At 42.9% G+C, this 72,089-nt stretch overlaps 2 protein-coding genes across 2 annotated transcripts; one reads left to right on the forward strand and one right to left on the reverse strand.

Annotated features, from left to right (window-relative positions):
* Positions 1 to 12,793: 12,793 nt before the first annotated feature.
* LOC124041508 (RPE-retinal G protein-coupled receptor-like) lies at positions 12,794 to 40,275 on the reverse strand. Its single transcript, XM_046359184.1, has 7 exons — positions 39,944 to 40,275; positions 34,561 to 34,717; positions 32,439 to 32,560; positions 21,178 to 21,331; positions 19,350 to 19,467; positions 14,319 to 14,432; positions 12,794 to 13,795 (listed from the first exon to the last, which is right to left on the reverse strand). Exons 1-7 carry the CDS (start codon positions 40,020 to 40,022, stop codon positions 13,652 to 13,654), a joined length of 888 nt encoding a protein of 295 aa, XP_046215140.1. The 5' UTR covers positions 40,023 to 40,275; the 3' UTR covers positions 12,794 to 13,651.
* Positions 40,276 to 47,078: 6,803 nt separating this feature from the next.
* LOC124041509 (leucine-rich repeat, immunoglobulin-like domain and transmembrane domain-containing protein 1) lies at positions 47,079 to 60,473 on the forward strand. Its single transcript, XM_046359185.1, has 4 exons — positions 47,079 to 47,406; positions 47,914 to 48,374; positions 53,723 to 54,028; positions 57,150 to 60,473. The coding sequence occupies exons 1-4, from the start codon at positions 47,273 to 47,275 to the stop codon at positions 58,205 to 58,207; spliced, it is 1,959 nt and encodes a 652-aa protein (XP_046215141.1). The 5' UTR covers positions 47,079 to 47,272; the 3' UTR covers positions 58,208 to 60,473.
* Positions 60,474 to 72,089: the final 11,616 nt, after the last annotated feature.

Consider the following 72,089-nt stretch of genomic DNA (forward strand, 5'->3'; position numbering starts at 1 on the left):
CCAGATTCAGTTTTAAATTATTATGTTAGCTCTGTAGTTGGCTCGCTCCTCTGAACAGTGTCATGCCGAGTGACCACAGTTGGAAGGGCATGGCGCTTGCAACGCAGTGTTCGGCGGTCAACGTCACCGACCTTCTAGCCATCACTGATCCATTTTTCGTTTTCCATAGGTTTTGTCTTGTCTTCCTTCACACCTGCTCCAATCCCATCAATTATATGTTGTGTATTTAACCCTCTGTTTCCCCGCATGTCCTTGTTGGAGATTGTTTATTGTAAGTGTTTGTGTACGTCTGTACTGGTGTGCGTCGGGTTATGTTAACCCATTGATTTTTATTATTATGTTTTCCGGTGTTTTTGTTTTTATAAACTGCTCCGTTGGAAACCCAGTTATTTCTCTCCTGCATCTTTTCTGCCGCCAGTTGAACACCCCTTTCAGTCAGATTAGGGGTTTGACTCCCACTGGTGACCAGCATGAAAAATGTATGAACTCTGTTGTAAGTTGCTCTGGATAAGAGCTGCTGTTAAATGATGGAAATATCTATGCCAGGCAAAATCACACATCACTAGTTCATTGTTATGGATGTAGGCTTATCAAAATAAATGTCACGTGCAAATGCAGCTACTGCAGTGACTGTGCCGATAGCAAGCAAGGAATAAGAACTATCAGCCGGCATGGTAAAGATACATTTTGAGTGAACGTTTGTAGATATAGAACAAAAACACTTCACGACTGGTTCACCTCTAGCAGCCTAACTGATATAATGAACGACCAGGCAGCTTGGGTAACAACGCTAGACTTGTATCGGGACTATATCTTGTGAAAGGATGAAATATGTTCCAATTTAAAATATGTCAATTATTATTTGAATTTGTTGGAAACCAGTTGTTTAAAAGTGATAATGCCCTCGAGGCCAGTGTTTGGAGGATATATTTGCACAACTTCATCTCAGGCTTAACAACACCAGTGCCAATATATCCTCCAAAAACCAGCTTAGAGGGCATTACCAATTAATTGTAAGACCTGTCATGAACACGTATGATCCCATATAATGTCCTTTCATCAAATAATAATCTTAACTAGAAAACAAACATTTTTTATCAGTTGAAACCCTGATAAAAATATCATATTATAAGAAATTAGAAAGGCTTATACATGCTTATAGTATGTTATAAAGCAGGCTTTAAGAAAAGTGTTACCACTGTATCAATAGAATCAACTTATTCCCTCATCATTGTCATTCTTTATTGTAGCTATCTGATCTCCCATACTATTTTATCTTTCCCATGAAATTATTGTGTGCATTCTTACTTTTCCAAATCAAATCAAATTTTATTTGTCACACACACATGGTTAGCAGATGTTCATGCGAGTGTAGCGAAATGCTTGTGCTTCTAGTTCCGACAATGCAGTGATAACCAACAAGTAATCTAACTAACAATTCCAAAACTACTGTCTTATACACAGTGTAAGGGGATAAGGAATATGTACATAAGGATATATGAATGAGTGATGGTACAGAGCAGCATACAGTAGATGGTATCGAGTACAGTATATACATATGAGATGAGTGTGTAGACAAAGTAAACAGTGGCATAGTTAAAGTGGCTAGTGATACATGTATTACATAACGATGCAGTCGATGATGTAGAGTACAGTATATACATATGCATATGAGATGAATAATGTAGGGTAAGTAACATTATATAAGGTAGCATTGTTTAAAGTGGCTAGTGATATATTTACATAATTTCCCATCTATTCCCATTATTAAAATGGCTGGAGTTGGGTCAGTGTCAATGACTGTGTTTTGGCAGCAGCCACTCAATGTTAGTGGTGGCTGTTTAACAGTCTGATGGCCTTGAGATAGAAGCTGTTTTTCAGTCTCTCGGTCCCAGCTTTGATGCACCTGTACTGACCTCGCCTTCTGGATGATAGCGGGGTGAACAGGCAGTGGTTCGGGTGGTTGATGTCTTTGATGATCTTTATGGCCTTCCTGTAACAATGGGTGGTGTAGGTGTCCTGGGGGGGCAGGTAGTTTGCCCCCGGTGATGCGTTGTGCAGTCCTCACTACCCTCTGGAGAGCCTTACGGTTGAGGGCGGAGCAGTTGCCGTACCAGGCGGTGATACAGCCCGCCAGGATGCTCTCGATTGTGCATCTGTAGAAGTTTGTGAGTGCTTTTGGTGACAAGCCGAATTTCTTCAGCCTCCTGAGGTTGAATAGGCGCTGCTGCGCCTTCTTCACGACGCTGTCAGTGTGAGTGGACCAATTCAGTTTGTCTGTGATGTGTATGCCGAGGAACTTAAAACTAGCTACCCTCTCCACTACTGTTCCATCGATGTGGATAGGGGGGGAGTTCCCTCTGCTGTTTCCTGAAGTCCACAATCATCTCCTTAGTTTTGTTGACGTTGAGTGTGAGGTTATTTTCCTGACACCACACTCTGAGGGCCCTCACCTCCTCCCTGTAGGCCGTCTCGTCGTTGTTGGTAATCAAGCCTACCACTGTTGTGTCGTCCGCAAACTTGATGATTGAGTTGGAGGCGTGCGTGGCCACGCAGTCGTGGGTGAACAGGGAGTACAGGAGGGGGCTCAGAAGGCACCCTTGTGGGGCCCCCGTGTTGAGGATCAGCGGGGAGGAGATGTTGTTGCCTACCCTCACCACCTGGGGGCGGCCCGTCAGGAAGTCCAGTACCCAGTTGCACAGGGCGGGGTCGAGGCCCAGGGTCTCGAGCTTGATGACGAGCTTGGAGGGTACTATGGTGTTGAATGCCGAGCTGTAGTCGATGAACAGCATTCTCACATCCTTTTGTCCAGGTGGGTTAGGGCAGTGTGCAGTGTGGTTGAGATTGCATCGTCTGTGGACCTATTTGGGCGGTAAGCAAATTGGAGTGGGTCTAGGGTGTCAGGTAGGGTGGAGGTGATATGGTCCTTGACTAGTCTCTCAAAGCACTTCATGATGACGGAAGTGAGTGCTACGGGGCGGTTGAATATATGATAATCAGTTTTGTTATACGTTTCTTAGACCTATTGTCCAACATGATCTTACAATGACACCTAAGTAACACTGAAAAATGCTGTGCCATTTTACTACAGTATTGAGGTAATCATGTTGAAGAGGCAACACATATTAACCAAAGCTGGTTGCCATACTGTACTGTACTCTCCACGTAACCTGAATCATACATACAGTACACATCTAAGAGTTAGGTGGAATGAATGGGTCTCAAACACTAACTTTTCATCTTTAATACAAATCAATTAATGTCAAGGAACATCATCTCAGTAACATCACCTTAATCAATGCCATGTGTGATTGTCTAATGCCACATTTGGCACATCCTAATGAAGGTGATTGCTTACATTCACTGACCAGTTATAACCAGTTATAAAATCAAATCAAATCAAATGTATTTATATAGCCCTTCGTACATCAGCTGATATCTCAAAGTGCTGTACAGAAACCCAGCCTAAAACCCCAAACAGCAAACAATGCAGGTGTAAAAGCACGGTGGCTAGGAAAAACTCCCTAGAAAGGCCAAAACCTAGGAAGAAACCTAGAGAGGAACCGGGCTATGTGGGGTGGCCAGTCCTCTTCTGGCTGTGCCGGGTAGAGATTATAACAGAACATGACCAAGATGTTCAAATGTTCATAAATGACCAGCATGGTCAAATAATAATAAGGCAGAACAGTTGAAACTGGAGCAGCAGCACAGTCAGGTGGACTGGGGACAACAAGGAGTCCTCATGTCAGGTAGTCCTGGGACATGGTCCTAGGGCCCAGGCCAGTTGAAACTGGAGCAGCAGCATGGCCAGGTGGACTGGGGACAGCAAGGAGTCATCATGTCAGGTAGTCCTGGGGCATGGTCCTAGGGCTCAGGTCCTCCGAGAGAGAGAAAGAAAGAGAGAAGGAGAGAATTAGAGAACGCACACTTAGATTCACACAGGACACCGAATAGGACAGGAGAAGTACTCCAGATAAACAAACTGACCCTAGCCCCCCGACACAAACTACTGCAGCATAAATACTGGAGGCTGAGACAGGAGGGGTCAGGAGACACTGTGGACACCCCTCCGAGAACACCCCCGGACAGGGCCAAACAGGAAGGATATAACCCCACCCACTTTGCCAAAGCACAGCCCCCACACCACTAGAGGGAAATCTTCAACCACCAATTTACCATCCTGAGACAAGGCCGAGTATAGCCCACAAAGATCTCCGACACGGTACAACCCAAGGGGGGAACCCAGACAGGCCGACCACAACAGTGAATCAACCCACCCAGGTGACGCACCCCCAGGGACGGCACGAGAGAGCCCCAGCAAGCCAGTGACTCAGCCCCCGTAACAGGGTTAGAGGCAGAGAATCCCAGTGGAAAGAGGGGAACCGGCCAGGCAGAGACAGCAAGGGCGGTTCGTTGCTCCAGAGCCTTTCCGTTCACCTTCCCACTCCTGGGCCAGACTACACTTAATCATATGACCCACAGATTAAAATCTGTATTTCTATTTTAGTAGTTTACTTTCTAAAATTAATGATGTGATAACAAAACAAAGACTTCTATTTGAAAAAGGACACATAATTTTTAATTTCTGTCTTTGAAACTAAGCCTGGAGGTGAGAAGTACATTAACGTACATTAAATCTCTTTCTTTCTTATGATATCAAGGTGGCTGGTGGGATTTTTTTCCATGAAAAGCACCATTGTTGGTAGGATTACAGAGTGTTGCTGCTTTACTGCTTGGTAGCTCAACCAGGACCTTTGCCCCTTATAGCCTACAAAGCAATATTTGAATTCCCAATATATGGATGCCCATTATAGAGCTACATTGGGACTAGAGCTAATAAGAGATTTCTGTCTGGCAATTTCTACTCTTTACATTAACTTATCCAGCTTCAAAGGAATGCAAATGAAATGCAATTTGTCATGTTTGACGAATGAAAAATTGGTAACACTATGCTTAAAGCCAGCAACTATGATGCTCTTTGATGTGGTTATAATGTATTGTTGTAGAAAGAGTTGTTATACCCATGTACAGTATGAACCATTATAATCAGTGCTTGGGCAGGAGCTCACTGGTTAAGTACCGGCACCTCAAATGTTTTACTGCTTGAGTTCCTGCAATTCGTATAGAATATTATCGCAAAAGTATTGTGGCATTTCTGCACCAAAATATAAACAGTGCCGGCAAACAAAATGAGTAAATAACAGCGACATAATGTATTATAAGTCGTATAATAAGACATCATAAATGCTTGTACATGCTCATAACAAGTGGTGAAGCATTACAGCAGAAGACTAAAGTAAAGTGTTACAAAATGATCTATTTTATTCCATGAAGAGGAAATATGTTCTAGGCTATTTAAGATGGATGAGAATGAATCATTATACCTTCAGACTTAACCTCCCTGAACCACCCATCCCGGATCCGGTAAAATTGTCATCAGCAACGCTGAATAGCATAGCGCCACAGTCAAATAATATTACTAGAAAATATTAATATTCATGAAATCACAAGTGCAATATTGCAAAACACAGCTTAGCCTTTTGTTAATCCACCTGTCGTCTCAGATTTTGAAATGATGCTTTACAGAGAAAGCAATACAAGCGTTTGTGTATGTTTATTGATCGCTCAACAAAACAATAAGTACACTTAGCATCAGGTAACTTGGTCACGAAAATCAGAAAAGCAATCAAATTAATCGTTTACCTTTGATGATCTTTGGATGTTTTCACTCACGAGACTCCCAGTTAGCCTTTTGTGATTAGGGGGCAGTATTTTCATTTTTGGAAAAATAACGTTCCCGTACTAAACGGGATATTTTGTCAGGACAAGGTGCTAGAATATACATATAATTGACAGCTTAGGATAGAAAACACTCTAAAGTTTCCAAAACTGTAAAAATATTGTCTGTGAGTATAACAGAACTGATGTTGCAGGCGAAGGCCTGAGAAAAATCGAACAGGAAGGGACTCTTATTTAGAAGGCTCTGCGTTCCTATGTGTCCCTATTGAGCAGTGAATGGGCTATGAACCAAATTACTTTTTATATGGCTTCCCTAATGTGTCTAGTGTCACAATACATAGTTTCAGGCTTTTATTTTGAACAATGAGCCTGAACGTCAATCAGCCGGGCTAGACAATCTGGACCCTTTCTTTCTAAAATTATCTGCCGAAATTGTTGCCACCCCTGTTACTAGCCTGTTCAACCTCTCTTTCGTGTCGTCTAAGATTCTGTAACGGCGTTCTTCGTTTGTTGAAAGAAAGTCGGACCGAAATGCAGCGTGGTGGTTACTCATGTTTTTAATGAAGAAAAAACGGAACGATACATGAAATAACTAATAAATACAAAAACAACAAACAGAATGAGAAACCTAATTACAGCCTATCTGGTGAACACTACACAGAGACAGGAACAATCACCCACAAAATACAAAGTGAAACCCAGGCTACCTAAATACGGTTCCCCATCAGAGACAACAAGAATCACCTGACTCTGATTGAGAACCGCCTCAGGCAGCCAAGCATATACTAGACACACCCCTAATCAACCACAATCCCAATGCCTACAAAAACCCCAATACGACAATACAATAACCTATGTCACACCCTGGCCTGAACAAATAATTAAAGAAAACACAAAATACTAAGACCAAGGTGTGACAGACCCCCCCCCCAAGGTGCGGACTCCCGGACGCACCTCAAAATCATAGGGAGGGTCCGGGTGGCCATCTGTCCATGGTGGCGGTTCCGGCTCGGGAAGTGGACCCCACTCCATTAATGTCCTAGTTCCTCCCCTACGCGTCCTGGGATAATCCACCCTCGCCGCCGACCATGGCCTAATAGTCCTCACCCAGAACCCCACTGAACTGAGGAGCAGCTTGTGACTGAGGGGCAGCTCGGGACTGAGGCAGCTCGGGACTGAGGGGCCGCTCAGGACTGAGGGGCAGCTCGGGACTGAGGGGCAGCTCGGGACTGAGGGGCAGCCCGGAACTGAGGGGAAGCCCGGAACTGAGGGGAAGCCCAGTACTGAGAGGAAGCCCAGTACTGAGAGGAAGCCCAGTACTGAGAGGAAACCCAGTACTGAGATGAAGCTCAGGCAGGTAGTAGGCTCCGGTAGATCCTGGCTGGCTGGCGGATCTGGAAGATTCTGGTTGACTAGCAGATCTGGAAGTTTCTGGTTGACTGGCAGATCTAGCTGCTCTATGCAGACTGGCAGCTCATGGCAGACTGGCAGCTCCCTGCAGACTGACAGCGCTGGCTGCTCCATGCAGGCTGACAGCTCCTTGCAGACTGGCAGCTCCTTGCAGACTGACAGCTCTGGCTGCTTCTTGCAGATTGACAGCTCTGGCTGCATTATGCAGACTGACAGCTCTGACTGCACCCTGCAGACTGGCAGCTCCTTGCAGACTGACAGCTCCTTGCAGACTGACAGCTCCTTGCAGACTGGCAGCTCTTTGCAGACTGACAGCTCTGGCTGCTTCATGCAGACTGACAGCTCTGGCTGCTTCATGCAGACTGACAGCTCTGGCTGCTTCATGCAGACTGACAGCTCTGGCTGCTTCATGCAGACTGACAGCTCTGGCTGCTTCATGCAGACTGACAGCTCTGGCTGCTCCGAACAGGCAGGAGGCTCCGGCAGCGCTGTAGAGGAGGAAAGGATCTGATAGCGCTGAACAGACAGGAGACTCCAGCAGCGCTGTAGAGGAGGAAGGCTCTGATAGCGCTGAACAGGCGGGAGACTCAGACAGCACAGGAGAGGCGAGGCGCACTGTAGGCCTGATGCGTGGTGCTGGCACTGGTGATACTGGAGCGTGGACACGCACAGGAAGCCTGGTGCGGGGAGCTGCTACCGGAGGACTGGTGTGTGGAGGGGGCTCTGGATAGACCGGACCGTGCAGGCGTACTGGAGCTCTTGAGCACCGAGCCTGCCCAACCTTACCTGGCTCGATGCCCACTCTCGACCGGCCGATACGAAGGGCTGGTATGAACCGCACCGGGCTATGCACCCGCACTGGAAACACTGTGCGCTCCATAGCATAACACAGTGCCCGGTCTCTCTAGCCCCCCGGTAAGCACAGGGAGTTTGCGCAGGTCTCCTACCTGGTGTAGCCATACTCCCTGTAATCCCCCCACCAATAATATTTTTGGGCTGCTTTTTGGGCTTCCATCCGCGTCGCCGTGCTGCCTCCTCATACCAGCGCCTCTCCGCTTTTTTCCACCTCCAGTTCTTCCCTGGGACGGCGATATTCTCCAGGCGGAGCCCAGGGTCCTTTTCCGTCTAATATCTCCTCCCAAGTCCAGAAGTCCTTTGATCGCTGCTCCTCACGATTAAACAGGGAGAGTTGGCTCAGGTCTGACTCCTGACTCTGCCATTCTCTTCCTGAGCACTCCCCCAATACATTTTTGGGGGTGACTTTCGGGTTTCTTTCTGCGTCGCTGTGTCTTTCTCTTCAACTCCATTCTCCTATAGCCCTCTTCGCACTGCTCCAGCGAATCCCAGGCGTGCTCCGGCACTCTCTCTGGGTCGACCGCCCACCTGTCTATTTCTTCCCACATAGTATACTCCATACCTCTGCTGTCCATAACGTCTTCCCATGTCCATTCTCCGAATAATTCATCCTCCTGTCGCTGCCTGTTACCACGCCACTCGGTCCGTGTGTGGTGGGTGATTCTGTAACGGCGTTCTTCGTTTGTTGAAAGAAAGTCGATCCGAAATGCAGCGTGGTGGTTACTCATGTTTTTAATGAAGAAAAAACGGAACGATACATGAAATAACTAATAAATACAAAAACAACAAACGGAACGAGAAACCTAATTACAGCCTATCTGGTGAACACTACGGTTCCCCATCAGATGTTTGACAGGAACAATCACCCTATCGTTCCGTTCCTGCTCCCAGCTGTTCCTAAATACATTTAAACCTGTTCCCGATCCTTTCCCCTGATTGGAAACCCAGGTCCTGTCGGTTCCTTGTTTAATTCACCGTGCTGTGATTGTGTTTCGCCCTGTTTCGTGTTTTTTGCCCATCAGAGACAACAAGAATCACCTACAGACTGATGTCTGATTGAGAACTGTTAAGTCGCTTTTGGGTCCCTTTCAGCATGCAGCCAAGCCTGATTGAGAATACAAGACACACCCCTAATCAACCACAATCCCAATGCCTACAAAAACCCCAATATGACAATACAATAACCCATGTCACACCCTGGCCTGAACAAATAATTAAAGAAAACACAAAATACTAAGACCAAGGCGTGACAGATTCCCAAAGATTGGAAAGCAGCTGTGGTCATCCCCCTCTTTAAAGGGGGGGGACACTCTTGACCCAAACTGCTACAGACCTATATCTATCCTACCATGCCTTTCTAAGGTCTTCGAAAGCCAAGTCAACAAACAGATTACCGACAATTTCGAATCTCACCATACCTTCTCTGCTATGCAATCTGGTTTCAGAGCTGGTCATGGGTGCACCTCAGCCACGCTCAAGGTCCTAAACGATATCTTAACCGCCATCGATAAGAAACATTACTGTGCAGCCGTATTCATTGATCTGGCCAAGGCTTTCGACTCTGTCAATTACCACACCCTCATCGGCAGACTCGACAGCCTTGGTTTCTCAAATGATTGCCTCGCCTGGTTCACCAACTACTTCTCTGATAGAGTTCAGTGTGTCAAATCGGAGGGTCTGCTGTCCGGACCTCTGGCAGTCTCTATGGGGGTGCCACAGGGTTCAATTCTTGGACCGACTCTCTTCTCTGTATACATCAATGAGGTCACTCTTGCTGCTGGTGAGTCTCTGATCCACCTCTATGCAGACGACACCATTCTGTATACTTCCGGCCCTTCTTTGGACACTGTGTTACAACCCTCCAGGCAAGCTTCAATGCCATTACAACTCTCCTTCCGTGGCCTCCAATTGCTCTTAAATACAAGTAAAACTAAATGCATGCTCTTCAACCGATCGCTACCTGCACCTACCCGCCTGTCCAACATCACTACTCTGGACGGCTCTGACTTAGAATACGTGGACAACTACAAATACGTAGGTGTCTGGTTAGACTGTAAACTCTCCTTCCAGACCCATATCAAACATCTCCAATCCAAAGTTAAATCTAGAATTGGCTTCCTATTTCGCAACAAAGCATCCTTCACTCATGCTGCCAAACATACCCTTGTAAAACTGAACATCCTACCAATCCCCGACTTTGGCGATGTCATTTACAAAATAGCCTCCAATACCCTACTCAACAAACTGGATGCAGTCTATCACAGTGCAATCCGTTTTGTCACCAAAGCCCCATATACTACCCACCATTACGACCTGTACGCTCTCGTTGGCTGGCCCTCGCTTCATACTCGTCGCCAAACCCACTGGCTCCATGTCATCTACAAGACCCTGCTAGGTAAAGTCCCCCCTTATCTCAGCTCGCTGGTCACCATAGCATCTCCCACCTGTAGCACACGCTCCAGCAGGTATATCTCTCTAGTCACCCCCAAAACCAATTCTTTCTTTGGCCGCCTCTCCTTCCAGTTCTCTGCTGCCAATGACTGGAACGAACTACAAAAATCTCTGAAATTGGAAACACTTATCTCCCTCACTAGCTTTAAGCACCAATTGTCAGAGCATCTTACAGATTACTGCACCTGTACATAGCCCACCTATAATTTAGCCCAAACAACTACCTCTTTCCCAACTGAATTTTATTTATTTATTTATTTTGCTCCTTTGCACCCCATTATTTTTATTTCTACTTTGCACATTCTTCCATTGCAAAACTACCATTCCAGTGTTTTACTTGCTATATTGTATTTACTTTGCCACCATGGCCTTTTTTGCCTTTACCTCCCTTCTCACCTCATTTGCTCACATTGTATATAGACTTGTTTATACTGTATTATTGACTGTATGTTTGTTTTACTCCATGTGTAACTCTGTGTCGTTGTATCTGTCAAACTGCTTTGCTTTATCTTGGCCAGGTCGCAATTGTAAATGAGAACTTGTTCTCAACTTGCCTACCTGGTTAAATAAAGGTGATTTTTTTTTTTTTTTTTTAAACTCTGAGTGTTTGGTGCGTAAAGGACAAATGCGGCCATTGTTTCTCTCTATCCTACTAAGAAGCCACCAGTCCCGGTTGATATATTATCGAATAGATATTTGAAAAACACCGTGAGGATTGATTATAAACAACGTTTGCCATGTTTCTGTCGATATTGTGGAGCTAATTTGGAATATATTTTGGCGTTTTCGTGACTGCAATTTCCGGGTGATTTCTCAGCCCAAACATGAAGAACAAACAGAGCTATTTTTGGAAAAAAGGAACATTTGCTTTCTAACTGGGAGTCTTGAGTGAAAACATCCGAAGCTCAAAGGTAAACGATTTAATTTTATTTGCTTTTCTGATTTCCATGACCAAGTTACCTGCTGATAGCTCGACAAAATGCTATGCTAGGCTATCGATAAACTTACACAAATGCTTTTCTAGCGTTGAAAATCATAAAATCTGAGATGACAGGGTGATTAACAAAAGGCTAAGCTGTGTCTCAATATATTTCACTTGAGATTTTCATGAATAGGAATATTTTCTAGGAATATTTATGTCCGTTGCGTTATGCTAATTAGTGTCAGTCGATGATTACGCTCTCTCATGCGGGATGGGGAGTCACTATTAAACAACAAATATTCCTTTTGTACCATAAAGATATTTTTTATATCCAAATACCTCCATTAGTTTGATGCGGTATGCCCAGGAATCCACCGGAAAGAGAGGTCACGACAACACAGACAGAAATTCCAAAATGTATCCATAATGTCCATAGAAAAATATTAAATTTAGTTTCTAATCAATCTTCAGGGTGTTTTTCAAATATCTTTCCGATAATATATGAACCGGGACAGTTGGCTTTTCACTAGGACCGGGAGTAACAATGGCCGCCTTTCTCTTTTGCGCACAACTCACTCTGAGAGCCCCCACCTATCCACTTACGCAATGTGGTCGTTCACGCTCATTCTTCATAATAAAAGCTTGAATCTGGTTGATATCCCTTTAAATGGGCAATAGGGATGCATAACAACAGAGAGGTTTCAAAAACAGGGGCACTTCCTGATTGGATTTTCCTCAGGTTTTAGCCTGCAATATCAGTTCTGTTTAACTCACAGACAAGATTTTGACCGTTTTGGAAACTTTAGAGTGTATTCTGTCCTAATCTGTCAATTATATGCATATTCTAGCATCTGGTCCTGAGAAATAGGCCGTTTAATTTGGGAACGTTATTTTTCCGAATATAAAAATAGTGCCCCCTAGCTTAAAATATATATAAATATATGCCATTTAGCAGACGCTTTTATCCAAAGCGACTTACAGTCATGTGTGCATACATTCTACGTATGGGTGGTCCCAGAGATCGAACCCACTACCCTGGCGTTACAAGCGCCATGTTCTACCAACTGAGCTACAGAAGGACCACAGTAGCTTCAAAAGTGTTACCAAATTATCTATTTTAGTCAATGGAGATTAAATATGTTGTAGGCTATTTTAGCTGGACAGGAAATAATAATTTACATAATATAAAATATTAATATCTCATTTAAAATGATATATTTTTTGCCCAAGTCTGACAACAGGCTTGAAATGTAATAACTGTAACAACTGCTTATCATTTAAAGCTTAACATTTTCACAACATTGAACAATATAGGAGCCGTGGGCATGATGTATCTACTGCAAACAGCCCATCCTAAACTAGAGTGTATATCATGACACAAGGCGAGACCCAGATGCATACACAGGAGGCAGATGGTTGGAGTCCTACAATATTTAATAATCCAATAGGGTAAGGCAAGAGAATGGTCGTGGACAGGCAAAAGGGTCAAAAACATTCAGAAAAAGTACCGAAGGGCTGGCAGAATCAAGGTCAGGACAGGCCGGATGATCAGGCAGGCGGGAAAGTAGTCCAGTCAGTCAGGGGTCAAAACCCAGAAGACTATCAAAAAGAGAATAGCAAAAGGAGAATGGGAAAAATACACTGTTTGACTTGACAAACATACAAGATGAACTGGCACAGAGAAGAGAGACAGGAAAAAAAGGGATAAATACACTGGGGAAAATAAGCGACACCTGGAGGGGGTGGAGACAATCACAAGGACAGGTGAAACAGATCAGGGCATGACAATGTGAACATAAAATACATCCCAATGTCACAACAAACACCACAATATCACTCCACGTTAACCCCTGACTAAAATGTCACTTGCTTCTACACCTGCATTGCTTGCTGTTTGGGGTTTTAGACTGGGTTTCTGTACAGCACTTTGAGATATGAGTTGATGTACGAAGGGCTATAGAAATACATTTGATTTGACTTGCACACAAAACACACAAATGCAATAAGGTGAAGTCCAGGTCCATTGACATGAATGAATCCACGACAACGTTCGTACCTGTTAGAAAACCACAAGGACAGTTTGTTTGGGGCGGTAGGTAACCTAGTGGTTAGAGCGTTGGGCCAGCAACCGAAACGGTGCTAGATCAACTCCTCTGCCTGAACAAGGCAGTTAACCCACTGTTCCTAGGCCATCGTTGTAAATATGAATTTGTTCTTAACTGACTTGCCTAGTTAAATTAAAAAACATGTTTATGTGATTGTCGCATGCTTAGTTTATTTGGTCTTGTTGTCAATTTGAGGCTCTTCAATCTTTTCCCCAGTAAGGAACTGCCAGATGCCTCCTCTGTAGTTCTCATTGCCCAGTGCATATAGGAAAACGTTGAAGGTGGGAGAGGTCTTCGCCAGAATAGGAGCCAGCTACAAACACAAAGCCAAACAGAGCAATGTCAATGTCTCAGTACTAGCAAGTTCAAAAAGGTGGTACACATTTGTGTCAAAGTACTGTACAGCAAGTTTGATAAAATACAGACATATATAGAGGGCTTGATTGACTCAGTTGGTTGGAGTATAATATTTGGCACACCAGAGTTGTGAACTTGATTCCTGCATGGGCCATTGCACTACACAAGTAGTGTAATGGCCCCTTTGGGGACCAACGGACCATTAGTTAGATCATCGAGCAGTGCACTCAATGGCTACTATATTACACAGAAACCAAATGTATTGTATTTGCTTTAGGGTGTTTGTGTATTTGGTAAATGGTGTCAAAGACTTTTGTCATAGACAAAGTAATATGACCTTGAGAAATCTATATGCGGTCTACTGTTAGATTAGATGCATGTTTGTGTGTGTGTGTGTGTGTGTGTGTGTGTGGAGTGTGTGTACGCACACATGTGTGAGTGCACATGTGTGTGTGCACGCACATGTGTATTGTCCTCACCATCCTTATCTTGGGAGAGACCAGGTTGGCATTCTCAACAGCAGCGTAAAAGGCCAGAACTCCATAGGGTCCCCAGCAGAACAAAAATGTCTTCAGGGGAGTGGCAGTGTTGAACTGTAGAGAGAGGGGCAGTGTTATTACTTATTTCCATCACCATTGATGTAATATGTTCCTCTATGTTTGCTTTGGTAATGTATGTGGTTACACTCTCCATTCAAATAATGCCATTTCAATACATTAGAGAGAGAGAGAGGAGAGAGAGAACAGCAAAAGCGGGAGTAGAAGCAGAGGTAAGGGTTGAAAGAAAAGAGGAGAGGGAGGGAGAGAGAGAAAGGATTGTTACTGTTCGACAATAAATATTGGAAGAAAGAGCGAAAAACGTCTCGGGTCATGGGGCTTACATGCATGTGACTGTCTGGTCACAAGCCTTGGATAACGGCTGGGATAAAAACACAATATCTGGCTTACCATCATTTCATAATCAGCTCAACTCAGAGTTTTGCTTGTAAACAAAGACATAATGCACCAAAACAGGTACAGTAAAATGTTGTTCACTGATCATTCAGAGTAATTCCATGTTTCATACTCATACTACACTATACTTAGGGTTAACAGTTTTGTTAGAGTATGTGTTCTTTTTGAGTACCAATGACGCAAAGACTGCAATGCCACTTACCATGTATACAACCTTTGTATCCATACAGGAATGTTAATGACGTGGTTGTTTACAGTGTTGTAGACCTTCCTAGCAGAAACCCAACACTGGGGCATCTGAGAGGAGAGGGGGCTTTGCTTTCTGTGTTGCCAAAGTAATAATGATGGGATTCGTGCATTTGAGTTATTGGACACTCTTTGAAAGTGCGGCCTCGTATGTGTGTGTGTGTATGTATGAGAGAGAGCAAGAGAGCGAGAGACAGAGAGAGACAAAGAGAGAACTCATATGTTTTCCCACTTCTGGAATCAGTATTACTGTTATTTTTTGTTATTGTTGTCATTATCTAACTTTGCTTTAGCAACAGTGGCATTTATCATTCATGCTAATAAAGCTTATCTGAGAGAGCGAGAGCATGTCTGTGTGTGTGATGCTATTTGAAGGTTACATAACAGTAACAGTGCTGCCTTAGTGAGAAGAGCTGATTGTTTCCTGCAGCATAGACGCCTTTGTGCTCCGGCTACCACAGTGTAGGTCCTAGCTACACCACTGTGAGTAATTGGCTTATGCAACATATAAAGGGAGAGGCAACCTGATTCAGTCCCTCCAGTCTCGTGGGACCCAGGGATGTTATGGTCACTGGGCAGTCATGATTCATGACCGCAGTCAAATTCTATGTGACCGTTTAGTCAAGCTCTGATGTCGCTGATGGTCATTAGTAGCCTACCATACTTGATAACTTCCTGGTACTCAGCACTCTATTGTCCCTCTAATCACTCTGACATCAATGCAAATGCATTCAAAAATCAAATGAAACACTCACGAGAGCCCATGAGCTCATGTTGCGCAACATTTCTATAGGCTATGACATTGTGGCCTTTATTAAAAAGGAGGAGGATCCCATCAGGTTTCTAGAATCTAGGCCTACTATGTTTATTCCTCATCTTTTCTAATATTAAGCAAATTGCTTCACTTTACAAACAGGAGTATAGCCTACCTGGCTGGCATGAAAAATGAATCATGGGAAAAGCGTCCTTCATTCGCTATTTAAGTACATAGATGAGATGAATTTTTTCGTCTGACCCTGTTCAGAGACAGGTACATGATTATGGTCCATTCTAAATCAAAACTAATTTCACACATATAGTATTATTTGTATAGGTAAAGACAAACTTGAATTAAGAAAAGTCTGATGGGTGATAACATTAGCCTTTCACTTGTGAATTATGTATTATCACTGAATGATGCCCATCGTGTACACTGTCAAGTGTCTTCACTGACATTTTCCACCTCTCCCTGACCGAGTCTATAATACCTGCATGTTTCAAGCAGACCACCATATCCCTGTGCCCAAGGAAGCGAAGGTAACCTGCCTAAATTATTTCCACCCCATGCCACTCACGTCAGTAGCCATGAAGTGCGTTGAAAGGCTGGTCATGGCTCACATCAACAGCATCCTCCAGGACACCCTAGACCCACTCCAATTCGCATAACACCCCAACAGATCCACAGATGACGCAATCTCAAACACACTCCACACTGCCCTCTCTCACATGGACAAAAGGTGAGAATGTTGTTCATTGACTACAGCTCAGCATTCAACACCATAGTGCCCACGAAGCTCATCACTAAGCTAAGGACTCTGGTACTAAACACCTCCCTCTGCAACTGGATCCTGGACTTCCTGACGGGCCACCCCCAGGTGGTAAGAGTAGGCAGCAACGTCTGCCACGCTGACGCTTAACACTGGGGCCCCTCAGGGGTGTGTAGTTAGGCCCCTCCTGTATTCCCTGTTCACCCACGACTGCGTGGCCAAACATGACTCCAACACCATCATTAGGTTTGGTGACGACACAACAGTGGTCGGCCTGATCACCGACAACGGCCTATAGGGAGGAGGTCAGAGAACTGGTGTGGTGCCAGGACAACAACCTCTTCCTCAATGTGAGCAAGACAAATGAGCTGATGTTGGACTACAGGAAAAGGCGGGCCGCCCCTCCCTTTTGTACACTGCTGCTACTTGCTGTTTATTATCTATGCATAGTCACTTCACACCCACCTACATGTACAAATTACCTCAACTTACCTGTACCACAGCACACTGACTCGGTACCGGTGCCCCCTGTATATAGCCTCGTTATTGTTATTCTTATTGTGTTACTGTTTATTATTGTTTTTTATTTTAGTGTACTTGGTAAATATTTTCTTAACTCTTCTTGAACTGTACTGTTGGGTTAAGGGCTTGTAAGTAAGCATTTCATAGTAAAGTCTACACTTGTTGTATTCGGCGCATGTGACAAATAAAGTTTGATTTGATGGCAAGAAAATGTGCATGCCTTTTTTTCTCTACTTTTTCAAATTGTAGTCACACATTGTAGCCTAGCAGTGTGTGAGTTTCAAGGTTGGGGGAGATCATTTTCACCATAAAATTACCTTTATAATAAAGCATTGCATACCTTAAGGGAACATTTTGACATTCGCCATATGGTTAGTGAGAAAGTCCATATTGCAAATGTACGGTCCCTTACCAGATGTCCGAAAACGTTTGTAAAATTTGTGGACGGCGTCGAGCCGTGTGGCAGGGCCAAATCTACCGGGAAGTCATCAAATGAACTCTCTCGGACATTCGGTTTCCGTTTTATAAAATAATACAATTTTGGTCATTCTTCCGCTGTCCCGATAAATCCCACAAGAGAGCTAATGGAATCATTTTGCAAATGTACAAAACATCACGAATCACAACGTGGCCTTATCTCCAAAACGGAAAAGACGAAACTTGGTGAGCGTAGGTTTGGCATAATGGGCAGTTGGCCCCGAACAAGATGGCGTCGAGGCCTCAACGGTTTTTGAGTTATGGCCATTTTTCTGAGATTAAAAGTCCAAAATGAAAATAGAGCAATAATTAAAAAATAGACATCATATCTGTATTTTTGCAGGGAATAGAGCTGTAAAGGGACATTCACATCCGACCTCCGGCCGAAGCTAAGAGCGAAGGAACACTGTGGAAACAAACAAAAAAGTGTGTATATGGCCTGGCAGATGCATCACTCTACTGGTACAACAAAGTCAAGGCAAAAATGTTGAGTACAGGTGGAAACATGTTAAAAGTGGATCCTGCAGTCTTCTATTGGCTTGATCAAGACTGCAATGTGACTGGAGTACTTGCCTGTCATGTTGATGACTTCTTCTGGGATGGCTCACAGACCTTTGCTACAACTGTGATTCCACACCTCAAAGCTGTTTTCCAGGTCGGCCATGAGGAGCATGATCTTTTTTTTTTACGTTGGCATAGAGTTTATTACATTTGATGGAACAATACTGATGCAACAGGAGAGCGAAATCAAGAATCTTCAACCGATCCACATGGATTCTTCAAGAGCCGTACAAAGCAATTCCGCTCTCCGTGGAATTGAAGCTGATCAATTGAGGTCAAATATAGGTTCAATTCTATGGGTTGCTAGACAGAGCAGACCTGATGTAATGTTCGATGACTGCAACTCGGCATCCAACACAAAACACGCAACTGTACAAGCCATTCATGAGGCAAACAAAGTTGTTCGCAAACTGAAATCACAACAAGTGACTAAAGTTTCAGCATGTTGGAAAAGATGACTCTGAAACGAATTGTCTTCAGTGATGCTTCCTTAGGGAACATTTCAAGTGGAGGCACACAAGGTGGACATCTAATCGTATTAATGGGTGAAGGAGGAAGATTCTCACCTATCTGTTGGCAGTCAAAAAGGATCAGAAGGGTTGTCCGAAGCACACTTGTGGAGAAACACTTTCTCTTGTGGATGGAAATGGTCAGACAAAACGACACATTCTACTTGTAGTTTGTGTCACTGACAACTACTCCTTAGTTGATACTGTGAAGTCAACCAAGTCTGCCACAGAAAATACTTAATCTTTAGATTAGCAGCATCAAATAACTTATTCAAGCACAGAGAATCCATAAGATGTAGTGGTCGACCACAAAGGAACAGTTTGCTGACTGTCAGACTAACAAGGGAGCATCCGGTCTTGTGCTCCTACAGGCTCTCAGTAATGGAAAGTGGCAGAATGAGGAATACAAATAAAAACTTTGTCACACAACCCTTTTGTAATGGGGAACTTGAATAATACTTGGACATTTAATTATGTTGTTGATGTTTTATTTGCCTTTAAAGAAAATGAATTATCCCTATTTTTCTGTTATTACAGGTTATTATTTTCTGTTATTACAGGCTATCACTCTGTTATTAGTGGGCCTGAGCAGCAGTCTCATTGTTGATGAACCTGGCCTGAGTGCAATGGCAACCATGTCGTGTGCTAATACGGTTTAGTAAACTTTGTTAAACTGGAACCTTGTCGTTGTGTTATTTTGAGTTAACACTTCTTACCCTGGGGTTTCCGGTCTTCTTGAATTTCTGGCCGATGGACTTGTAGGAGGTAATGACAACAAAGGTCTGGATGGCCATATTGAAAATGGCCATGGGGATGAGGTAGGACACATAGTTCCTGTTTTGGAGAAGAAAGAACAGAGGATGTTATGAAAGAAGTGCATTTGGGGAGCCAATATGGATGTTTTACACTACAGAAAGAGACAATACTTGACAGAGTTGCAAAGAAAAAGCCATATCTCAGACTGGCTAATAAAAAATTAAAAAATTAAGATGGGCAAAAGAACACAGACACTGGACAGAGGAACTCTGCCTAGAAGGCCAGCATCCCGTGGTTGCCTCTTCACTGTTGACGTTGAGACTGGTGTTTTGTGGGTACTATTTAATGAAGCTGCCAGTTGGGGACTTGTGAGGTGTCTGTTTCTCAAACAAAACACTCTAATGTATTTGTCCTCTTTCTCAGTTGTGCACCGGGGCCTCCCACTCCTCTTTCTATTCTGGTTAAATACAGTTTGCACTGTTCTGTGAAGGGAGTAGTACACAGCGTTGTACGAGATCTTCAGTTTCTTGGCAAGTTCTCGCATGTAATAGCCTTCATTTCCCAGAACAAGAATAGTCTGACGAGTATCAGAAGAAAGGTATTTGATTCTGGCCATTTTGAGCCTGTAATCAAACCCACAAATGCTGATGCTCCAGATACTCAACTAGTCTAAAGAAGGACAGTTTTATTGCTTCTTTAAGCAGAACAACAGTTTTCATCTGTGCTAACATAATTGCTAAAGGGCTTTTGAATGATCAATTAGCCTTTTAAAATTATAAACTTGGATTAGCTAACACAACGTTCCATTGGAACACAGAAGTAACGGTTGCTGATAATGGGCCTCTATATGCCTATTTATTTATTTGATTTTTTATTTCACCTTTATTTAACCAGGTAGGCTAGTTGAGAACAAGTTCTCACTTGCAACTGTGACCTGGCCAAGATAAAGCAAAGCAGTTCGACACATACAACACAGCGTTACACATGGAATAAACAAACATACAATCAATAATACAGTAGAAAAGTCTATATACAGCATCTGCAAATGAGGTAGGATAAGAGAGGTAAGGCAATGAATAGGCCATGGTGGCAAAGTAATTACAATATAGCAATTAAACATTGGAATGCTAGGATGTGCAGAAGATGAATGTGCAAGTTGAGATATTGGGGTGCAAAGGAGCTAAATAAATAAATGAATACAGTATGGGATGAGGTAGATTGGATGGGCTATTTACAGATGATCTATGCAGTGATCTGTGAGATGACCTGACAGCTGGTGCTAAAAGCTAGTGAGGGAGTTCAGAGTCTCCAGCTTCAAAGATTTTTGCAGTTCGTTCCAGTCATTGGCAGCAGAGAACTGGAAGGAAGAATTGGCTTTGGGGGTGACCAGTGAGATACCTGCTGGAGCGTGTGCCTATGTAGATATTCCATAACAAAATCAGCCGTTTCCAGCTACAATAGTCATTTACAACATTAACGATGTCTACACTGTATTTCTGATCAATTTGATGTTATTTTAATGGACAGAAAATGTGTTTTTCTTTCAAAAACAAGGACATTTCTAAGTGACCACAAATTTTTGAACAGTAATGTATTTCTGATTTGTATGTGAGAATGACCTGTCTCCCTTGTTGTAGGCCATGTTTGTGTATTTGTGTGTGTGTATAAGCGCATATGTCTGTCTGCCCATCAATCTGTCGTTTTGCCATTTGTGAAGATGTGTGTATGTTATCTGTCTCCCTTGCTGTAGTTCATGTGCGTGTGCAGGTATGTGGGTATGTTCGTTACCTGTCTCCTTTGCTGTAGTCCAGAGTACAGCAGGTTCTGAGGGGTTCGTAGTCATACTCTCCCCAGCCGATGAGGGGCATGGCGGACCAGAAGGCGGTGAACAGCCAGATGAAGATAGTCAGAGTGATGGCACTGCTCCACTGTAGCTTTGTCCCTGATGAGAAGCACAACCATAGAAATACAATGATTAGAATAGATTCTATTTCAATAATGTATATTTTCCATTGGAATGGAGAGAGAGAGTAAAGGTGTGTACCGTGCTCTGAGAAATAAACTCTTATTATTGTATTTCTATGAGCACAACACACACCGTTACTCTCCACCATTCCAATCAATGTAAATATGAAATATCCCCTCACCCCCATTGCTTTCCAGGACCAGACAGATATACAACACATTCATAAAATAAACAAATGTCATGTCACATTTTACATGTATGTAATCTGTAATACCAACATGCTTCAAGCAGACCATCATAGTCCCTGTCCCCAAGAACACAAAGGCAACCTGCCTAAATGACTACAGACCTGTGGTACTCATGTCCGTAGCCATGAAGTGCTTTGAAAGGCTGGTAAATGGCTCATATCAACACCATTATCCCAGAAATCCTAGACCCACTCCAATTTGCCTCCCGCCAAACAGATCCACAGATGATGCAATCTCTATTGCACTCCACACTGCCCTTTACATTTACATTTAAGTCATTTAGCAGACGCTCTTATCCAGAGCGACTTACAAATTGGTGCATTCACCTTATGACATCCATGGTCCTTTCCCACCTGGACAAAAGGAACACCTACAGTGAGGGAAAAAGTATTTGATCCCCGGCTGATTTTGTACGTTTGCCCACTGACAAAGAAATTATCAGTCTATAATTTTAATGGTAGGTTTATTTGAACAGTGAGAGACAGAATAACAACAAAAAAATCCAGAAAAGCGCATGTCAAAAATGATAAAAATTGATTTTCATGTCATTGAGGGAAATAAGTATTTGAACCCTCTGCAAAACATGACTTAGTACTTGGTGGCAAAGCCCTTGTTGGCAATCACAGAGGTCAGACGTTTCTTGTAGTTGGCCACCAGGTTTGCACACATATCATGAGGGATTTTGTCCCACTCCTCTTTGCAGATCTTCTCCAAGTCATTAAGGTTTCGAGGCTAACGTTTGGGATGTCGAACCTTCAGCTCCCTCCACAGATTTTCTATGGAATTAAGGTCTGGAGACTGGCTAGGCCACTCCAGGACCTTAACCTCTTGCAGCTCCCCCCTACTTTGTGCAATTTCCACCTGAAGACATACCCAAATCTAACATTTACATTACATTTACATTTAAGTCATTTAGCAGACGCTCTTATCCAGAGCGACTTACAAATTGGTGCATTCACCTTATGACATCCAGTGGAACAGCCACTTTACAATAGTGCATCTAAATATTTTAAGGGGGGGGGGGGTGAGAAGGATTACTTTATCCTATCCTAGGTATTCCTTAAAGAGGTGGGGTTTCAGGTGTCTCCGGAAGGTGGTGATTGACTCCGCTGTCCTGGCGTCGTGAGGGAGTTTGTTCCACCATTGGGGAGCCAGAGCAGCGAAAAGTTTTGACTGGGCTGAGCGGGAACTGTACTTCCTCAGTGGTAGGGAGGCGAGCAGGCCAGAGGTGGATGAACACAGTGCCCTTATTTGGGTCTAGGGCCTGATCAGAGCCTGGAGGTACTGAGGTGCCGTTCCCCTCACAGCTCCGTAGGCAAGCACCATGGTCTTGTAGCGGATGTGAGCTTCAACTGGAAGCCAGTGGAGAGAGCGGAGGAGCGGGGTGACGTGAGAGAACTTGGGAAGGTTGAACACTAGACGGGCTGCGGCGTTCTGGATGAGTTGTAGGGTTTAATGGCACAGGCAGGGAGCCCAGCCAACAGCGAGTTGCAGTAATCCAGACGGGAGATGACAAGTGCCTGGATTAGGACCTGCGCCGCTTCCTGTGTGAGGCAGGGTCGTACTCTGCGGATGTTGTAGAGCATGAACCTACAGGAACGGGCCACCGCCTTGATGTTAGTTGAGAACGACAGGGTGTTGTCCAGGATCACGCCAAGGTTCTTAGCGCTCTGGGAGGAGGACACAATGGAGTTGTCAACCGTGATGGCGAGATCATGGAACGGGCAGTCCTTCCCCGGGAGGAAGAGCAGCTCCGTCTTGCCGAAGTTCAGCTTGAGGTGGTGATCCGTCATCCACACTGATATGTCTGCCAGACATGCAGAGATGCGATTCGCCACCTGGTCATCAGAAGGGGGAAAGGAGAAGATTAATTGTGTGTCGTCTGCATAGCAATGATAGGAGAGACCATGTGAGGTTATGACAGAGCCAAGTGACTTGGTGTATAGCGAGAATAGGAGAGGGCCTAGAACAGAGCCCTGGGGGACACCAGTGGTGAGAGCGCGTGGTGAGGAGACAGATTCTCACCACGCCACCTGGTAGGAGCGACCTGTCAGGTAGGACGCAATCCAAGCGTGGGCTGCGCCGGAGATGCCCAACTCGGAGAAGGTGGAGAGGAGGATCTGATGGTTCACAGTATCGAAGGCAGCCGATAGGTCTAGAAGGATGAGAGCAGAGGAGAGAGAGTTAGCTTTAGCGGTGCAGAGCGCCTCCGTGATAGAGAAGAGCAGTCTCAGTTGAATGACTAGTCTTGAAACCTGACTGATTTGGATCAAGAAGGTCATTCTGAGAGATAGCGGGAGAGCTGACCAAGGACGGCACGTTCAAGAGTTTTGGAGAGAAAAGAAAGAAGGGATACTGGTCTGTAGTTGTTGACATCGGAGGGATCGAGTGTAGGTTTTTTCAGAAGGGGTGCAACTCTCGCTCTCTTGAAGACGGAAGGGACGTAGCCAGCGGTCAGGGATAAGTTGATGAGCGAGGTGAGGTAAGGGAGAAGGTCTCCGGAAATGGTCTGGAGAAGAGAGGAGGGGATAGGGTCAAGCGGGCAGGTTGTTGGGGGGCCGGCCGTCACAAGACGCGAGATTTCATCTGGAGAGAGAGGGGAGAAAGAGGTCAGAGCACAGGGTAGGGCAGTGTGAGCAGAACCAGCCGTGTCGTTTGACTTAGCAAACGAGGATCGGATGTCGTCGACCTTCTTTTCAAAATGGTTGACGAAGTCATCTGCAGAGAGGGAGGAGGGGGGGGAAGGGGAGGAGGATTCAGGAGGGAGGAGAAGGTGGCAAAGAGCTTCCTAGGGTTAGAGGCAGATGCTTGGAATTTAGAGTGGTAGAAAGTGGCTTTAGCAGCAGAGACAGAGGAGGAAAATGTAGAGAGGAGGGAGTGAAAGGATGCCAGGTCCGCAGGGAGGCGAGTTTTCCTCCATTTCCGCTCGGCTGCCCGGAGCCCTGTTCTGTGAGCTCGCAATGAGTCGTCAAGCCACGGAGCGTAGCTCAGGCACAGAACCAAGGATATGCATATTCTTGGTACCATTTGAAAGAAAACACTCTGAAGTTTGTGTAAATGTGAATTGAATGTATGAGAATAACACACAATAGATCTGGTTTAGATAAAACAATGAAAAAAAAACATTCATTTGCTTTTTCTTTTTGTATCAACATCTTTAAAATGAACAAGATAAAACAAACATTCAGATAGGATGATGGGGACAATTTCAGTGAAAAATATAAGACGGCAACAGTACTTGTGCAAAGTTTCAGAATGATAACTTCCAAAAAGAGTGTGCTACATGACATTTATCATGAAGTCACCCAGGTGTCCCACACAAGTAGCCCAAATGTACCCAAGTGGCCAAATTGGTGAAGGTATACATTTTGAAACAAATAACTATATACAAAATGCCAAAATGGTATTCTAACACACCCCCCACAAATAATTTGAGAAAAATGAATAAAATAAATAAACAAATGGAAAAAATAATAATTATTGATTAAAAAACATGAAAAAAAAATATGTAGGTCCTTCTGTAGATCAGTTGGTAGAGCATGGCGCTTGTAACGCCAGGGTAGTGGGTTCGATTCCCGGGACCACCCATACATAGAATGTATGCACACATGACTGTAAGTCGCTTTGGATAAAAGCGTCTGCTAAATGGCATATATTATATATTATTATATTACACGCATCTCACATTTCATGACATTAAATGTTTATATATTGCTTCTAAAATAAATGTAAAATGCCAAATAATATTTTATATTATTAATTTCAAACAAGGACATTAGCATGATAAGAACTTACCAGTCCATAAAGATGTCCTCTCCCATTCAAAAAAATATTCCTCCACAATCGCTAAATGAAGCGTCCAACAACAATCTCTGTCTCACCTTCCCAATCAATTCATTCTAAAGTTGTTTGTACATCTGTATATCTAGACTTATATTTAGCTTTCCCTGACTTAGTCGCCATAATGATTGATATATAAACAGCTGAATCTGCGCATTCACCAAACAATGCAGTGTGTAATATGCGTAGCTTCTTCCCGTATGAAAATTCAATAGCGCATGACTCTCTTTATGCTGCAGCTTACTACATGGGTTGATCTTGCAACACATAAAAATGGCGTATTGCCGTTTAGCTCAGCTCATTGGCTATCTACCCAGCTAGATTTCAAGACTATCAAAAAAAAAATTGGGCTCTATGCTCAGATAATTGCATTGCATTCTTTTGCAGTAAATCCTTTTTTAAATCTGACAACGCAGTTGGATTTGCAAGATTCTAGGCTTTCGATACATGTGAGACACTTGTATTTTCATTAACCTCTTGCTCCTACCTGACACGCAGGTGTCCCATCTAGACATCTGGAAATGCAAATGCGCTACGCTAAATGCTAATAGTACTAGTTAAAACTCAAACGTTCAATTAAATTACACATGCAGGGTATTGAATTAACGCTACACTCGTTGTGAATCCAGGCAACAAGTCAGATTTTTTAAATGCTTTTCGGCGAAAGCATGAGAAGCTATTATCTGATAGCATGTAACACCCCAAAAGACCCGCAGGGGACGTAAACAAAATAATTAGCATAGTCGTTGCTACATAAACCGCACAAATAAAATATAAAACATTCATTACCTTTGACCATCTTCTTTGTTGGCACTCCTAGATGTCCCATAATCACTATTGGGTCTTTTTTTAGATTAAATCGGTCCATATATAGCCTAGATATCGATCTATGAAGACTGTGTGATAAACGAAAAAAAATAGCGTCTTGTAACGTCATTTTTTTAAATTAAAAAAGTCGACGATAAACTTTCACAAAACACTTCGAAATACTTTTGTAATGCAACTGTAGGTATTAGTAAACGTTAATAAGCGATCAAATTGATCACGAGGCGAAGTATATTCTTTAGCTGTCCGTCTGGAAATAATGTCCGGGTAAATCTCAACCAAAATATCCGGTCGGAGACCGGAAGAACTGCGCTGCCTTGCGTCTGTTTGACCAAGAAACAAATAGTAGGCTAATGACAAGACTAGACAACGTGTGGAAGCTGTAGGTATTGCAACCTCAGCCCCATTAAATGTGGTTCACCTTTATCAATGGGTTCAAGTCGCGCATGGATATATTTTTCCATTTTCAGTGATCAGATTTTCCTGCACTTTTCGATGAAACACACGTTCTGTTATAGTCACAGCCGTGATTTAACCAGTTTTATAAACGTCTGAGTGTTTTCTATCCACACATACTAATCATATGCATATACTATATTCCTGGCATGAGCAGCAGGGCGCTGAAATGTTGCGTGATTTTTAACAGAATGTTCGAAAAAGTAGGGGGAAGGAGTAACAGGTTAATGTTTAATATGGTTACTGGCTGCCTCTGGGTTCATTTTGTTGGCTCTGTGTTTCTGTCAGGACCCGGTTACAAACTCGGGTCTCCGGTGTGAGAAAAAGTCATTTAGTAAACTGAGCCACTAATAGTCGGCAGAACCCAGGAGATGAGGCAGACACAGCGTACTAGAGACAGTGATTTAATAAAGAAAAAAGGAAAAGATCTTCAGGCAAAAATATAAATCCACAACGTAAAAAGTAATTCCAAGAGAAAAAATGTATATCCTCCAAGACACAAGGAAAATTCACAAAGTGAATGGTAAGAACAGCAGGGAAAAAACAAACCTCAAAATAATAATAAATAAAACAGGAACAAAACCAGAGTACCTCAAGAAAATCCAACAAAAGTTCACAGTTTGGCTGGGGCTGGGTGCTAACATACAAACACAGAGCAAAGAACTGAGGAACACTAAGGGTTTAAATACATTCAAGGGAAATGAGGCACAGGTGCAACTAATAACTAGAACAAGGGAAAACAAAAGGGTCAAAAAAGCACAATGAGGCATCTAGTGACCAAAACCTGAACAATCCTGGCCAAATCCTGACAGGGACAGGAGTCGTTTAGCAGCGTCCTTTCCGCAAACCGGGTGGTTGAAAACTTTCCTCATCTCCTCTGTGAATCTTCTATAGGAGAAGCAAATGGGTGACTGTCTCTCCCACACAGCAGTGGCCCAGGAAAGCGCTGCTCCACAGAGGCAACCAATCAAAGAAAATCATGGCCTGTTCATTAGCAGAAGCGTAGGGCTGTTGCCCAAATACTAGTGAACATTGTACCAAAAAGGCTCTGCAGGTTCTGAGATTACCGTCGTAGCGTTCTGGAGTTGAACAAACAACTCCCGGGCGGAGAGGAGGGACTTGGGCCAGGTTGTGAGCATTGGGCGAAGGTTTGACAGGTTCTATGAAAACTCATTGATAGTCTCCAGAAGGGTTTATAAGAGCTTGGTCATGTTGACTGAGCAGGGCGCCTTGACCAATGAGCATTTGGTGGAGAGTATCCAAGTCTGCTGGGTTCATATCTTGGCCACATCGTACTGTTAAGCGGAGCAGCACAGGGGAACCCAAGCACAGACTCAGACGAGGAAACAGAAATTAATGAACAAAGGTATTTATTGTAACATAGGGAGATATGGATTGCAGATCCGGGGAAGCTTGGATGAGTTGTAGGAAACCAGATGTGGAGGCTGAAGTTGGAGTGTGCTGGGTTGGGACAGGTCCGGTGGTGAGTCCAGAACAGGGTAGCAGGGTGGTGAGATGTGGAACAGGAGACAGGAGCCAAAGTCAGAGCAGCAAAACTGCAGTGAGAGGATAAACATCGTCAAGCAGGGAAACAGGTACAGCAAGGTAACTGGATCTTGAATAATAATAATGGCTAGAAGCATAAACTGACTGAGCAGAGAATACGATCTGGCAGAGTGGAAGAGGCCAAACTGAATATTTGTAGAGGTCTTGATAATGGAACGAGTTGCAGCTGATAGGGATCTGCTCTGACTCAAGCCCACAATCACACACAAACATAAAGGGAGGGAGAGAGAGAGTGTACTGGGGAAATGGCTGCAGGTCAAGCAGACACCGGATGACCAGTAGGGGTTTTGGCAGGAGTAGATGTGACACTTTCCTTCTTAATGCATTTGAGTCAATCAGTTGTGTAAAAGCCAAGTCCATATTATGGCAAGCTCAAATAAGCAAAGAGAAATGACAGTCCATCATTACTTTTAAAAAACTCTTAAAATAGCAAACAACAGTTTTGGAAAGCTGGTTAGGAGATCTACTGTGTGCAAGACACAAGTAATGTTTCCACAATTGTTTACAGGCATATTATTTCACTTATAATTCACTCTATCACAATTCCAGTGGGTCAGACGTTTACATACACTAAGTTGACAGTGCCTTTAAAAAATCTGGAAAATTCCACAAAATTATGTAATTGCTTTGGAATCTTCTGATAGGCTAATCATTTGAGTCAATTGGAGGTGTACCTGTGGATGTTTTTCAAGGCTCAACTTCAAACGCAGTGCTTCTTTGCTTGACATCATGAGAAAATTAAAAGAAATCAGCCAAGATTTCAGTTGTAGACCTCCACAAGTCTGGTTCATCCTTGCGAGCAATTTCCAAACGCCTGAAGGTACCACGTTCATCTGTAAAAATAATAGTACGCAAGTCATACCGCTCAGGAAGGAGACGCGTTCTGTCTCCATCGAGATTAACATATTTTTGGTGCAAAAAGTGCAAATCAATCCCAGAACAACAGCAAAGGACCTTTAGAAGATGCTGGAGGAAACAGGTACAAAAGTATCTATAACCACAGTAAAACAAGTCCTATATCAACATAACCTGAAAGGCGGCTCAGCAAGGACGAAGCCATTGCTCCAAAACCGCCATAAAAAAGACAGAATACGGATTGCAAATGCACATGGGGACAAAGATTGTACTTTTTAGAGAAATGTCCTCTGGTCTGATGAAACAAAAATAGAACTGTTTGGCCATAATGACCATCGTTATGTTTGGAGGAAAAAGGGGGAGGCTTGCAAGCCAAAGAACACCATCCCAACCGTGAAACACATGGGTGGCAGCATCATGTTCTGGGGGTTCTTTGCTGCAGTAGGGACTGGTGCACTTCACAAAATAGATGGCATTATGAAGGAATATTATGTGGATATATTGAAGCAACATCTCAAGACATCAGTCAAGAAGTTAAAGCTTGGTCGCAAATGGGTCTTCCAAATGGACAATGACCCCAAGCATACTTCCAAAGTTGTGGCAAAATGGCTTAAGGACAACAAAGTCAAGGTATTGGAGTGGCCATCACAAAGCCCTGACCTCAATCCTATAGAAAATATGTGGGCAGAACTGAAAAAGTGTGTGCAAGCAAGGAGGCCTACAAACCTGACTCCGTTACACCAGCTCTGTCAGGAGGAATGGGCCAAAATTCAACCAATTTATTGTGGGAAGTTTGTGGAAGGCTACACAAAACGTTTGACCCAAGTTAAACAATTTAAAGGCAATGCTACCAAATGCTAATTGAGTGTATGTAAACTTCTGACCTACTGGGAATGTGATAAAAGAAATAAAAGCTGAAATAAATAATTCTCTCTACTATTATTCTGACATTTCACATTCTTAAAATAACGTGCTGATCTTAACTGACTTAAGACAGGGAATTTTTACTAGGATTAAATGTCAGGAAAAACTCAGTTTAAATGTATTAGGCTAATGTACATTTTTGACTATTTGACTAGAAGTTCAGGAGTCTTATGGCTTGGGGGTAGAAGCGGTTTAGAAATCCTCTTGGAAGTGTGATTGCAGAGAGAACAGTTTATGACAAGGGTGGCTGGAGTCTTTGACAATTTTTAGGGCCTTCCTTTGACACCGCCTGTTATAGAGGTCCTGAATGGCAGGAAGCTTGGCCCCAGTGATGTACTAGGCGGTTCGCGCTACCCTCTGTAGTGCCTTGGACGTCGAGCAGTTGCCATAATAACAGTCAGTGATGTAAAACACTCAGGATGCTCTCGATGGTGCAGCTGTAGAACCTTTTGAGGATCTGAGGACCCATGCCAAATATTTTCAGTCTCCTGTGGGTGAATAGGTTTTGCCCTCTTCATGGCTGTCTTGGTGTTCTTGGACCATGTTAGTTTGTTGGTGATGTGGACACCAAGGAACTTAAAGCTTTCAATCTGCTCCACTGCAGCCCCGTCGATGAGAATGGGGGTGTGCTCGGGCCTCTTTTTCCTGTAATACACAATCATCTACTTTGTCTTGATCACGTTGAGGGAGAGGTTGTTGTTCTGGCACCACACGACCAGGTCTCTGACCTCCTCCCTATAGGCTGTCTCGACGTTGTCGGTGAACAGGCCTACCACTGTTGTATCATCTGCAAACTTAATGATGGTGTTGGAGTCGTAACTGGTCGTGCAGTCATGAGTGAACAGGGAGTACAGGAGGACTGAGCACGCACCTGAACAGGCAGATAACCCACTGTTCCTAGGCTGTCATTGAAAATAAGAATTTGTTGTTAACTGACTTGCCTAGTTAAATAAAGGTAAAATAAATATAAAAAATATCCTGCCTGGTTTGCCCTGTCCGGGGGTATCGTTGGACGGGGCCACAGTGTCCCCGGACCCACCCATGTCTCTGTCTCCAGTATCTATGCTGCAATAGTCTATGTGCCAGGGAGCTAGGGTCAGACTGTAATATCTGGTGTAATTCTCCTGTCTTATCTGGTGTCCTGTGTAAATGTAAGTATGCTCCCTCAATTCTCTCTCCCTCTCTCCCGTCTGGGAGAACTTGAGCACCAGGATCATGTCTCAGGACTACCTGGCCTGATGACTCCTGGCGTTCCCCAATCCACCTGGTTGTGCTGCTGCTCCAGTTTCAACTGTTCTGACCTGTTCACCGGACGTGCTAACTTGTCCCGAACCTGATATCTCGACCTCTGAATGCTTGGCTATGAAAATCCAAATTCGTTTGAACATCTTGAAGAACAATCTGGCCTTAAATGGCCATGTACTCGTATTCTCCACTTGGTACAGCCAGAAGAGGACTGGCCACCCGTCAGAGCCTGGTTCCTCTCAAGGCTTCTTACTAGGGAGTTTTTCCTAGTCACCATGCTTCTAAATCTGCATTACTTGCTGTTTGGGGTTTTAGGCTGGGTTTCTGTATATATCACTTTGTGACATCTGCTGATGTAAAAAGGGCTTTATAAATAAATTTGATTGATATAAAGTGTAGTATCTGATATAGCCTATGCCTACTCTACACTATATGCGCTCAGCCATACATTGAAGTATTTTTTGCAAACAGTGATTGAGTTATATTATTCGCCTAAATGATGACTATTTCATTTTAGGCAAGTAGACAAAAAAATTCAAAAGCCCCAGGGCCTATTTCAATCTGGACCTGGCCACATAATGTAGCTCTCTCTGACAGAAGTCTGATTACTTCTGGTTGTTGTGGTACTGTATCTCTCTTATTGCTCTATGATATATAGTTTGACAGAATCATGACACACAATAGAAAGTGTGTCAGTGTTAGTGTAATCTGCAGATTATGTATTTGTGAGAGGTCATTAAAGCCATGCATATGAGTGACAACCTAACAGATTAATAGACTCCAAGGCAGAAGGCCAGATGGCCTCTTGGGATGCTGTGAGGCCAAAAGAACAGCTGCACCCAAAGACTAGTTTATGGGCTCCTGAGTGGGGCAGCAGTCTAAGGCATGGCATCTCAGTGCAAGAGGCGTCACTACAGTCTCTGGTTCGAATCCAGGCTGTATCACATCCGGCCGTGATTGGGAATCCCATATGGTGCTGCACAATTGGCCCAACTCTGTTATTATAAATAAGAATTTGTTCTTAACTGACTTGCCTCCTTAAATAAAATGGTCCTATCTAGTGTGCATTTGTTGTTGTGGATATGTATGAGATTTAAGAGACCTATGAAACTCATTCCACTTACTTGTGCAGTACTGGTGGTATCTGTCCCATGCGATGGCAGCAATGAAGTGGATGCTGGCGAGAGCTGTCACAAAACCCTGGAAGCCATGAGTCTGGCAGCCATCAGAGCCATAGGGCCAGTACCTGGAGAAGGACATAGTAAAGAGGAGGAAAGACAATACATTAGGCCTTAACATAGTCTATTTGTCAGCTGGTTGTGAATGACTTTTACAATGCTCAATGGTTACTGGTAGAGCATAGAACTTGTTTCTGAACTTTTGCATTGACCTCGGTCATCCGTTAATAACCATTTTGAATGTGAAGTGAATATGGTGCCTGTTTTCATCATAAATCACCTAGACGGAAACGTCATCGTTCCTCCCCCTGATTACAGAGTTCTAAATCCTCCTCCTTTACACAGCACAGTCCCCGGGAGGTCTGTTACATGTACTGTATGCCCTAAACCCTGTTGGTCTTTGTCCCGGCCTTATCGATCTACTACACTAATATTTACGCAGAGATATTGATGAACCAATTGACTGGAATATGTCAGAGAGCGAGAGAGAGAGTGACAACCTCCTTTGCGTTGCTCCACTATAGACTATTATAGGAATAGTATAGAACAGGGATCATCAACTAGATTCAGCTGCGGGCCAAGTTTTTATTGGGCGGATAGTCGGGGGGCCAAGAAAAAATTCAAATACTTTGAAGACTGCAAATTGACCGCAAGAAGCCAAAACAGATATACTGTTTGACTAAAACATAACAATTTCAAACCTTGCTTACATTTGTAAATGATCAAGTGTCTCTCTATTATGCGTGGGCTAACTTGGGAACAGATTTCTTAAATAAAAATCACTTGGAGTTAAATTCCTGGTGTTTTTAAGTCTATGTCCAACAATTAACTCCAGTGGTGTGGGGGCAGTGCTTTGGCAAAGTGGGTGGGGTTAGATCCTGATTGTTTGGCCCTGTCCAGGGGTATTGTCGGACAGGCCAAAGTGTCTCCCGACCCCTCCTGTCTCAGCCTCCAGTATTTATGCTGCAGTAGTTTATGTGTCGGGGGGCTTGGGTCAGTCTGTTATATCTGGAGTATTTCTTCTGTCTTATCTGGTGTCCTGTGTGAATGTAAGTATGCTCCCTGAAATTCTCTCTCTTTTTCTCTCTTTCTCTCTCTCAGAGGACCTGAGCCCTAGGACCATGCCTTAGGACTACCCAACCTAATGACTTCTTGCCGTCCCCAGTCCACCTGGCCGTCCTGCTGCTCCAGTTTCAACTGTTCTGCCTGCGGCTATAGAACCCTGACCTGTTCACCGGACGTGCTACCTGTTCCAGGCCTGCTGTTTCAACTCTCTAGAGACAGCAGGAGCGGTAGAGATACACTGAATGATCGGCTATGAAAAGCCAACTGACATTTACTCCTGAGGTGCTGACCCGATGAACCCTCGACAACCACTGTGATTATTATTATTTGACCCTGCTGGTCATCTATGAACATTTGAATATCTTGGCCATGTTCTGTTACAATCTCCACCCGGCACAGCCATAAGTGGACTGGCCACCCCTCATAGCCTGGTTCCTCTCTAGGTTTCTTCCTAGGTTCTGGCCTTTCTAGGGAGCTTTTCCTAGCCACCGTGCTTCTACACCTTAATTGCTTGCTGTTTGGGGTTTTAGGCTGGGTTTCTGAACAGCAATTTGTGACATCAGCTGATGTACGATGTGGCTTTATAAATAAATGTGATTGATTGATTGAATTAAAACAACTTGGGGGGGGGCAAAATAAAACCACTTGCGAGCCAAATTTGTCCTGGGGGACAGTTTTTATTTGACCTTTATTTAACTAGGCAAGTCAGTTAAGAACAAATTCTTATGACGGGCTAGGAGCAGTGGGTTAACTGCCTGTTCAGGGGCAGAATGACAGATTTGTACCTTGTCAGCTCTGGGATTTGAACTTGCAACCTTCCAGTTACTAGTCCAATGCTCTAACCACTAGGCTACCCTGCCTCCCCAGAGTGTGAACCCTGGTATATAATATTCCATTCAATTCATGCTATTTCACAGTGGAAAAAGTTGCAACAATGAGTCAGTGTGAGTAGAAAGTAAATTATGTGATGGAAAGGATTAGTAGGTTATTCTACGTCACTCACCTCAGAAAGCTGGAGAAAGCGGCAATGGTTGCATTTGCGGAGATGCCCATATCAGCCAACGCCAAGCTAAAGACTAGGAAATTGCTGGGGGTTCTCAGTTCTCTTATTTTTATGAAAGCAGCGACTGTCACAGCATTCAGGAAGAATCCCAGAAGACCTTTAGGGAACATATATCAGAAAAGGCTATAAACACAGCGGCAGTGCGCATAGCAAAGTACTCCAAAATGATTTCAGCCACGGAGTTGAGAGCAGACTTTTAATACTTAAACCCTTAAGTTTGTCCTCTGTAGCGTGCCTTTGTTTGCTGAAATCCATACGTTTTAATAAAATGTTAATCAAATACAACCATCAACTGTTTCCTTGTTGACATTCAATTGGCACATGTGGACTTGTGCTGAGTTGCCATCTTAGAGCAACATCAGTAAGGAAACAGTCGGCAGTTGTATTTGTGAACTACCGGCTCGATTAGGTCTTCTGTAGCAACTTTGGAAATTATGTTTCATACAGTACGAGTGAAAAGTTGACACACCTACTCATTCAAGGGTTTTTCTTTATTTTTACTATTTTCTACATTGTAGAACAATAGTGTAGACATCACAACTATGAACTAACACCAAAAGTGTTAAACAAATCTAAATATATTTTATACTTGCTATTCAAATAGCCACCCTTTGTCCTGATGACAGCTTTGCAAACTCTTGGCATTCTCTCAACCAGCTTCATGAGGTAGTCACCTGGAATGCATTTCAATTAACAGGTGTGCCTGGTTAAAAGTTAATTTATGGCAATCAGTTGTGTTGTGACAGAGTAGAGGTGGTATACAGAAGATGGCGCTATTTGGTAAAAGACCAAGTCCATATTATTGCAAGAACAGCTCAAATAAGCAAAGAGAAACGACAGTCCATTATTTTAAAACATGAAGGTCAGTCAATACGGGAACATTTCTTCAAGTGCAGTCGCAAAAACCATCAAGTGCTATGATGAAACTGGCTCTCATGAGGACCGCCACAGGAATGGAAGACCCATAGTTCATTCTGCTGCAGAGGATAAGTTCATTTGGGTTACCAGCCTCAGAAATTGCAGCACAAATAAATGCTTCAGAGTTCAAGTAACAGACACATCAACATAAACTGTTCAGAGGAGACTGCATGAATCAGGCCTTCATGGTCAGATTGCTGCAAAGAAACCACTACTAAAGGACACCAATAAGAAGAAAAGACTTGCCTGGGCCAAGAAACACAAGCAATGGACATTAGACCGGGAGAAATCTATCCTTGTTCGGATGAGTCCAAATTTGAGATTATTGGTTCCAACCACGATGTCTTTGTGAGACGATGAGTAGGTGAACGGATAATCTCTGCATGTGTGGTTCCCACCGTGAAGCATGAAAGAGGTGTGATGGCGCTTTGCTGGTGACACCGTCTGTGATTAATTTAGAATTCAAGGCACACTTAACCAGCATGGCTGCCACAGCATTCTACAGTGATACACCATCCCATATGGTTTGGGCTTAGTGGGACTATCATTTGTTTTTCAACAGGACAATGACCCAACACACCTCCAGGCTGTGTAAGGGCTATTTGACCAAGAAGGAGAGTGATGGAGTGCTTCATCAGATGAACTGGCCTCTACAATCACCCGACCACAACCTAATTGAGATGGTTTGGGATGATTTGGACCCCAGAATGAAGGAAAAGCAGCCAACAGGTGCTCTGCTCAGCATATGTCGGAACTCCTTCAAGACTGTTGGAAAAGCATTCCAGATGAAGCTGGTTGAGAGAATGTCAAGAGTGCACAAAGCTGTCATCAAGGCAAAGGGTGGCTACATTGAAATAAATCAAATATATTTGGATTTGTTTAACACTTTTTATCCTACATGATTTCATGTGTGTTATTTCATAGTTGTGATGTCTTCTGCATTATTCTACAATGTAGAAAATAGTACAAATAAAGGACAACTCTTGAATGAGTCGTCAACTTTTGACTGGTACTGTGCATTTGATAAAAGTAGAGTCCATGTTCCCTCTAATGTTTTTTTTACAGTGAACACTGAGGCTGTACTGTTACAGTTTTAGGCAGTAGCCAATGGGCTATTGTGGCTATTTGAGCATAATGTAGACCCACTAACAAAACCAATGGAGTAAATCCAATAACATTTTCACATGGAAATAGCTTTTGATTTCTAGGAGATATGCTTTATGAGGTGTTCATTGCATGAGACTTTTAAAAACATTTTTACATTTAAAAAAAAAACATTTTTACTTGGTCTGTAACACAATGGATCAAATAGGTGACTGTAAATTGCATTGTATTGTGCAAGAAACCCCTTTACAAAATAAAAGTAATTATTACCATACAGAGAATTAGACGATGTAGGCTACCCCTCTGCCTATTGGCTTATTTGCATATGCAAGACTGTCTCAAAATACAACACTGGCCCTTTAACTAAGACTAAGCTTTTTACCTGACTGGCTTTTCAATGAGCTTGACATGTAGCCTACATGATTTGTGCTCTTGTAGGCAGCCGTAACTCCCCATAGCTGACCTATACTTATCTATGACTGGGCTAATAACTTGCAAACTAGCAAAGAATTTCAACAAATGTGCACACGCTCAGGCGGATCTGCGCTCTGAACTGATCTGAAAAGCACATTCATTAGTGGGTGATTGAAACACCGCTCATGGGCTACCACCTCCAATAGAATTGCACTCTGTTGTGCTCTAGCTCTGCCTCCAACAAAATCACACTCAATCTCGCAAAGTTAGATTTGTTTTGGTTTGTTGCATGGATAAGGGTCTGATATATAAACGTTGATTAGATCACAGAAAAAACATTGATCTATATAGTGCAAACTCATGAAGTTCAATCTCTTGCCTCTCTGCAAGGTCTGGCATTTCTTCAGCGAGGCAGTCCTAGAGGAGGTGCGCGACCATGCACACACGCACCTTAGTGGGAACATTGGTAGGGACTCAGTGCTAGCAAATGGTATAATCATACACGAGAGTTGAGGAACAATGGGAAAGTAATTCTCTTTTGAAAGTTGATACAATTTTGAGAAAATGGCCCTTGAATGTTTTGGTACACCTACTGGAGAGCTATTCTTTGTCTACACTCATTCAGCATCGTTCACATCCTCTTAAGTCTTAGCCCCAACCATCTCTTTAAGGATTCACATGTGAGGCCATGTGCTAAACAGAGTGAGAACAATAGTGTACTAAACAACCAAAGATGTTAAGACTAAAGGCTGGTTTATACTATGTCTATCGACATGTCTGTAGATGGTTGTCGCAATAACATCATGAACATTCTTTTGTTGTCCGACATTAAACTTGACATTTTTGTTTTTAAAAAGTATTAACACAAAAACTACAGGCTGAATGACATCAGCAGCCTGAGGGTCCAAAATAGCATAGCTGGTGTATTGTTACACCAATAAACCCATCCGTTTATAAATTAATTTAGTATATGTCAATCTAGCAAACCAGGCAACTAAAAGCAAGTTTTATAAACAATGTTGTTGTATGTTTCTAGCTTGTTAGCTTACTAGCTAACGTTAAATTAGCTGGCTAGCCAGTTCAAACAATGATCATATAGCTGACAACGTCTTCACTTTAGCTTATTTGTATTCACTATTACAGGCAAATAAACTCACAACAAGATCATTATTTACTAATTAATGGGAATATAATTACAAAATATTGTTCACGGTTGTGAGTGTGACAAAATAAAATAAAATTAGAAACATATATCTGAAAATGTACACTACCATTCAAAAGTTTGGGTTAAATTAGAAATGTCCTTGTTTTTGAAAGAAAAGCACATTTTTTTGTCCATTTAAATAACATCAAATTGATCAGAAATACAGTGTAGACATTGTTAATGTTATAAATGACTATTGTAGATGGAAACAGCAGCTTTTTAATGGAATATCTACATACGCATACACAGGCCCATTATCGGCAACCATCACTACTGTGTTCCAATGGCACGTTGTGTTAGCTGATCCAAGTTTATCATTTTAAAAGGCTAATTGGTCATTAGAAAACCTATTTGCAATTATGTTAGCACAGCTGAAAACTGTTCTGATTAGAGAAGCAAGAAAGCGGGCCTTCTTAAGACTAGTTGGGTATCTGGAGCATCAGCATTTGTGGGTTCGATTACAGGCTCCAAATGGCCAGAAACAAATAACTTTCTTCTGAAACTCATCAGCCTATTCTTGTTCTGAGAATGATGGCAGTTCCATGTGAGAAAAACACATTTTGATTTACTTTCAATTCCCTCTGCTGTGTTGTAGTGACATAAGCCATCTTTCCTGAAACAAGTCACATTTGGATAATGTTTGATTAAAAAGTATGGCAACAACAGAGGACAAACATTGGTACACAGTAACACCATACCGAAACCAGGCATGCGCAAATTGATTTTGTCCCCCCACACCAAATGCGATCATGACACGCACGTTGAAATATCAAAACATACTCTCTACCAATTATATTAATTTGGGTATGGGTACAGGTTTAAAAGCATTAAACATTTATGGAAATTTAGCTAGCCAGCTTATTTGTTCTATTTAGCTAACTTGCTGTTGCTAGCTAATTTGGCCTGGGATATAAATATTATTTTACCTGAAATGCACAAGGTCCTCTACTATTAACTACTATCTTCTATTAATCCACAGGCGGCAGCGTCGCCTAGTGGTTAGAGCGTTGGACTAGTAACCGGAATGTTGCGAGTTCAAACCCCCGAGCTGACAAGGTACAAATCTGTCGTTCTGCCCCTGAACAGGCAGCTAACCCACTGTTCCCAGGCCGTCATTGAAAATAAGAATATGTTCTTAACTGACTTGCCTGGTTAAATAAAGGTAAAATGTAAAAATATAAAACAGTCAACACAGAGCGCCTATTTTTGCAAAGCTCGCATTGGTGTGGTCAGCATGTAAGGGTTTAATAATTTACATGATCAAGTATTCACTGCAGTGACTGGAAGGAGTAGGAGGCTAATTTAAAACAACTTCAGTCTGTGCTCAAATCCTCAACTCTGTGGATGAAATTATCCACGGAGTTGAGGTACTTGGCTACAGTGCGCAAAACCAAGCCGCAAATTCCCTGAAAAATGAAAGCAGGCACGTTTTCTTTTTAAGTGCTTCTAAACAATAATGTCGTGTTATTCCCAACTATTGAAGGTGACATTCTAGGATATATCATGTGATTTCCTGGCCAACATCAGCACTTCATCTATATTGTATCAAGTCACATAACACTGCCGGCACCGTTTAAGAGCATAACAGGCCACCACTTCCTGACCAAGGAGCATCAGATCTAACATAGCATACTGCAGTTACCGCATTTATGACAGAATTCCCTCAGAAAACGTGACACTCACCCTCAACGAGTAGACAAGATCCTAAAGAGAACACTTCAATTTCAGAGAAGCCATTCGGTAAAGGGTGGGAAGACACCATCTTGAATGCGATATTTCATACAAATAAAGTGCAAATATCCCTGACCTACTTACTCGTTGCTGTCCGCTCGCTTAAAGATGTGCCTCTAACCTAACGGAACTCGCTTCTAACGGAGCATTTCACGTGAAAAAGCATGCACGTAATTATGTAAAGCTCTCTCTCTCTTGCACCAATCAGCATAAGAATGTCTTACTGAACACTAATCGCTGCCCCCTACCACGTATCTACACACCCCTACTCTAAAGCGCTGAATTTGTTGTACACAATAAGCCTTTGTGTCTGTGTGCGACCACCGTCTGGAGAAGGATGCCTGTGATGTCAAATGCACGCGTTTGATGTAAACTACAGGTCTACAGTCAACAGGTGTCCAGCTCATTGAAAGGATGTACAGCATCTAGCCATATAGCCTACATCCATTAATTAATGCTTATTGTAGGCTAATGAAGAGCTTGCATGGCAGTAATATATTATAGAGCACCATTTACAGCCCTATAGGCTACATTACATGTATAGGCCTATAAACAGTATAACATGAAGGCCTGAAGATCATCTACAATATCAGCTGCTGTCAGTTTGCCTTCTTCAAAGTCAGCCAGTGATAAAAGAGTACACTTTTCATTGGATGAGTATCTTCTTAGTTATAAACATAATAAATAAACACGCATATTCTCGAGTGGTGCAGCGGTCGTGGGCATTGCATCTCAGTGTTAGAGCATCACAACAAACACCCTGGTTCATATCCAGGCTGTATCACAACTGGCTGTGATTGGGAGTCCCATAGGGTGTTGCACAATTGGCCCAGCATTGTCCGGGTTTGGCCGGTGTAGGCTGTCATTGTAAATAAGAATTGGTTCTTAACTTACTTGCCTAGTTAAATAAAGGATAAATACAAAATTACATAATTCAAGTTGTGAAATCTATATTAATAACTATAATGAGTAAACGCTTTGGATAAAAGCATCTGCTAAATGGCATATATTATTATTATTATTATTAAATCTAATTGCAAATCAACCCTGTAAACATTGCTATAGTTCCGTAATACAAATAGATGCTCTGTTGAACAATCATAAAGACTAGAGGGTTTCTGACAAAGTCGTGAGAGATACAAAAGCCAACACTTGGCATAAATTATACTATCTATACTTTAGTGGAGCATGCTATAATTGCAACATCCCAATTGGCAACTTTTCGTACCATAGGGTTAGAGGGGAGAATGAGAGTCATAGTGCCTGGCTACAAATCTGGATTATGGGAAACCATGGGAAATGTAATTGAAAACATGATTTTTTTTAATGTGCAAATTCATATGACGATGCAAATCATCATTACTAAATGAGGTCATTGGGGATTCTGTAATGTTTTGCATATTGCATATTTTAATAAACAGATTCAGATACGTGTGCTTTCAGTTTCTGTTTTGGTCTGTGACCAAAATAAATACATGTTTCAACACATGTTTATGCAGATCTGAGGCTATGAAATATATGTCTTTTTAATGTGATAAAAACTAGGCTATGTATTTTAGTTATCTGTCCTGTATGAGTCTCTAACATGACTCGTCTGATACAGATTTGTGTTATTATAAACTGACCTGTTTATAACGTAGCTCTTAGTTGTCTCTGATATGAAGACAAGCACACACTGTCTGTCCTTGGCTGACCTCAATAAGGCTGGCTTTAGGGGACAGGGGAATTGTCATCTGTACATGGGCTTTTTGGCCTTCAAGAAAAACATATTTCTCACTAAAAAATAAATACAAAATATAAATATTTTTTCAGTAATTATATCTGACCCACACAGTACAATTTATTTCCAACATTTTACTTTGTCAATATCTCTCATTTCAATATTTTTTACCTATGCAAGTTTGTTGGGGAAACATGTTGATAACCTTTCAATATTTTCAATTTCTTAAAAAAAATATATGCCAAATGTCTCTGGACTGTAAATTGTATCTGCCATAAATATGCCCCATGAGAATATAATTTAAGATGATTTGAGAGGGTTTGCTAAATGGCATATATATATATATATATATATAGGGTTTAGTCAGTCATTGAAGGTTAAAAACTGTATATTTAGAGAGAACATGAGTGCGCACACACATGTACACACACAGACTACAGCCAGGGAGACAGGTAACACACAACTTCACACAGCAAAAAGACAGACTCACTCACACACGATAGAAAGACAGACTGATAGACAGGCAGACACACACGCGTGCGCGCGTATGTACACACACAGCCTTTTCAGTTTATTTCTTTGTCATCCAACACCAAAAAATGTAAGATCAGAATAGCTGTAGAACAGCAATGACACCCATGGCCTAGAGTATATATCACCATGGCAATGCTGATTGAAATGGTGATTGTACGTGTCTTTTTCCATGATTTGTTGCTTCTCATTCATACATACAGTAGCAATAGTTGTGGCCCATAGGTGCAGGAGTAGTCTGTCACTCTTGATAGACTTTCTACAGAAATACATTTTACAGATATTACAGGCTCTCGTATAACACCCTACCCACTGGGTATAAACTGGTTGAGTCAATGTTGTTTCAATGTTATTTGTCAACGTATTGTGGAACGTGGAATCTACATGTAAAGATATTAGATATGTAAAAAGACATCAACTTTTGTTTTGATGGTGACATTTAAACCACAGGATTATGTAATCGTGTTAAAATGGCACTCCAATCTCCTTTGTAACTAGTTTAACAATGTCAGAACTTCAACGTTATGTTTTTTATTTTACTAGGCAAGTCAGTTAAGAACAAATTATTATATTCAATGACGGCCTAGGAACAATGGGTTAACTGCCTGTTCAGCGGCAGAACAACAGATTCGTATCTTGACACACTCAGGGATTTGAACTTGCAACCTTTCGGTTACTAGTCCAACACTCTAACCACTAGGCTGGAAAGGCAGGAAGGCAGGAAAAACTATAGGCTGGACAGCACCTCCTACTGGCAAGTTGATCTCCTGTAGGTTAGTTGGTTAAGCATGGCACTTAGTGGGTACGATTCCTGGGACCACCCGCATGTACAATGTATGAACCCATGACTATAAGTCGCGATGGATAAAAGTGTCTGCTAAATGGCATATCAAATCTATCTACAGTGATCCAATTCCGGGGCCCATGCAGGGTTTTGACCAAGCATTTATCACTGACTATTACCAATGGGCTATTGTGAGATTGTTGATTGTTGAGGGATCTCCACTTTAAAACTAAATAGTATTTTTCATAAGTCGTTCCAAAGGGTAGTTTTAATAGAGCTAATGAAATGCAATCAAACTTTATCAATGTAATCATATTTCATCAATAATACTATCTAGGCCTATTGCATTTTCGAAAAATCAGCAGCAGCTGTTGGTTCAATTTATCCCAGGATTCAACTAAAAAAAAGACAGTACATATAAGACTACATTCTTAGAAAAAACGGTTCCAAAGGGGTTCTTTGGCTGTTCCCACAGGAGCACCCTTTTTGGTTCCATGTAGAACCCTTTTGGGTTGCAATGTAGAACTCTCTGTGGAGAACTCCCTACTGTACATGGAACTTAAAAGGGCTCTTCAAAGGATTATCTTATGGGGACAGCCGAAGAACAATTTTAGGTTTTAGAAAAAAGGGGGCTAGTGTTGTAGGATTTCAAGCTTTGATTGATTTCACATTTGATTCCAGTTTGTTGACAAGTTAATAATTGATTATTTGGGATCGGTGTCCCATCCACGGGATGGGTGGGCTAACGTAGGCTAATGCGATTAGCATGAGGTTGTAAGTAATAAGAACATTTCCCAGGACATAGACATATCTGATATTGGCAAAAAGCTTAAATTCTTGTTAATCTAACTCCAATTTATAGTAGCTATTACAGTGAAAAAATACCATGCTATTGTTTGAGGAGAGTACACAGTTTTGAACATGAAAAGTTATTAATAAACATATTAGGGACATTTTGTCAGTCTTAATACAATGCTTAATGCAATGCATTGGTTCATTTGGATCAGTCAAAAACTTTTCACATACACCGCTGCCATCTAGTGTTCAAAATCTAAATTGCAGCTGGCCTGGAATAATACATTATGGCCTTTCTCTTGCATTTCAAAGATGATGATACGACAAAAATACAAAAGTACATCGTTTTTTTTTTCTTTGTATTATCTTTTACCAGATCTATTGTGTTATATTCTCCTACATTCATTTCACATTTCCACAAACTTCAAAGTGTTTATTTTCAAATGGTACCATGAATATGCATCCTACAGGCAGTTAGATTTAGGGATGTCATTTTAGGTGAAAATATTAAAAAAGGGGAGGATCCTAAAAAAAGGAACTCTAAGTTAAAGAATAGGACTAAGCCAGTGGCATAGATGGAACAATCCAAGCAGAATATACATTTGCATTTGGAAAGTATTCAGACCCCTTCCTTTTTCCACATTTTGTTACTTTACAGCCTTATTCTAAAATTGATTAAATAAATTGTCCTCATCAATCTACACACAATATCCTATAATGACAAAATTAAAACAGGTTTTTAGAAATGTTTGCAAATGTATAAAAAAATAAAATAAACAGATACCATTTTGTTTTTACATACGATTAAATAAATTTTTCAAGACCCAATATTTGCTAGGTTTTTGAGACAAATGTATAAAAAAATAAAATAAACAGAAAATTGAGCTCAGGTGCATCCTGTTTCCATTGATCACCCTTGAGATATTTCTACAACTTGATTGGAGTCCATCAGTGGTAAATTCAATTGATTGGACATAGGGCTGGGCTATATTTGAAAAAAGGATTGACGGTAATTTTATGTTTTTTAATAATAAAAGTTCTAAATTTGCTTTGAGTAGGGCTTGACCCTAGGGTGCAAACACATACATTCTAAGTTATTTGAATGGGTCTTTCTCCATTGTAATTGTTTAATACTGTTCAATTCAACTTCAACCCCAAAAAGTTATCATTTTCATAAGTGTCTGCATTTGAGATAATTTCCACACCGCCACATAGGGCTGCATGATCTGGGCAAGTAATCTGGGCCATATTTTTAACCAAATGTTGCAATTTGACTTGCGTTAACACTTGAGTTAACTGTTGGAATCATGGGAATAGAATGTCTATTCTAATTATATAGTTAGAATATAATAGTGGGCACTTTTAATACAGTGTTTGAAATTACAACAAATTAAAATGCCAAGGAGTAGTTATTGTGACAGGGTAGGAACTAATGTGTTGATAGGTGTTTCCTAGGGGACCCTAAAATCTTTGGCTACATTGAATGTTTTCTCTTAGCTACCTCATGTAGCTAACATATTCTTGCTTTGCGTTTACCTCTTTAATTAAGAAGACACTGTTGGACAAACAACATGCTGATTTAGGTCTACACAATCCCTAATTACGCTTGCTCTTACTCAGTACATTTATTAGCTAGCCACCTAAAGACTCTCAGGCCATGAGAAACAAGATTCTCTGGTCTGATGAAACAAAGATTTATCTCTTTGGCCTCCAATGTCAAGTCTAGAGGAAACCTGGCATCATCCCTACGGTGAAGCATGGTGGTGGCAGCATCTTACTTTGGATGTGTTTCAGCGGACAACGACAGGAGAATGACCCTAATTACATAGCCAAGACAACACAGGAGTGGCTTCGGGACAGGTCTCTGAATGTCCTTGAGTGGTCCAGCCAGCTCCCGGTCAAACATCTCTGGAGAGACCTGAAAATAGCTGTGCAGCGACGCTCCCCATTCAACCTGACAGTGCTTAAGAGGATCTGCAGAGGAAATTGGGAGAAACTCTGCAAATACTTGTGTGCCAAGCTTGTAGCCTCATACCCAAAAAGACTCAAGGCTGTAATCACTGCCAAAGGTTCTTCAACAAAGTACTGAGTAACGGGTCTGAATAATTATATAAATATCATATACGTTTTATTTTTTAATAAATGTGCAAACATTTTGTCTTTGTCATTATGGGGATTTGTGTTTAATTGATGATGGGGAAAAATACATTCTAAAATAAGGTTGTAAAGTAACAACATTTGAAAAAAGTCAAGGGGTCTGAATACTATACGAATGCACTGTCCAGCTTTTTTTATGTAGATTTTTGGCTGTGGAGAAGACCAAACACAATTAAAATGAGTAAAACATCCATGGCCACATTTTGGTGTACTGTAACTATACATTCTCATATGTAATCATAGAAAATGTGCATTTTGAAGAAGGTCACAGGTTTGTAGAGATCTTCACAATTGCTTTAATAATCTGTGCAGAATCTTGATCAGCATTGATCATTTGCACCATGTACTTTTTTATTAATGCAATCTTAACGGCAATTCAAGTCATTTGGTTGTGCTATTAGATAGTGAAAATGAAAAGCCTATTGCAAGGGTCTGAGTGGGTCATCATAAATACTATATCCAAACTCTGACAGGAAACATCTGGTGGGGAGTGGGTCGCCAACCTGAGAATTGCTGACATCAGTATCCTAGTCACCAATATTCTGCCACTGTGCCCTTGAACAAGTAATTTAACCCCTAAACTGCTCCAGGGGTTCTGAACTGTATGGATATTTGCTTTCTCAAATTCAAAATCCACTTTAAAGTATTTTCAGATTCTCTTTTCTTCCATTCATTCCTAGCAATGTTACTTTAACCCACATATAAACATTGCATGCTTAAGCTTTTAGTATAACACTGTTCATTTAAATTACTCTGATTGAAATACTGAATTGGTAATTGAGTATGTATTCACATACCAAAGGACATTTCCTGAATGCACATGTGAATATGAATGCAATGAATCTCTGGAGCTCAAAGCTGACAAAGCAGTCCCGTTGGATCCGGCATTTGTGCTGTATTTGGGCCACCTTGTGGCAAAACCAACGCAGCCCTACAACAGATTATCAGTCACGGCAGGGCTTAAATGAACACACTGTTTTTGTGGGGGAGAAAAAAAATAAACATCAGTGGATTATGACAAATTCGGAAGTATTTTCGGTGATAATAAATAGGGACATCTCTGCGGATTCCGGGATGCAATACGCATCCAGATGAAAAGAACTACAGTCCTTTCGATAATACTTGTCTATCCTTTTTATCTTGGGACTCATAGCTCTGATCACTATGGGACAGCGAAGCGGTGGGACAAAGCCCACCAAAGGATGATATTCCGGTAAATTAGATATTCAGATCTCTTTGGCTTCAGTTGGCGCTGACTGGATGCATGCAGACTAGCTGTGCAGTCTGCAGATAAATGTGGGCCAAAATGTTCTTTGTGTTCTTCCTGGGACTCTACCTGGCGACAGGTGCGTTTCCCTCCTCGGTGAGTGCGTGCCCGTCACAGTGCAGCTGTTTTTTTCATAACCTAAGTGATGGATCTAAGGCCAGGTGAGTAGAATAAATGAATGACAACGCCAAACAGATGATCGCTTTATGCTCACGATGTATTTGTTTGCGCACTCATGTGCACATGCATTCTCTCTAATTGAAGATACTTTTCTCCCGTGATCACATATGTTTTCCGCAAACTGTGCCATCAGCACGTGGACAAATTCAATTAGGGGAGCGCATGATGTCCAATTGTATTTAATGTAGGATTATCTTGTGATGGCAGGTCGACCAACTCTCCATCTCTGACAATCTCTCGGAGTTGAGTTGTTCGTGGGAGTTTTATTGATTGCCTATAATTATGATGCAAATAATTTTAATATTAATGGACATATAGCCAATATAAATACATTTATGAATTTCACATAAATAATTCACAGCAATATTTTTCTTTTTCTTTTTAAACAAAAATACAGGTCAAATAATAATCCCTTTGTTTCTTTCCTCACACATTTTGATTGAAATAATATAAGCCTAAATTAAACACATCCCGTTTTGTTTCCTCAGGAGTGTCATTTGCAACGACCCTGAGATCTCCCTTGTGCCTTCCAATTTCCCCGTGGACACGTCCAAGCTGCGTATCGAGAAAACAGCCATCCAACGGATCCCAAGTGAAGCCTTCGACTACCTCCGAAATCTGGAGTTCCTTTGGATGTCCTTTAACGTGCTGTCCGCTCTCAACTCGGACAGTTTCCGTGGGCTGCTAGATCTGGAGGAGCTGAGACTGGATGGGAATGCCCTCACTTCGTTCCCCTGGGAGTCTCTTATGGATATGTCCAGCCTCAGGCTGCTGGACTTGCACAACAACCGGTTGACCTCAGTTCCCGCAGACGCCACAATGTATATAAAAAACCTGACCTACCTGGATCTGTCCAGCAACAACCTTCTGACTGTCCCGGCCGAGGTGCTAGCCACTTGGCTAACAGTTAAATCTTTGCATGGCCCAGATAGCTCCAAAATGATACTTGGTAAGGCAAAGTGATTTTTACCTTTTATTTTTCCTTCTATTTATCTAACCTAATTAAATAGGTGATCACATGTACCATTGAGGTACAATCTCATTTACAAGTGAGATGTGTCTAGAAGGCAGCTCTAATATAAAGCCACAGGACATCAGTGCCCTATTATTTTTTAATAACACCTTGTAATTAAGCATTTTGTTTAATAACTAGCAAGTTATTCCCACATTTATTCACAATTTTAAGTATTTAATAATGATTAATAAGATAATTAAAATGACGTTTAATATAGGTCCTTGTAAACCATTTAATAATCATCATAGTTAAGTCTTTGCATGGCCTAATGTAAAGTGAGGCCTATTTATTAATACTTTATAAATGTTTTGGCCCCTAGAGTTGATGTCTGCGCCAGTGCTGAACATTATGGCTGTAAGTTGCTTTGGATAAAAGTGTCTGCTAAATGGCATATATTATATGATCTAATTAGCATAATACAAATATTCCCATCAAAACCTGTCTGTTTAAGCTATAGATATGTTTTTTTGCATGGGCTGTGTCTCAATCCACCGCATCTGCCGATGTCGGCCTTCCACATCTGCGGTGGAAGGTGGCAGAGATACAGCTGTGTTTGTCAGACCACGAGACTTCCCAAAAATCGTTCTCCTCACAAAAACGTCTGTAGAGTTGGAACGGATTTACGACCCCTAGAAGCATCACAGGACTTGTCGGAAGTAAGAACAGCCGATGTGCCAACTTCTGTCTATAGCGTCCGAGCAGTTTGGCCTACACACTAATATGATGGAAAGATTTGACTCTCACGAACACTATGGTGTTCTCTGTTTTGCTCTATACCCGCCAAAAGTGTCACGGGACTCATCTGAAGGTAACCCGGTACCAGGCTGAAAAACAAATGGAAGTGAATAGTAAGGTATACAGATCACTCCACTCTAACAACAATATATTCTGAGCTTTCTTATGTCTCTCAGATATAGGACAGACAATTCAAAACATACTTCCTTTTGATACATTTCTTGACTGTTTTTCCATGTGTGAATCTGTTATTCAATGCGTTTCTATAGGCTAATAGCAGTAAGGTCAAATTCAACTGTATGTATGTATGTATGTATGTATGTATGTATGTATGTATGTATGTATGTATGTATGTATGTATGTATGTATGTATGTATGTATGTATGTATGTATGTATGTATGTATGTATGTATGTATGTATGTATGTATGTATGTATGTATGTGTGTGTGTGTGTGTGTGTGTGTGTGTATTGAATACTTACAGGGATCCTGAAATGTAAAATCAATTATCAATATTCACCTAAAATGTCATACCCAAATCTAAATGCATGTAGCTCAGGACCTGAAGCAAGAATATGCATATTTTTGATATCATATGAAAGGAAACACTTTGAGGTTTGTGAAAATGTGACATTAATGTAGGAGAATATAACACATTAGATCTGGTAAACGATAATACAAAAAAAGTGTTTTATATATATTTTTTCCATGATCTTTGAAATGCAAGAGAGAGGCCATAATATAACATTGCAGTTTAAGCGAAATGTAGATTTTGGCCACTAGATGTGCAGCAGTCTGTATGCAAAGTTTCAGATTGATCCAGTAAAGCATTGGACAATATTTTGTATCAAGTCTGCCTAAATGTGCCGAATTGGTCAATTGATACATTTAAGTACATAACTATAGAGAACATACAGAAAGTATAAGGTAATACAAAATGTAAGTTTACACACTCCCAGGAATGTCCTATATGATGGATCATTAGCTTAAACACTAACTTTCACACATCTAGATGGTGGGGTGGGTGTGGTGCTACAGACAAGCAGGGGTTCAAACTGTAGAATCAAGCAAAACTATGCTACATTTTATCTCTGGCACCCTCAGGATGACAAATCAGAGCAAGATTACTGAATGAAAGTACATTCAGATGTGAATTTGTTGCCTTTTAACCTGGAATTAAAATAGATTTTTGAGGGGGTTTGTCTAATTTGATTAACACAACATGCCTACCACTTTGAAGATGCAACATATTTGTTCTTGTGAAACAAACCAGAAATAAGACAAAAAAACTAAACTTGGGCGTGCATAATTATTGACCGCCCAAAGTCAGTACTTTGTAGAGCCACCTTTTGCAGCAAATACAGCTGCAAGTCTCGTGGGGTATGTCTCAATAAGTTTGGCATATCTAACCACTGGGATTTTTGCATATTCTTCAATGCAAAAATCCAGGTCTTTCAAGTTGGATGGGTTCCGCTGGTGTACAGCAATCTTTAAGTCATACCACAGATTCTCAATTGGATTGAGGTCTGACTTTCACTAGGCCATTCCAAGACATTTAAATGTTTCCCCTTAAACCTCTCGAGTGTTGCTTTAGCAGTATGCTTAGGGTCATTGTCCTACTGGAAGGTGAACCTTTGTCCCAGTCTCAAATCTCTGGAAGACTGAAATAGGTTTCCATCAAGAATTTCTCTATACTTAGCGCCATCCATCATTCCTTCAATTCTGACCAGATTCCCAGTCCCTGCCGAAAACATCCCCACAGCTTGATGCTGCCACCACTATGCTTCACTGTGGGGATGGTTTTCTTGGGGTGATGAGAGGTGTTGGGTTTGCGCCAGAAATAGTGTTCTCCTTGATGGGCAAAAAGCTAAATTATAGTCTCATCTGACTGACCTTCTTCCATATGTTTGGGATGTCTCCCAGATGCCTTTTGCTGAACACCAAATGTGTTGCTTATTTTTTTCTTTAAAGCAATGGCTTTTTTCTGGCCAGTCTTCCGTAAATACCAGCTGTGTGGAGTGTACGGCTGAAAGTGGTCCTGTGGACAGATACTCCAATCTTCACTTTGCAGCTTCTTCAGGGTTATCTTTGGCCTCTCTGATTAATACCCTCCTTGCCTGGTCTGTGAGTTTTGGTGGGCGGCCCTCTCTTGGCAGGTTTGTTGTGGTGCCATATTCTTTCCACCGTTTTATAATGGATTTAATGGTGCTCAGTGGGATGTTCAAAGTTATGTATATTTTTTATAACCCATCTGTACTTCTCCACAACTTTGTCCCTGACCTTTTTGGAGAGCTCCTTGGTCTTCATGGTGCCCTTTGCTGGTGGTGTCCCTTGCTTAGTGGTGTTGCAGATTTTGGGGCCTTTCAGAACCGGTGTATATATATACTGAGATCATATGACAGATCATGTGACACTTAGATTGCACACTTTATTTAACAAATTATGTGACTTCTGAAGGTAATTGGTTGCACCAGATCTTATTTAGTGGCTTCATGGCGAAGGTGGTGAATACATATGCACGCACCACTTTTACTTCTTTTTTTTTAGCATTTTTAAACAAGTTATTTTTTTCATTTCACTTCAACAATTTGGACTATTTTGTGTATGTTCATTACATGAAATCCAAATAAAAATCATTTTAAATGACAGGTTGTAATGCAACACATTAGGAAAAATGCCAAGGGGGATGAATACTTTTGCAAGGCACTGTACATATCACACTGTTACAACAGCATAAATGTTTTGGATTAAAATGTTGACTATATTTTCGAAAACATCCTCTGTATTATGTGCTTGCTGTTGTCCCCCATGATGATATCTCAGACACCACTCACCCGATTTTGATGATGCGTCTTGCCATAGAGAGCCATCATTTACCAAATTACACTGACTGACCCAAGTGGAGTGCTATAGTAATCAATAGTAATCCAAACTTTGAACAAGCATCTCTCCTGACCTGTTTGAGCTTGACTTGTTGTCTCTAATTGGCCCAAGGATGGGGGATGACATGTTTGCTGTTGCCTTGTTTAACCATTGATATGTTCTAGGGGCTATTTTGTGACATTAACCCTAAGAGTCTAAGCCTCTAGATGGCGATATCTACTACGCTAATATATTTTTGAAAAATGTAATATGGTATCTGGCGGTATCAAATAAATATAAAACAATTACCTGATGAAACATTGCATTGGGTCTTACTGCTATTAGCCCATAGAAGCACATTGAATTACATATTCATACATGGCAAAAAAAGATAGTCCAAAAATAAATTGCTCAAACCATGCGAATCTCAGCTTTCGATAGTGGGGTCCAAATAGTTTCTAGCTCAAACTGTTTGGACTTTACATATGTTTTCCTGAGAAGACCGATGCGAATGGCCGACACCGGCGATGCAGTGGATTGAGACAGAACCGTAAATGGTTTATAAGGACCTGCATTGATCAACTTATTAATGAACTTATTTACCTAAGGTCGATGTCCGAGGCCCCATCTCTGTCGTACTTCTGCATCTGCTGTGAAAGCTGACAGAGTTAGAGCAGTGTTTGTCAGACCATGAGACATCCCGAAAATCAGTACTCTCACAAAATCATCTGTAGCTTCCGAACAGTATGGCCTACAAGCTATTATGATCCCTCTTTGGAAATATGAATTTCTCACGAACACGTACATGTCTTGGGACTCGTCAAGTTGGTACAGCCTATCTGCAAACTTCTGTCTGTAGCGTCCGAACAGTTTAGGCTACACAAGAACATGAAATATCTGTGTAAAGGTGAGATGAACACGTACATGTCTGTTTTTTTACAATACTAGTCTGAAGGTCCATCAGTACCATTTGACAAAAATAAGGGGTTAAATATATGTGAATAAAAATATATTTAAAAAAACGTTTCCTGATCTTTCTTATATCTCTCAGATATAGGACAGACACTTCAGAACAAATTTCCTTTAAATTGGTTTTGGGGAGGGGACTATCTGTTGTTCCATGTAGTGAATTTGTTATGCAATGCGTGCTAATAGCAGAAAGGCCAAATACATATTTTTCATCAAATAATAATTATATATTTTTTTGATACTTAAAGGGGTCCTAAAATGCCATATAGCTTAGTAGAGAAGAATGTGTGATGTGTTCCAAAAGCATCTGGAAAAGCCAACATGATCTGAGTATTGTGGGATCACTGCCTTAATCCCAATTTAACCATCGTCAGCATCACCACCACCACCGTCATTGTAGTTTAGTGTAGCATGTAAGTAATCCTCACACAGACATCCACAGGGCTGTAGCCGCACAGTAAAGCTGTGTATCCAGACAGATAATCTCACAATATGAAAGTGACCAGGGCCAGAAGTTTTTCCTGACCACGTGACCTGACCAGGAAAAACTGTGGGCCCTTCTTATAATATTTCCCCCACTAGTAACTCTTATGCTTTCCCCTCTTCTCTGACCTCACCAAACCCCATTAGCGTCCTTTTTATTTTATTCATCACAGAATTCAAAGTTCAATTGTATTCTGACATGTGAATGAATCAGTTGAACTTCAACCATCCAGGTCTCCATGACAACTCCTGGGTGTGTGACTGCCGCCTGTACGACCTGATCCAGTTCCAGAAGTCGCCAACGCTCTTCGTGGCATTAATCGACACGCGCCTCCGCTGCTCCGCCCCCGAGAGCCTGTCAGGTGTTCTGTTCAGCGATGCCGAGGTGCGGAGGTGCCAGGCGCCGCGCATTCACACAGCAGTGGCGCGAGTCCGCAGCGCCTTGGGAAACAATGTGCTTCTGCGCTGCGGGACCATCGGCATTCCCAGTCCTGATCTGGCCTGGCGGAGGGCAGATGGGAAAGCCCTGAATGGGACAGGTAGGTCAGCAAGGGATTTGTGTACGTGTGTGTGTTTGAGGTGTGTTTATGTGTGTGTTTACGCTTCTTTTTCTCTGGGCTCTATTCAATCTATATCACTGAAGCATTACAGATTGCGCACTAGAAATCGTAAATGTAATTTCTGATTGAGCCGACATACAGTATGCAGCGTTTATCTCCACTAACATGGGAACACTGTCTTTAAATTGAAATCACAATGTAACGCTAATTGTCTACGATACTGATTGAATAGAGCCTCTCTCTCTCTCTCTGAGTCTGGACACGTGTGTGTGAGTTTGCACTCGTGCCTGGTTAATTAAGACACTTTCATTCAGTTTGACTTGTAGCGTTAACCTCTTGCTCCTACCTGACACGCAGGCGTCCCATCTAGACATCTGGAAATGGAAATGCGCTACGCTAAATGCAAATAGCACTCGTTAAAACTCAAACATTCATTAAAATACACATGCAGGGTATTGAATTAAAGCTACACTCGTTGTGAATCCAGGCAACAAGTCAGATTTTTAAAATGCTTTTCGGCGAAAGCATGAGAAGCTATTATCTGATAGCATGTAACACCCCAAAAGACCCGCAGGGGACATAAACAAAATAATTAGCATAGTCGGCGCTACACAAAACGCACAAATAAAATATAAAACATTCATTACCTTTGACCATCTTCTTTGTTGGCACTCCTAGATGTCCCATAATCACTATTGGGTCTTTTTTTCGATTAAATCGGTCCATATATAGCCTAGATATCGATCTATGAAGACTGTGTGATCAACGAAAAAAAATAGCGTCTTATAACGTAACGTCATTTTTTTTAATAAAAAAAGTTGATGATAAACTTTCACAAAACACGTCGAAATACTTTTGTAATGCAACTTTAGGTATTAGTAAACGTTAATAAGCGATCAAATTGATCACGAGGCGATGTGTATTCTATAGCTGTACGTCTGGAAATAATGTCCGGGTAAATCTCAACCAAAATATCCGGAGACCTGAAGAAATGGGCTGTCTCTTCTTCGTTTGACCAAGAAACAAAGCCTAGGCAAATAACAAGACTGTTGACATCGTGTGGAAGCTGTAGGAATTGCAATCTCGGCTCCAGGTAATTTGCTTTCCCATAGACAATACATGCAAGTGGCGCATTGATATATTTTCCAATTTTCAGTGATCAGATTTTCCTGCGCTTTTCGATGACCAATTTTCAGTGATCAGATTTTCCTGCGCTTTTCGATGAAACGCCACGTTCTGTTATAGTCACAGCCGTGATTTAACCAGTTTTATAAACGTCTGAGTGTTTTCTATCCACACATACTAATCATATCTTGTTAGGGAGTTTTATTCCTCTGCTGGTAGCGTGACTACAGCTCAAGCTCATTACCATAACGCACAATGCGCAAAAATATTCCTAAAAATATTTAACCTCCACACATTAACAAGTAAAATAGCTCAAATGAAAGATAAACAAGTTGTTTATCTAGCCAGCAAGTCAGATTTCTAAAATGTTTTACGGCGAAAACATAGCACATATTTATGTCAAACCACCACCGCAGACATAGCTCATTAGCATAGCCAAGTAGGAAAAAATATGCAATCAACAAACGCAGGATTAAAAGAAAAATCATTTCACTAACCTTTTGAAATCTTCATCAGATGACAGTAATATAACATGTTACACAGTACATTCATTTTTTTTTCAATAATATGCTATATATATCCATAAATCTCTGTTTACAATGATGCATCGTTCAAAAAATGCTACTCAAATGTCCTGAGAAATGACGATAGCCCCGGCAGATAACGTCAGCTAACAAGGAATACACATCATAAACTTTGACTAAATATGCATGTTTTACATATGTATAGGAAGATACACTTCTTCTAAATGCAAACGCTGTGTTACTTTTATTTATAACATTACATTTTGCATTCACTAGGCAAAAATAGGGAGTCGGCGCTCCCACATTAGCATAATGACTCCTCTATCTTGGAGTCGACAGAAACCCAAAATTAATACATAAATATTCCCTTACCTTTGCTGTTCTTCCATCAGAAGACCTGTAAGGGATTATACTCACCAAATTAGTGTTCAGTTTTCAAGTCTGCGTCTTTCGGTTCTCAAAATAGCCTGATTTTGGTAGAAATGTAGTCAAAATTGAAGTGGTTGCGCACCAAAACGTCGAAAGTATATATAATATGTCGAGTAAACTTGTCAAACTATGTTCATAATTAAGCTTTACCATGTTATAAAAGTCTACAGCAATTGGGAGGACTAAGCGAAACACACACGTCTTTTAATCGATCCTGAGGGAAAGAGAGAAAATGTACAGAGCGCGCTTTCAGGGCACTCACACTGACAAGCCCCATAGAAGGCAGCCTTCACGCTGAACACGTAGAAACTGTTCCCAGAGCAGTAGCCTTTTGGGAAGTGCGTTAATGATGACGTCAAAGCAGAGGCAACTTTTTCCATTACAAGAGAGATTTTGGGAGAATGCATGCCCTGACACTTCTGCTTTATATAGAGACAAAATCTAAACGGATTTAGAATTGTTAGTGTTTTCTATTCGATAATATTTTTTACATGCAAATATTAACAACTTTTGAAAAAAATGTATCCTGTTTTATATGGGTACCCAAATCCTCCAGAAGGGGCAGTAAACTGTGGTATCCTGTACAGGTTAAGCATATACTATATTCCTGGCATGAGAAGCAGGGCGCTGAAATGTTGCGCGATTTTTAACAGAATGTTCGAAAAAGTAGAGGGTCGACTTAAGAGGTTAATATGTTGGTAATTAAACAGAGAGCTAGAGCTATATCCTTTGTGTCAGCCCCGGGACATCTGTGGGGAGAATGCACTGTGAAAGCAACACAGCTAATAACACTGGATACTTTACTTTTAATGTAAAGGACAGGATCATTACAGAAAAAATTGGTCAATTATTGGATGTTTTCGATATTGGGGGCCATTTTTCTGGACCATGATTAAGGATGTTCCTCGACTAAAAAACACTTTCAATGGGAATCTCTCTCTTTGTATGACATTTTGTATTATTTTATTTAAATGTTATACTCTGACTAATAGTGTGTCCATGTCACTTTTCTGGCGCTACAGTCCAGCAGGAGAACTCCAAGGAAGGCATCGTCTGGTCAATCCTCAGTGTCCCGGCCGTGTCCTACCGTGACTCAGGGAAGTATGTCTGCAAGGCCAATAACTACGCCGGCAATGCCGAGGCCGTCATCTCCCTAGTTATCTCTGAAGCACCCCCAAAATCCGACAACAACAACAACCTAACCAGCGTGGTTGCTGCTGCCGTAAAAAAAAACAAAGTCAAGAAACCCAATGGGATAGGGAAAGCAGCATACCAGGAGAAACTGGTGGCTAGGGTAGGGGTTCCCACCACCAGTCCTCCACCCCCACTTGTTGTGTTGGACTCCAGCCCTGCGCCTGAGGGTGTGGGGAGTGTGGCAGATAGAGCCATCCCTGGACCAACCACATTGCGTAGTCCAGACGGACTCCTAGAGCTGGAGAAAACCAACCTGAGCAACCTGGCCCAGGCCCAGTATGACCCGGACCGGATAGTTCGCTCTGTCAAGGTGTTGGGCGACACAGAGAACACCATCACCCTGAACTGGCGGGCACCCAAGGCCAAGAACACCACAGCTTTCAGCGTGCTCTACGCTGTCTTCGGTGAGCGGGACATGCGCAAGATCAATGTGGCGGCGGGCCAGAATCGCGTCTTCATCGAGGGCCTGGTGCCCAAGACCAAGTACATTGCTTGCGTTTGCGTCCGGGGCCTGATCCCCAAGAAGGAGCAATGCGTCATCTTCTCAACCGATGAGGCGGCCAGCGCAGCCGGCACCCAGAAGCTCATCAACGTCATCGTGATCACGGTGGCGTGCGTCATCGCCGTGCCGCTCACCATCATCGTGTGCTGTGGCGCACTCAAGAGGCGCATCCAGAAGATGTGGGGCAAGAAGTCCAAGGACATCCAGGATTCGTACGTGACTTTTGAGACGCTGTCCCCCGGGACCAAGGCTAAAGGGTTGGATGGTGAGTACCTGACCAGACTCAACCCTGAGGAGTCCAACCGACTGCTGTCGGCCCGCTCCAGTCTGGACTCGGAGGCCACGGCTAAGATAGAGGGACAGCCCAACGAGTACTTCTGCTGACATCATTCTCCACCTCCCTCCCCATGCTTATCACCCCCGCTCACACACTCTGACTCAACACAGCCCCACACACACACCTCATCTACATCATAGCCCCACACACACGTCTCATTCTCACACACCTCACTCTCATCACAGCCCCACGCACATGCCTTATGCTCACCACAGCCCCATACATACACCTCCTGCTCACCATAGCCCCACACACAAACCTTGTCCCCACATACCTAATCCTTTCACTCAACCTCAAATTCAGCAAAGTCCCACAGACACATTTCCTCATCACCACAGTCCCATACACAAACCTCACACTCTCCCCGAGGTTCACCACGTCCCCACACACACACCTTGTCGAAATGCTCACACTCACCACAGTCCCACACACACACCTCGCTGTCTCCCTTTCACTTACGGTAGCCCCACACACATCTGGTTCTCTCCCTTTATCTCACCTTAGCCGCCCACAAACACACTCACACAGGGCACAGGACTCTCTCCCACCTCTCCACCCACGTTGGGCTCCACCACATTGGGGGTTCTATCAGATGACGCTTGGACAATGCACCATCATGGAAATATCAGTTCTGACATTAAATTATTAATATTTTTTTTAGATCTGAAATGTATAGTATTTCAACAGAGAATTTGAATATTGTAATAAGTTTTTACACATTTGGGGGACTATTAGTTATAAATGAGCCCACAAACAAGGCCCCAGAGTATTTCATTCAAATACATTTATCATAGATAAAGGACAATTCCACCCCTTTACAACATGTATTATGCTGTTAGTATATATGCACTACTGTAAGATTTCATACACATTGTGATGATCTGTCGTTTTTGTTAGTCATACTGCGTGATTTCTAGTTTTTGTCATTTTGAAGCTTCTGCATTGCCCTCGTCTACAGCATTCTACAATTCACAGGGTGCATTTTGTCTTCCATGATGCAATGCTTTGCCTAGTTAGCCTGCAGTTAGTTTAGCTAGCTTGCTATCAAGCCCAGATGCATCTTAGTCTAAATACATTGCCTATGTCATGATTGCATTTCACATCACTTTTGGGTTGTAAATATATTATAATGCTTGCCTGAATGTCATAGGGGCCGATTCCGACCAGAGTAAGTGCGCATAAATCTTCCCTTACACTTTACCAACCCCCCCCCCACTCTAGAATAAAAATATATACTTTGGGGTACATAATCTGTTAGACAAAGTTGTCATAGTTACAAATCAGGTCACCCTACCAAACTTCCCTGCTAAAACATACTGTAGGTCTGTCTGCTGCCTTTTCGTTGGCTTTTAGGCTGTGACAATGTCCACACGAGGGGACTGATGCAAGTGTGGATTAAATTTACATTAGTGCTTGCTGTCAAAAGGCTGCATTCTGAAATATGGACGGGAGCAACAGCAATCTTTTGAAGATAATACAGTGCCACCGACGGGGCCCACTACCATGGACTGCGGGCCCCCCTCTCCTTCTCCGTGGCCGACTTGAGTCAGACATTTAAACGTGTTAACACTCGCAAGGCTGCTGGCCCAGAAGGCCTCCCTAGCTCCGTCCTCAGAGCATGAGCAGACCAGCTGGCTGGTGTGTTTACGGACATATTCTGTAGTCGCTCCCTATCCCAGTCTGCTGTCCCCACATGCTTCAAGATGGCCACCTATACTTAAGATGTTCCTATACTCAAGAAGGGAAAGGTAACTGAACTAAATGACTATCGCCCTGTAGCACTCACTTCTGTCATCATGAAATGCTATCGCCCCACAAGGGTGCATGCTCAGCCACTCCTGTAATCCCTGTTCACCCATGACTGCATGGCCATGCACGCAACCAAAGTTTGCAGACGACACAACAGTAATGGCCTTGATTACCAACACCGACGAGACCACCTACAGGGAGGAAGTGAGGGCACTCGGAGTGTGGTGTCAGGAAAACAACCTGTCAATCAACGTCAACAAAACAAAGGAGATGATCGCGGACTCCAGGAAACAGCAGAGGGAGCACCCCCCTATCCACATCAACGAGACATTAGTGAAGGTGGAACGTTTTTTAAAGTTCCTCGGCGTACACATCAAGGACAAACTGAAATGGTCCACCCACACAGACAGTGTGGTGAAGAAGGCTCACCAGGAATTTGGCTTATCACCTAAACCCTCACAAACCTTTACAGACGCACAATTGAGAGCATCCTGTCATGCTGTACCCTCCAGGACACCTACAGCACCCGATATCACAGGAAGGCCAAAAAGATCATCAAGGACATCAACCACCCGAGCCACTGCCTGTTCACCCCGCTATAATCAAAAAGGCGAGGTCAGTACAGGTGCATCAAAGCAGGGACCGAGAGACTGAAAAACAGCTTCTATCTCAAGGCCATCAGACTGTTAAACAGCCACCACTAACATTGAGTGGCTTCTGCCAACACACAGACTCAACTCCAGCCACTTTAATAATGGGAATTGATGGAAATTGATGTAAAATATATCACTAGCCACTTTAAACAATGCTACCTAATATTAATATAATGTTTAAATACCCTACATTACTCATCTCATATGTATATACTGTACTCTATGTAATACATATATCACTAGCCACTTTAAACTATGCCACTTTGTTTACACACCCTACATTACTCATCTCATATGTATATACTGTACTCGATACCATCTACTGCATCTTGCCTATGCCGTTCTGTACCATCACTCATTCATGTATCTTTATGTACATATTCTTTATCCCTTTACACTTGTGTGTATAAGGTAATAGTTTGGAATTTTTAGGTTAGATTACTCGTTGGTTATTGCTGTATTGTCGGAACTAGAAGCACAAGCATTTCTCTACACTCGCATTAACATCTGCTAACCATGTGTATGTGACAAATAAATTTGATTTGATTTATCTGCCCGGAACAGTTGAAATCCAGATTCATCAGTGAAGAGTACACTTCTCCAGCGTGCCAGAGGCCATCAAAGGTGAGCATTTTCCCACTGATGTCGGTTACTACGCCGGACTGCGTTCAGGTCAAGACCCTGGTGAGGACAACAACCACGCAAATGATCTTCTTTTTGCAGAAATTATTCAGTTGTGCGAACCCACAGTTTCATCAGCTGTCTGGGTGGCTGATCTCAGACGATCCCACAGTTGAAGAAGCCGGATGTGGAGGTCCTGTTTTGGCGTGGTTACACAAGGTCTGCGGGTTTTGAGGCAGATTGGACATACTGTTGACGTACTGTTGCGTTCATATTTTTGTTCAGTATATTTACATTTAAGTTGGTATGTTCTTACCTCTGCGGCCCAAATTTGGCACTGTTGGGCTGTTGTAGTGTCTCACTCCTGGCCCTTTTTGAATCAATAACTGTTACTGTAATTTAAATATGCCAATGTGCTTTCATCAATTGAAAGCCCTTAATCTATTTTATGAGAATTTCTAAGATTTCTTGTTTGCATAAAATAGACACAGACCAGTCTTTCAATAATAGGTAATAAAATGTATTCTCGGAGCGCGCTCCCACTTAATCACGTGCAGCAGTTTATATACAGATCATGACGTCATGTCAATGCTTTAACAGAATCCCCTTCTCTCGATCGGGACAAAGTAAGGTGAAAAGTTCATTCTAACTTACTAACACACTCCCAGATAACTTTTGACCCCTCAACATTATCGATCACCACTGAACTGACAGTTTTAATAACAGAAAACCTAGGAATGCACTCACTCCCTTATCTAAAAACCCCAGAGCTAAATTTCTGTAGGGTCAACCATAGGCTAACGACCTTATCTGTTTTCACAGTCCACAACCCATATAGTTAATCAAATATAATAAAACAGAGTATAAGTTTACTTAGTTACAGTTCCATTTAAAATGATTTGTTCAGTCATGTTAATCATAATTTCCTAACAATAACTTACACTGAAATGTAGTAAATACTGTGCAAGAAAGAATAGATAGTGAATGTAACTTTAAATAGCTCCATGGCTATTATCCACGAGGTGCTGTGGTGAATATGATGCTAGGGCTGGCCATTGCCCTAATTGAACGACACAGCAGATTAGCTACATCAATGAAGGGGCTATTTTCCACTCTGAATGTACATATAACGTTAGTTCGCTAGCTAGCTAACAACATTGACTAACTTTGGCAAGTCAATGGCAAACCATCTAAATTTAGCAAGGTAGCTAGCTACGTAACTCTGCTAGCAAGGACGCAATCAGGTAGCAAACTAGCCAATTAAACAGCATTTACCATCATTTAGCTAGCTAGCAATGGCCAAGTTCACGTTGTTAGCTAGCTAGCTTGCATTATTGTCATTGTTGAGGTTACAAAAGTAAAACTACACCCAAATGAAGGAAAGCAGTAACGTTACGTAGTTGCAAACAAACTTTGTATTCCAATCTGGTGCATGAACAGATGAGGAAACAAAAAACTATTAAATGTTTCAAACGCATTGGTCTGAAAAAATATGTAAACTAGCTAACTAAGTTAGCTAATGAGGTCTATTGTCTCCGGGCCATTGATACACTCTCAATGGATTGATTTAAAAATCCAGTCTAGTGGATGGGTGACCCATCTATCTATATCAACTGAATGGGTGCCACTAGTGTATTATTATTCAGTATTTCACGAACAATTAAACGGTTCTTTAGTTCCTGTGGAATTTTATTATCCAAAATCCGCCATTCTTCAGTCTTAACCACGATCAAAGACATTTTTGATGGTAACTTCCCTGTGGTCCCTCTTGCCTTCAGGCAGTTCCCAGCACCTCCAGATGAGCGGCAGTGGTTAGAGCGTTGGGCCAGTAACTGTAAGGTTGCTGGATCGAATCCCCCAAAATCTGCTGTTCTGCCCCTGAGCAAAGCAGTCAACCAACTGTTCCCTGGGCACTGAAGATGTGGATGTTGATAAAGGCAGCCCCCTGCACCTCTCTGATTCAGAGAAGTTTGGTTAAATGTGGAAGACATTGTTGGACAACTGACTAGGTATCCCCCTTTCCCTGGTCATGAGTGGGGGCTATCTGCCAGAGATGCAAATCATGTCTTGAATGTATAGCACTTGGTATGTATTAGGATCCCCATGCAAAAGCAGCAGGTACTCTTCCTGGGGTCCAGAGTACAGACAAGGACTGAAATAAATGCATGTACAATGTCCCACATAGCCTACATATCAGTACATACACAATATCTAGGTATAATACTGTGCAAATTACAATACAATATATATAAAATGGCTGTGTCTCATTACAGTTCCATTTGTGCAGTAATGTGTTTATCATTTTTTAAACTGGTTTTATTGCTACCTGGGGTGGCAGAGAGTTCCATGTAGTCGTTCCATGTAGTCATGGCTTTATTTAATACTATGCGAGTCCAGGTGAGACAAAACTAGGGCCTGTAGGACCTGTCTGGTTAACTGAGATTTTAAAAAGGCAGGACAACACCCTATCATGCACAAACCTCTTGCCATTTTAGCAACCATTGAGTCATCATTGGGTGTAGGCTAAGCGTTTTTTTTTGTATACTGGTAACTAGCTAGTTACGCTATCCATAACACAGAGTTACTGTATCTAATACTGAAAAAATATATAAATGCAACATGCAAGAATTTCTACGATTTTCCTGAGTTATAGTTTATATAAGGAAATCAGTCAACTGTAATAAATAAATTAGGCACTATATCGATTTCACATGACTGGGCAGGGGCACAGCCAAGGGTGGGCCTGGAGGGCATAGGCCCAGCCACTGGGGAGTCAGTGTCATGTATTGTCATGCTATGTCTTGTTCCTGTTCTTTCTCTTCACTTCGTTTCCCCCTGCTGGTCGTATTAGGTTACCTTCTCTCCCTTTCCTTCCCCCAGCTGTTCCTCATCTCCTCTAACTACCTCGTTTACTCTCTCCCACCTGTTCCCTTTTTTCCCTCTGATTAGGTCTCTATTTCTCTCTCTGTTTCTGCTTCTGTCTTTGTCAGATTCTCGTTTGCCTCACCCTTGTCCCGTCCTGTCGTAATCTGCCTCTTCATCAGATGCTACGTGTGATCAGGTACCTCTGTCCTCTACAACCCGCGCCTACCCGGAGAGACCAGCAGTCTGTTGCCGCTAACCCTGCTATTCTCCTCTGCTGCTAGAAGGGGACTCTCCTGTATAGATCAGAGGACTATATGATTTATTTGTCGCCCTCTCTGCGGGTTGTCTATTTTGTCTATCGATACATCTGAAGAGGATATATGTCTTCCCTGTTTTGGACATTAAAAGACTCTGTTTCTGTTAAACCGCTTTTGGGTCCTCACTCACCTGCATAACAGAAGAATCTGACCAAGAATGGACCCAGCGACTTCGGATCCTCTCCACTCAGCCGTCGAGATCCAGGGAGCGAGGCTAGGCAGACATGAGCAGGAATTGTCTGTTGCTCGACATGCCGTTGAGACCCTGGCCACCCAAGTCTCCGACCTCTCGAAACATATTCACCATCTCCGCCTCGATCGACCGACCACTTCCAGTGCTTCCGAGTCTCCGGAGCCCAGAATTAATAACCCGCCGTGTTACTCTGGGGAGCCCACTGAATGCTGCTCGTTCCTCACCCAGTGTGATATTGTGTTTTCTCTCCAGCCCAACACGTACTCCAGGGGCACAGCTCGTATCGCCTACGTCATATCTCTCCTTACTGGACGGGCTCGTGAGTGGGGCACGGCAATCTGGGAGGCGAGGGCTGAGTGTACTAACCAGTATCAGAACTTTAAGGAGGAGATGATACGGGTTTTTGATCGTTCTGTTTTTGGGGAAGAAGCTTCCAGGGCCCTGTCTTCCCTATGTCAAGGTAATCGATCCATAACTGATTACTCTATAGAGTTTCGCACTCTTGCTGCCTCCAGTGACTGGAACGAGCCGGCTTTGCTCGCTCGTTTTCTGGAGGGTCTCCGCGCGGAGGTAAAGGATGAGATTCTCTCCCGGGAGGTTCCTTCCAGCGTGGATTCCTTGATTGAACGAGCTATTCGCATAGAACGACGGGTTGATCTTCGTCACCGAGCTCGTGGAAGGGAGCTCGCGTTATCCGTTGCCCCCTCTCCGCATCACTACCATCTTCCTCCACTGGCTCGGGTGCTGAGCCTATGCAGCTGGGGGGTATTCACATTTTGACTAAGGAGAGGGAACGGAGAATCACCAACCGCCTCTGTCTCTATTGCGGTTCCGCTGGTCATTTTGTCACTTCATGTCCAGTAAAAGGCCAGAGCTCATCAGTAAGCGGAGGGCTACTGGTGAGCTCTACTACTCAGGTCTCTCCTTCAAGATCCTGTACTACCTTGTCGGTCCATCTACGCTGGACCGGTTCGGCAGCTTCCTGCAGTGCCTTGATAGACTCTGGGGCGGAGGGCTGTTTTATGGACGAAGCCTGGGCTCGGGAACATGACATTCCTCTCAGACGGTTAGGGGAGCCTACGGCCTTGTTCGCCTTGGATGGTAGTCCTCTCCCCAGGATTCAGCGTGAAACGCTACCTTTAACCCTCACTGTCTCTGGTAATCATAGCGAAACCATTTCTTTTAAAAATTTTCATTCACCTTTTACACCTGTTGTTTTGGGCCATCCCTGGCTAGTGTGTCATAATCCTTCTATTAATTGGTCTAGTAATTCTATCCTCTCCTGGAACGTCTCTTGTCATGTGAAGTGTTTAATGTCTGCTATCCCTCCTGTTTCCTCTGTCTCTTCTTCACAGGAGGAGCCTGGTGATTTGACAGGGGTGCCGGAGGAATATCACGATCTGCGCACGGTGTTCAGTCGGTCCAGGGCAACCCCCCTTCCTCCGCACCGGTCGTATGATTGTAGTATTGATCTCCTTCCGGGAACCACTCCACCCCGGGGTAGACTATACTCTCTGTCGGCTCCCGAACGTAAGGCTCTCGAAGATTATTTGTCTGTAGCTCTCGACGCCAGTACCGTAGTCCCCTCCTCCTCTCCCGCCGGAGCGGGGTTTTTTTTTGTAAAGAAAAAGGACGGGTCACTACGCCCCTGTGTAGATTATCGAGGGCTGAATTACATAACGGTTAAGAATCGTTATCCGCTTCCCCTTATGTCTTCAGCCTTCGAGATCCTGCAGGGAGCCAGGTTTTTCACTAAGTTGGACCTTCGTAACGCTTACCATCTCGTGCGCATCAGGGAGGGGCACGAGTGGAAAACGGCGTTTAACACTCCGTTAGGGCACTTTGAATACCGGGTTCTGCCGTTCGGCCTCGCTAACGCTCCAGCTGTCTTTCAGGCATTAGTGAATGATGTACTGAGAGACATGCTGAACATCTTTGTTTTCGTTTACCTTGACGATATCCTGATTTTTTTCACCATCACTCCAGATTCATGTTCAGCACGTTCGACGTGTCCTCCAGCGCCTTTTAGAGAATTGTCTTTATGTGAAGGCTGAGAAGTGCTCTTTTCATGCCTCCTCCGTCACATTTCTCGGTTCTGTTATTTCCACTGAAGGCATTAAGATGGATCCCGCTAAGGTCCAAGCTGTCAGCGATTGGCCCGTCCCTAAGTCACGTGTCGAGCTGCAGCGCTTTCTCGGCTTTGCAAATTTCTATCGGCGTTTCATCCGTAATTTCGGTCAGGTGGCAGCTCCTCTCACAGCCCTTACTTCTGTCAAGACGTGCTTTAAGTGGTCCGTTTCTGCCCAGGGAGCTTTTGATCTCCTCAAGAAGCGTTTTACATCCGCACCTATCCTTGTTACACCTGACGTCTCTAGACAGTTCATTGTCGAGGTTGACGCGTCAGAGGTGGGCGTGGGAGCCATTCTTTCCCAGCGCTCCCCTTCTGACGACAAGGTCCACCCTTGCGCGTATTTTTCTCATCGCCTGTCGCCGTCGGAACGTAACTATGATGTGGGAAACCGCGAACTGCTCGCCATCCGCTTAGCCCTAGGCGAATGGCGACAGTGGTTGGAGGGGGCGACCGTTCCTTTTGTCATTTGGACTGACCATAGGAACCTTGAGTACATCCGTTCTGCCAAACGACTTAATGCGCGTCAGGCTCGTTGGGCGCTGTTTTTCGCTCGTTTCGAGTTCGTTATTTCTTATCGTCCGGGCTCTAAGAACACCAAGCCTGATGCTTTATCCCGTCTCTTCAGTTCTTCTGTTGCCTCCACCGACCCCGAGGGGATTCTCCCTGAGGGGCGTGTTGTCGGGTTGACTGTCTGGGGAATTGAGAGGCAGGTAAAGCAAGCACTCACTCACACTCCGTCGCCACGCGCTTGTCCTAGGAACCTTCTTTTCGTTCCCGTTCCTACTCGTCTGGCCGTTCTTCAGTGGGCTCACTCTGCCAAGTTAGCCGGCCACCCCGGCGTTCGGGGTACGCTTGCTTCTATTCGCCAGCGTTTTTGGTGGCCCACTCAGGAGCGTGACATGCTTCGTTTCGTGGCTGCTTGTTCAGACTGCGCGCAGACTAAGTCCGGTAACTCCCCTCCTGCCGGCCGTCTCAGACCGCTTTCCATTCCCTCTCGACCGTGGTCTCACATCGCCTTAGACTTTATTACCGGACTGCCTTCGTCAGCGGGGAAGACTGTTATTCTAACGGTTGTCGATAGGTTCTCTAAGGCGGCTCATTTTATTCCCCTCGCTAAGCTTCCTTCTGCTCAAGAGACGGCACAAATCATCATTGAGAATGTTTTCAGAATTCATGGTCTTCCGTCAGACGCCGTTTCGGACAGGGGTCCGCAATTCACGTCTCAATGTTGGAGGGAGTTTTGCCGTTTGATTGGGGCTTCCGTCAGTCTCTCTTCCGGTTTTCACCCCCAGTCTAACGGTCAAGCAGAACGGGCCAATCAGACTATTGGTCGCATCTTACGCAGTCTTTCTTTTCGTAACCCTGCATCTTGGGCAGAACAGCTCCCCTGGGCAGAATATGCTCACAACTCACTTCCTTCGTCTCCTTTTCAGTGTAGCCTCGGGTACCAGCCTCCTCTGTTCTCGTCCCAGCTCGCCGAGTCCAGCGTCCCCTCCGCTCAGGCTTTTGTCCAACATTGTGAGCACACCTGGAAGAGGGTCAGGTCTGCACTTTGCCGTTATAGAGTCCTAGATATTGTCGCGGTCAGAGAGTATGGCTCTCCACTCAAAACCTTCCCCTTAAGACAGCTTCTCGCAAGTTGACCCCGCGGTTCATTGGTCCGTTCCGTATTTCTCAGGTCATTAATCCTGTCGCAGTGCGACTTCTTCTTCCGTGACATCTTCGTCGCGTCCACCCGGTCTTCCATGTCTCCTGTGTTAAGCCCTTTCATCGCGCCCCCGTTCGTCTTCCCTCCCCCCCCATCCTTGTCGAGGGCGCGCCTATCTACAGGGTCCGTAAGATTTTGGACATGCGTCCTCGGGGCCGTGGTCATCAGTACCTAGTGGATTGGGAGGGGTACGGTCCTGAGGAAAGGAGTTGGGTTCCATCTCGGGACGTGCTGGACCGTTCGCTGATCGATGATTTCCTCCGTTGCCGCCAGGTTTCCTCCTCGAGTGCGCCAGGAGGCGCTCGGTGAGTGTATTGTCATGTTATGTCTTGTTCCTGTTCTTTCTCTTCACTTCGTTTCCCCCTGCTGGTCGTATTAGGTTACCTTCTCTCCTTTCCTTCCCCCAGCTGTTCCTCATCTCCTCTAACTACCTCGTTTACTCTCTCCCACCTGTTCCCTTTTTTCCCTCTGATTAGGTCTCTATTTCTCTCTCTGTTTCTGCTTCTGTCTTTGTCAGATTCTCGTTTGCTTCACCCTTGTCCCGTCCTGTCGTAATCTGCCTCTTCATCAGATGCTACGTGTGATCAGGTACCTCTGTCCTCTACAACCCGCGCCTACCCGCAGAGACCAGCAGTCTGTTGCCGCTAACCCTGCTATTCTCCTCTGCTGCTAGAAGGGGACTCTCCTGTATAGATCAGAGGACTATATGATTTATTTGTTGCCCTCTCTGCAGGTTGTCTATTTTGTCTATTGATACATCTGAAGAGGATATATCTCTTCCCTGTATTTGGACATTAAAAGACTCTGTTTCTGTTAAACCGCTTTTGGGTCCTCACTCACCTGCATAACAGTCAGGCCCAGCTAATCAGAAATAGATTTTCCTCACAGAAGGGCTTTATTACAGGCAGAAATACTCCTCGGTTTGATCCTGCGCGCAAAACAGCCGGATGTGGGGGTTCTGGGCTGGCGTGGTTACACATGGACTGTGTTTGTGAGGCCGGTTGGACGTACTGCCAAATTCTGTAAAACAATGTTTGGGGTGGCTTTAGGTAGAGAAATTAACATTAAATTCTCTGCCAACAGTTCTGGTGGACATTCCTGCAGTCAGCATGCCAATTGCACGCTCCCTCAAAACTTAAGACATCTGCGGCATTGTGTTGCGTGACAAAACTGCACATTTTAGACTGGCCTTTTATTGTCCCCCGCATAAGGTGAACCTGTGTAATGATCATCCTGTCAGCTTCTTGATATGCCACACCTGTCAGGTGGATGGATTATCTTGGCAAAAGAGAAATAATCATGAGCAGGGATGCTTTTTGTGCATATGGAACCTTTCTGGAATATTTTATTTCAGCTCATGAAACATGGGACCAACACTTTACATGTTGCGTTTATATTTTTGTTCAGTATAGTTAGCATACTAGCTAGCCAGATTGCTGTTATTATTGCAAACACTATTATTCCAGATATAGCAGTTTTATCTTTTCAACTGTCTGAAATAACAGTCCAAACAAATTGCTTCTGTTAGAAGAACAGCACATCTATTATGACATTTAAAGACAAATCATTACATAATCCTAGTTAGCAATGCTATCTAGCTAAGTAGCTAAACCTACTGCATCTGAAAAAAAAATATTAATCGATAGCCTCATCGACTGTCCAAGCAACAATCCAACAACCACAGAGAGCTATTGGAACTAATATAAAGTATGACGTTTACAAGTAATTCAATACAAAAATATAGGCTTTTGGAAACGGGCACAATAGCTGCTGAAATTTTGGTCTGTGTTTGGAAGTTTGAGCCTTGAACATCAGAAAAATATTGGAGTAAGCTATTTAAAATATTTACCGATGTTATTATACAAAGACAACCAGAGCAACATATAGCAGGGAGTTCCAATATAATCAGAAAAGTACAGATTGTTTATATAGATAGCTGAAAATGACTGTCCATAATTTATTGTATAAGTCATCTCAGAAATCCTACTTGAAAATATAACAGAGAAGCAATTTCAGGTTTTGCCCATTACTTAACTGTCATGTTTTGTCTTAGATTGTCTTGTCATTTTGCTTTTCCCTCTGTTCAGTTTCCCCCTGCTGGTCTTTTTAGGTTCGTTCCCCTTTTTCTCTCTCCCTTCCTCTCTCTCTTCTCTCTATCGTTCCGTTCCTGCTCCCAGCTGTTCCTATTCCCCTAATCAATCATTTAGTCTTCCCACACCTGTTCCTTATCTTTTCCCCTGATTAGAGTCCCTATTTCTTCCCTTGTTTTCCGTTCCTGTCCTGTCGGATCCTTGTCTATTGTTCACCGTGCTGTGTCTGTGTATCGCCCTGTCGTGTCGTGTTTCCCTCAGATGCTGCGTGGAGAGCAGGTGTCTGAGTCTGCTAGGTTCAAGTGCCTTCCCGAGGCAACCTGCAGTTCTTGATCGAGTCTCCAGTCTGTTCTCGTCATTACGAGTGGAATTATGTCTTATGTTTGTAGAATTACTTTACTGGATTAAAGACTCTGTTTTCGCCAAGTCGCTTTTGGGTCCTCATTCACCTGCATGACAGAAGGATCCGACCAAAGAATGGACCCAGCGACTACAGACGTTCGTAACACTGCCGTCGAGATCCAAGGAGCCATGCTCGGCAGACACGAGCAGGAATTGTCTGCTGCTCGCCATGCCGTGGAGAACCTGGCCGCTCAGGTTTCCGACCTCTCTGGACAGTTCCAGAGTCTTCGTCTCGTGCCACCTGTTACTTCCTGGCCTGCCGAGCCTCCGGAACCTAGGGTTAATAACCCACCTTGCTACTCCGGGCAGCCCACGGAGTGCCGCTCCTTTCTCACCCAGTGTGATATTGTGTTCTCTCTCCAACCCAACACATACTCTAGCGAGAGAGCTCGGGTTGCTTACGTCATTTCACTCCTTACTGGCCGGGCTCGAGAGTGGGGCACAGCTATCTGGGAGGCAAGGGCTGATTGTTCAAACAATTACCAGAACTTTAAAGAGGAGATGATTCGGGTTTTTGACCGTTCAGTTTTTGGTAGGGAGGCTTCTAGGGCCCTGGCTTCCCTATGCCAAGGTGATCGATCCATAACGGATTACTCTATAGAGTTTCGCACTCTTGCTGCCTCTAGTGACTGGAACGAGCCGGCGCTGCTCGCTCGTTTTCTGGAGGGACTCCACGCAGTGGTCAAAGATGAGATTCTCTCTCGGGAGGTTCCTTCCAGTGTGGACTCTTTGATTGCTCTCGCCATCCGCATAGAACGACGGGTAGATCTTCGTCACCAAGCTCGTGGAAGAGAGCTCGCGTCAACGGTGTTTCCCTGCTCCGCATCACAACCATCTCCCTCCTCTGGCTCAGAGACTGAGCCCATGCAGCTGGGAGGTATTCGCATCTCGACTAAGGAGAGGGAACGGAGGATCACCAACCGCCTGTGCCTCTATTGCAGATTTGATGGACATTTTGTCAATTCATGTCCAATAAAAGGCCAGAGCTCATCAGTAAGCGGAGGGCTACTGGTGAGCGCTACTACTCAGGTCTCTTCATCTAGATCCTGTACTACTATGTCGGTCCATCTACGCTGGACCGGTTCGGGTGCTACATGCAGTGCCTTGATTGACTCGGGGGCTGAGGGTTGTTTCATGGACGAAGCATGGGCTCGGAAACATGACATTCCTTTCAGACAGTTAGACAAGCCTACGCCCATG

This window comes from Oncorhynchus gorbuscha, linkage group LG08 (genome assembly GCF_021184085.1).
Source record: "Oncorhynchus gorbuscha isolate QuinsamMale2020 ecotype Even-year linkage group LG08, OgorEven_v1.0, whole genome shotgun sequence".
NCBI lineage: Eukaryota > Metazoa > Chordata > Actinopteri > Salmoniformes > Salmonidae > Oncorhynchus > Oncorhynchus gorbuscha.

Coding starts and splice junctions, on each gene's coding strand:
- LOC124041508 (XM_046359184.1), bottom strand. CDS start 40,022: ATGGTGTCTTCCCACCCTTTACCGAATGGCTTCTCTGAAATTGAAGTG. Junction 21,332..32,438: donor ATACCACCAGTACTGCACAA/GTAAGTGGAATG, acceptor GCTTCTCATCAG/GGACAAAGCTACAGTGGAGC. Junction 19,468..21,177: donor GACTACAGCAAAGGAGACAG/GTAACGAACATA, acceptor TCTCCAAAACAG/GAACTATGTGTCCTACCTCA.
- LOC124041509 (XM_046359185.1), top strand. CDS start 47,273: ATGTGGGCCAAAATGTTCTTTGTGTTCTTCCTGGGACTCTACCTGGCG. Junction 47,407..47,913: donor AGTGATGGATCTAAGGCCAG/GTGAGTAGAATA, acceptor TTGTTTCCTCAG/GAGTGTCATTTGCAACGACC. Junction 48,375..53,722: donor TAGCTCCAAAATGATACTTG/GTAAGGCAAAGT, acceptor TCAACCATCCAG/GTCTCCATGACAACTCCTGG.